The sequence below is a fragment of the Coptis chinensis genome, chromosome 4, assembly GCF_015680905.1.
Source record: "Coptis chinensis isolate HL-2020 chromosome 4, ASM1568090v1, whole genome shotgun sequence".
In the NCBI taxonomy this organism is placed as follows: domain Eukaryota; kingdom Viridiplantae; phylum Streptophyta; class Magnoliopsida; order Ranunculales; family Ranunculaceae; genus Coptis; species Coptis chinensis.
In genome coordinates this window covers 104,602,255-104,674,343 of record NC_141459.1, presented here as the reverse complement: position 1 = coordinate 104,674,343, position 72,089 = coordinate 104,602,255, and the positions used below count along the sequence as shown (strand labels likewise).

General features: G+C 36.6%; 4 protein-coding genes across 5 annotated transcripts in view; all 4 read left to right on the top strand.

Annotated features, from left to right (window-relative positions):
* Positions 1–3,379, top strand: part of LOC147506544 (protein LOW PSII ACCUMULATION 1, chloroplastic-like) — a 5,356-nt gene extending 1,977 nt beyond the window's left edge. The window contains exons 3-5 of the mRNA XM_086558646.1: positions 2,302–2,352; positions 2,476–2,648; positions 2,756–3,379. Of these exons, the coding sequence (XP_086414772.1) occupies positions 2,302–2,352; positions 2,476–2,614 (190 nt within the window). The 3' untranslated portion in view covers positions 2,615–2,648; positions 2,756–3,379. The remainder of the gene's footprint in view (positions 1–2,301; positions 2,353–2,475; positions 2,649–2,755) is intronic.
* A 15,781-nt stretch (positions 3,380–19,160) lies between these two features.
* On the top strand, positions 19,161–37,082 carry HCAR (coenzyme F420 hydrogenase family / dehydrogenase, beta subunit family). 2 transcript variants are annotated; one of them, XR_015193806.1, is made up of 19 exons: positions 19,161–19,333; positions 19,429–19,513; positions 19,590–19,786; positions 19,876–19,917; positions 19,986–20,064; positions 20,459–20,510; positions 20,606–20,668; positions 20,889–20,986; positions 21,138–21,173; positions 21,326–21,387; positions 23,538–23,565; positions 25,011–25,090; positions 25,192–25,261; positions 25,368–25,425; positions 25,530–25,594; positions 25,678–25,772; positions 25,853–25,972; positions 36,231–36,281; positions 36,741–37,082. XR_015193806.1 is itself a non-coding variant. In XM_086558645.1 (18 exons), the coding sequence occupies exons 1-17, from the start codon at positions 19,194–19,196 to the stop codon at positions 25,941–25,943; spliced, it is 1,341 nt and encodes a 446-aa protein (XP_086414771.1). In that variant the 5' UTR covers positions 19,161–19,193; the 3' UTR covers positions 25,944–25,972; positions 36,741–37,082. The 2 variants fall into 2 exon arrangements, 1 of the variants encoding a protein (XP_086414771.1); XM_086558645.1 differs by lacking the exon at positions 36,231–36,281.
* Positions 37,083–48,245: 11,163 nt separating this feature from the next.
* LOC147506542 (uncharacterized) lies at positions 48,246–48,696 on the top strand. Its single transcript, XM_086605787.1, has 2 exons — positions 48,246–48,447; positions 48,494–48,696. Exons 1-2 carry the CDS (start codon positions 48,246–48,248, stop codon positions 48,694–48,696), a joined length of 405 nt encoding a protein of 134 aa, XP_086461913.1.
* Positions 48,697–52,788: 4,092 nt separating this feature from the next.
* On the top strand, positions 52,789–54,883 carry LOC147506541 (putative indole-3-pyruvate monooxygenase YUCCA5). Its single transcript, XM_086604269.1, has 3 exons — positions 52,789–53,675; positions 53,795–54,166; positions 54,359–54,883. The coding sequence occupies exons 1-3, from the start codon at positions 53,013–53,015 to the stop codon at positions 54,584–54,586; spliced, it is 1,263 nt and encodes a 420-aa protein (XP_086460395.1). The 5' UTR covers positions 52,789–53,012; the 3' UTR covers positions 54,587–54,883.
* Positions 54,884–72,089: the final 17,206 nt, after the last annotated feature.

Below are 72,089 nucleotides of genomic sequence, written 5' to 3'. Positions count from 1 at the left end.
CGTGTCTTTATGAAATCAAAGTTGTATGATATGAGAAAGAAAGAAGGTATTTCATTGTCCCAAAGATATGAACGAGTTTAACAAGTTACTTACAGAGCTTATTGAACATTGAAGAAGAAACGAAAGATAAAGACAAAGCTTTCCATTTGTTGAGATCTCTTTCCCAAGGAGGAGTATGGGCATATAAAACCACCATTATGTTTGGGAAGAAAGCTTTGAACTATTAGAGGTCGAGGTCTGCGTTGACAAGTTGGGATATGATGAACAACAATGAAAAAGAGTCAAGAGAGTCGACGAAAGCCTTCGCTTTTTGTGGTAAGAGGGAGGTCTAATGACCGTCAAACTCTGGTGGTGGAAGAAGTAAATCTCGTTCCAAGTCGAGAGGGTGAAATCTAGCCCGTGATGAGTGTGCTTTTTGTCATGAGTTTGGACATTGGAAGAAAGATTGCAAGAAGTTGAAACACAAGCGAAAAAGATCCGAGCGTAAAATGATCTAATGTCAACATTGCTCAAGGAGGTAATGATTCTGATAGTTCAAATTTCTCTTTTCCTGTTACATCGAGTATTTGTTTCATTGATTTCAGTCATTGGATTTTGGATACGGGTGCTACCTATCATGTTTGTCCCATAAGGGAGTAGTTTACAAGTTTTAAGGAGCTTGAAAGTGGTGATGTGTTGATGGGGAATGATCAACCCTGTCGCATTATGGGGATGGGTAATATTTGTCTCAAGATGTATGATGAAACAGTTAAGGAAATAAAAGATGTTCGATATGTTCCCACTTTAAAGAAGAATCTTATCTCTGTTGGTACTTTAGAAGCTAAGGGCTACAAGGTAGTCATTGACAGTGGTGTTCTAAAGATAGTTTCTGGAGCAATGGTTATCATGAAAGGCATACGTCAAAATAACTTGTACTATTTGAAGGGTGGTACAGTTCGTGGAGAAGTAGCTATCACTGAGTATTCAGAGGCAGTTGCTAAGGAGGCCACCAGATTATGGCATATGCGTCTTGCACATGCAGGTGAGAAGTTCATGCAAACGTTAATAAAGCAAGGATTGTTGAAAGGTGCTAAGACCTGTAAGTTGGATTTTTGTGAGCATTGTGTTCTGGGTAAGCAGACAAGGGTAAAGTTTGGCACCGCTATCCACCGTACGCGTGGAACCCTTGATTATGTTCATTCGGATGTTTGGGGTCCTTTTAGGAATGCATCTCTTGGAGGGAACAAACATTATTATGTGACCTTTGTTGATGATTATTCTAGGCGTTTGTAGGTATATACCATGAGAAACAAGGATGAAGTCCTAGATATCTTTGTGAAGTGGAAGAAGTTGATTGAAACTCAGACTGGCAAAAAGATCAAAAGACTCCGAACTGATAATGGTGGTGAATATACGAGTGATCCATTCTTGCAAGTATGTCAGAATGAGGGAATAGAGAGGCACTTCACAGTGAAAGGTACGCCGCAACAGAATGGGGTAGTTAAGCGTATGAACCGTACTCTAATGGAGAAAGTGCGGTGTATGTTGTCCAATGCCAGTTGGTGGGATTTGTAAAGTTCAATTTGAGAGAGAGAGTTTGTGAATTCTTCGGGATTCGTTTGTGAGTGATTGTACTCTATTTGTTTATCTCTTGATTAGTAAAATTCTCCTCTTTTGCTTGGTGGATTAGGCTAACGCCAAACCACGTAAATCTAAATCTCCACTTCTATTGGTTATTCGCTTTGCATTGGTAAGTGTTTTAATTGATTTGTTTTTTGTCGATTTCTATCACCACATTCAATCTTCTTTGTCCAATTGTCACGCTTCCGCATTCGTTGACGTAACATAATTTGATTAATTATCTTCAAGGTAATTGCTCGCTAGGGGGAGGTGTGTTGTCATGTTCAAGCATATCATGATGTCCACATTTGATAAAACTTCTGTAGCTTGGTAATGGCTGAATTTTTTTTTAACAAAGTATTGCATTTGTTTTTAGAGGGCATCTAGTAAGAGGAAAATCGTACCAAAGCCCTTCAAGACTGGTTCACTTGAATGTTTCCAAAAATCTTTTGTTTATACCAAGCTCAACTGTGAACATCTTAAATCTATCCTGCGCTATATTTCCATACTACTTATTAGTACTATTGCAAGATTAGAATTTTAGTTTGAGACATGTAACTTTTGGACATAGTCCAATTGCTTCAGGTGTAAGAAAGCATATGTGAACAAGGTTTTGTAGTTTGATACGAATAATCCATACTGGGAATTTTTTTTTGGGCCTTTAATTATTTCTTTTAATCTTAAGATATTCTGTACTAGCAGGTGGTTAGATGAACAGAAGAAACTGGCTAATGTGTCACCAGAGTCTCCTGTGTAAGTGTTTTGATCTGCCAACCTCCTCTTACGCACATATTTCTGTTTTTACATGTTGTTGCTAAGTTACCGATAAGTTTTTTAGTCAAAAGTTCAATCTGAACAATTTTGCTCACTCTGAAGATATATCTCTTTACGCTTGGACGGTCGTGTCCGTGGAAGCGGCCTTGGTTACCCTCCTTGGAATGCCCTTGTTGCCCAATTACCACCAGTGAAGGGAATGTGGTCTGGTTTATTCGATGGATTTGATGGGAGGGTATAGAGAGAATATACTGATATCTGTGGAGAGAAATGAGGTAAATGCTCCTTCAACTTCAACGACAACATTTAACGTCATCTATTTTATGTTCTGATAATAATTGTTCCTTATCTCTATAATTTCCTTTTGTTTCGTGCTTTATAGTTGTACCCCATACTTGGCTACTCAATTGAGCTTATTATGGTGACGAAGAGACCATCACTACTGAAGTCCTTTAAATACCAGTCAGTCATGCTACATTGTCCTATATCTGAAAAATTCAGAGATAGAGAAGTAAAACACTCTCTTTTTCTACCCTTCTTCCACTGGCGAATCCAATCTGTTTTAAAGCACCAGGATGCTTACCCTCTAGTCTGGTAATGCTTCTCCAAAATTTGCATTTTTGGGATATATAATTCGTCCAGTTCTGAGCTGTAACGAGTTTTGACTCTTCTATCTAGATTCATATCTGCCTATCTTACATAACATTGTGTACCGAAGAGAAGTAATCATCCATGCCTCAAATAAGTGGCAGGGGACATGGGAGAGGCTTTGTCCGAGTCATTAATGCATTATGAAGAATGACATTTCTTATTCAATGGAAGTATTGGAAGCAGAGCAGAAGGAAACGGTGAGCCGAGCGCTCAATATCCAACATTGTATTTGTATGGTTTGATGTTCGTTTAGTATATCATATGTACAAGTAATCTCACAGTGGGAAGGAAAGGCATATATAGAACTTACATGTTTTCAAGTTTGATTTTATTTTATTTGATCCTTGAATGCACACTTTTCTGGTCTTCTTTATGACACCCAGTAATGCCAATGGAAGCAGTTATTTTGAAACAAACGAGTCATTGAGCACCATTTCTAGTTCGAAGCCATGACGCAGCGTTCTCTTTGGAATAAAAAGCAGCCCTTCCAACTCTTGTCTTTATTGAGAGTTTGAGACATATTTGTAGAAAAAAAATTAACTTGGACTACTATTTTTTATTTTTTTTTCTAAGTTATAGAGTTAAGGAGACTCCAACCTATATTAATGAACTCTGTCATAAATATAACCAGCTGAATCTTCTTCCACTATGCTTTTCAAGCATTTATTCAGTGGAGAAACAAAATACATTACAACAACATCTTTTACAATCGATAATTTAGCTAACAGGTCTGCTTCCCTATTAGTTTCTCTGAAACCATGGTGTATGCTGCAAGAGACGACTAAGCTCATCATTCTCCTAATAGATTCACTAATGTTTGAGGCAGTACCAAGGGGGAGGAGTAGAGCCCTTAGATATTTGTACCGCTAGCATAGAGTCCGATGAAACCTCCACTTTAACTTGGACTATTTAACTGAGTGGCCGGATATCAAATTGCTGCAGCTTCAAAGCTTTCATTCTTTTCATCCAACTACCATACCTATGTTATTTATGTTTTTCAAGGGCCTTGTGCTTGAAGTTCTAGACATTTAATCTAATGTATGATTTGTTAAATATTAGTTTTGAAATCTCAATATCTGAAGTTAACACAGCCACAGAATGGTACGATTAGTTACAATTAGTTCTGTAGCGCTAATTTCTGGGACTGGTCTATGGAAGGAACATAACCACAAGCCCACGAACATGCCGTTCTCTTTCATACGCATAAATAACACAATGCTACAGAGTACACAGAACATATGTGATTATGGAAAAACAGCTTACTAAATAAAATTAATAGGCATAATACAAAATTAATAGGTATTATAGACTTACAGAGCCATCTTACTCGTGGAAATTTACATTCGAGGCCAACACAATAAACTACTTTGCTAGTGGGTTACAAGGATTTAGAAGATATATCACACACAACAGCTCCAACAAGCACATCATCCTCATTGCGGGTCTCCTCAAATATAAATTGTTGTCTGCTCAAATCCTCTTCAGGATTTTCGTTCATATATACGTTTCCGACTGGAAGATTTCAACTCGAGTTCTTTCTGATCCAAGAGTCTGTATATGACAGGAATTGCTTTAGCTGCATTCTTCTTCAGTTCATCAATTATAGCCTGACCGCATAAACGTTCGATGCAACACAGATGTAAAGGTAAAAAGTGATCCTCGATCTTCAATACAGTTTTGCGTTTCATTATCGTAGTCGTCCACATTTTGTCTAACCTATTTTTAATGTTGCCTATCCGATTAAGTTCGACGTCAAATTTACACCTGGCATCATCTTCTTCAAAACGTGACTTGTCCTCTTTAGAAATAATTCTGGGTCGTCGCTTAGAATCATTATTTTTTTCTTCATCATAAATTTTTATTGGCAAGAAACGCCTGAGGTCATACATTAAGTCTCCATAGACTAACTCTTGTAAGTCCATATAGAGTGATTTCTTTTTTGGCAGCAGCACTTTAAAAAGCGTCCCGACTTCTTCAAATATATGTTTTATAGAACTCTTATTTAATATGTCTAGGAAAGAAATATATACCTGTTCGTTGTCCTGAAACACTGTTTTAACTTTGTCCACGAACCTAATAGCCTCCTCATATTCAATAGATTTCATCAACTTGATCTCCTCTTTGTTTTTTTTCCCGAACAAGTGTTTTTCGAATTGTCTTTTGAACTCCTTGAGAAGGTCTTCATGACCTGCCAATAAAGTTTCTAACCTTACCATTAGGACTCCGGAGTCTTTTTGATTAGGTTTGCATTGTTTACAAATTCGAGCGAACTCTTCCAGTTTATTTCTATCATCCTTGAAAGCATATTTGATTGCATCATACAATGGTTGGGGTTGAGAAGAAACCTTGGAATGTTTGGATATTCTCATCTCTCGAGTAAAACTGATGAAGAAAGGATGAGCCCTTAAAACCAATGAAAGATACATATATATATATGAGCGTATAGAAGTTGGTGTCGAATTTGAAGTTGGAGTCCCATAGTGTTTCTTAACTTCTATTTCGGATTCAAGTTAGAGTCGGTTATCAAGTGTTACTTAATTTCTTCTATTTCGTTTTTCAAGAATTCGACAAACAAACAATCGATATACTGGCGAATCTTGGATATGTATTTGCACCTAGAAAACCAGAACTTGGAATGCACGACAGATAGGATCATAGGATAGAGGACTTGGCAAAAAAAAAAGATAGGATAGAGTCGAGCAAAGACGGAAAATTTGTAGCGAAAAAAAAAAGCAAAACAGAAAACCAATTTCAATGCCACTTTGTGAAAAGTTTGTCTAAATTTCGAAAAGGCGCATACATATATCATCATGTGGAAAGAAGGAAGAACGCACGTGCCTTATTACTGTTTTCCGGTGAGAATTTTTCAGTTCTCTTTATATCAATGTTTTGAAAACCGAACCGATTATTGAACCGATTTTTTGTTAAAATGGTTCAACCAGGTTCAACCATGGTTTGATTCGGTCGGACCGATTGATGTTTATTTAATAATTTTTTTAATAATTACAATAATAAAATGAATAAATACATGTTTTAATTCAATATTAATTGGTATTATATATCAAAACAAATTTCTTATACAAGAAACACACAGTAGCATGCTAGGTTCAACTCCCCACATTATCAATTTTTCAAAAAATAAAATAAATAAATAAAATAATAAAGGTGATCCGGTTTAGAGCTGAACCGATTCAACCGGTTCGCCGGTTCAACCACGGTTTAAACTTAAATCGATGGTCCAACCAAAAACTCAAATTATGCCTGACCCGAACCAAAAATTTATCGGTTCCGATCGGACCCCGGTTCAACCACCGGTCCGGTTCGGTTTTCTAAACACTGCTTTATATCACCGAAGGAATGAAGACTTTTAATTTAATAGGGTATGCCCCACAAGACCTCGACGAGCCTGAGGTGTTATCCGACAACTCATCGCCAAAAGCATGTGAGACGCGACGCGACGCCTTTGGCGTAAAAGGCGACCACGCCCGGTCGCGAAACACAACGTCGGCGCCCTAAGCTAGTCAGCGCGAAACAACTTGTCGTGCCTTCGGCGTAAAGTCAACCCAATTACCCATTATCTATAAGCCGAATAGCATCAATTGAGCCAGCCAATTGTGCAGTAACATGTCAAATTTGGAGACCCAACAGTTTATAAGTCTAACGACAATTGTTCACTTTTAGAGACCCAACAGTTTAAAAATCTAACCGCAATTGTTGATTTTTGACTAATTTTTTGATAAATCTCATGGTATTGATTGTACTTAACTAAATTGCACAAACCCTCAAACACTTTAATCAGCCAAGTCATATTTTGATGAGAATAATTACCTACAATTGGATGGGGCTTTTTGGGCCCACACTTCCCTATTTTGTTAGATAGAAGATTTATCCACTTTGTCGACACAAGGTGGAAATTAAAATAAATACAGAGTATGATCAATCACATTGATGTACGGTGATATTTTGGTTTATATAAGGCCTCGGGTTGTGTGGTGATAACATACGCATAAGACGAACTGTATGGTCTACACTTATATGTACTTTGGGAGGATATCTTTGTGTTGATTCTCATCATAAAGATGTTTTTTTTTTTGGTCTTTAATCTTTGGGGCCTCTTAATATTTTCCTCCAATTTGATCAGAATATATTGTTATCTGCAACTGAGATATATGTCTGGTGAGGTTTCTAGTACCTACCTAATGTTCCTCTTGAGGCTTTCACCCCTGCGATAGTATCCAATATGATATTTTTATTGTCAAAGCTATGGTCTCTCTCGAGTGGCTGATATTATATCTGGTCATTCCAAGCTATATTAAGGCTTCTAATAAAGTTAATTTTTTTGTGTGCTCACCTGTGTTATAAGCACCCTCTCAAACTTCCCACTCTCGTTAATTTCAAGTTCAACAATATTTTCAGGATCTCTTCTTTTCAACTCCTTCGTATACCACAATAGGTCATTGTAAGACAGTGCAACATCACCATACAACTCCTTCAGTGCCAACTTCTTATCCGCATAAGTTATGTACTTTGAAATACTAAGCCCGTACTCACGAGTATATAAAACGACAATATCTCCAAATGTCAAATCTGGTTTATCTCTCGCAAAATCAAGAATATGAGTCTTCACAAGATAAAAAGTGAGAGGTGGATGGTCGTAGTCTTTAACTGCAAAATCACAAGTGTGTGTGAGATTAATCTTCTTAATCTCAAAATAACTACAACTCTCCAAATAGTGGATACACCATTGACAATTTAGCTCATTCTTCTTCTGACAAACCGCAGTCACTCTAAAATCATCATTCTTGATCAACTCATACTTGTAACCACTCACAATAAAGTACTCTATCAATTTACATCTAAACTCAGAAGCACCTAAAGCAAATCTCTGCCCAACACCACTATCAAAGTTACGCCACCAAAAATCAAACTTATAAGGTTTATGACCAACAACCTCACCACCAATTAAACAACTCGATGAACCTGATGAACTTGACGTACTTGCACCACTACAGCTACTTATTGAACTCATACACACATTTACTTTAATCTCCACAGTTGCAATCTTCATGCCATAACAATAGCAAGCCAAGGATCGCAAATCCCCATCCGTTTCAATCAAATTCTCTTTTACATCACGGGAGAAACACATAGAAAAACTCCTTAATCCCAAATCAGGTCACTTATCACACACCTTGCGCGTAACAACATCAATTGAAGAATCCAACCCAAAACGAAAGGACAAAGTACTGCTATTATAGCAAAAAATCTAATCACACTAAATTTCATGTATAACTGCAAAATTCAACCCACAAAAACACAATAAAAATGTAATTTAGGAGATGTACACAATAAAAACAAAATACTATGATCATTCGCAATGCTTCAGAGAGGTATGAACATACATTATTCATACTCAACTAGACGATGAACAATAAGTGTTTATAGTATTTGTTCAATGAGTATTCATACCCATTATAGACTATGAACAATACATCTTCATACCAAATTAAACTATGAACAAAGAAAAAATAAACATACCTAAAACAGATCTGATCTAAAAAACAAGAAAAATCTAAATCATAAAACAACCTCAATCAAAACAAAGCCGATAGCATAAAAATCATCAATCATAAACAATCTCAATGGTATACAAATCATAATATTTTATGATTTCAAAATACGATTTCAAGTTTAAGTATACCCCCAACATATAAATCAAGTTTATAGATTATTGGACCTCATATTGAAATCATATAGAACAAATCTTTTTAGATGAAATCGATTGAAATCCTGGTGTCGCGATAGATTTGAAGAAATAACTCAATATTTGCTCTCCACTAAAAACGCAGTGCGCAGTGTAAAGTAGTTTTTTGAGTTTGAAAATTTCTCTACTTTAAATATACCACGGAGGGGTTAAACTGGCATTTTAAAAAAATGAAAATTTTCACGGAAGGGTATAACTGACATTTACAAAAAGTAAAAGGGTCGGGCCAACTTATTTTGTCCTTGAGGGTTACTAAATTTGAAATCATGGGTTCGTAGGTTATTAATTGCTAGAATTTGGTGTTGTGAATTACTTTACAAAATTGGTGTAACGCCCGTATTTTTAAATACGTATTTTTCTATTTTATTAATTAATTAAATTATTTATTTTAAAAATTCGTCGGATCGGATTCGGGATACGTGGGCCTGGTTTTGGGCCGAAGTGCGTGTGGGCTTGGGTTTCGGACCAAGTATATAAACACATTGTTACGGAAAATAGGGTTCGTGAGAATAATAGAATATTAAAAATGGAGGCGAGATGAAAATTTGGATTTACGGAGGGTGGGAGCGGCTGACGGCTCGGACTCGGAGAAATTCGTAGGATTTTGTTCATACGGGTGAGTAGCTCTTTGCTATTTCACGGAATACTGAAACCGTTTTATTGTCCTATGGTTTCACTAATTTCTTGTTCATTACTTCGGCGCCCTGTAGCATTGTTAAAACTGTTGTATTGGACTTCGTGTCTTTGTATTATTTAACTTTGTTAAATTTTGTTTTTGTAATTAAACCGTCGAACCGGGGATCGTGGTCTATATCGGTCGACATTGATATTGGTGTCAATACTTTTAGTTGAACTGTGGATTTGGTTGAAATTCGTTGGTTGATATTGGGCTTCCGAAGCTCTGTCGAAGCTTCGACAGACGACAATGGCGTCAGCCACAGAAATCGTTTTGTTTGTTTTTAATTTCGTCGGCTTGAATGGTTTGTTGGGTTGTGTGTGTGGGGATGTCGAGTGAGGGCAGTGAAGCTTGGAGAAAGCTTGAGCCATCGTTAATGGCGTTACTGCCATTACTGGGCTACGGAAGGTTTTGAAATTTGGGTTTATTTGGTTTTGTTTGAACTGTGTTTTTGTATGGTGGGTTGATGGGATGATGTTTGGTGGTAGTGGGGATGGTTGGGGTTGTCGACTTGAGCTTGGAACAAGCTTTAATGTATTGAAAAGTTGGTTCGGATCTAGTTTGGTGATGTCGGATTTAAGGATTTGAGGAATGTGTGTTTGTTAAAGAGGTAGGGGTTTTTTGAGGGGAGTAAAACCGCCTAGTTAAAATGGGTTGTGTGTGGAGGAGTGGTGGCGGATTTTGGTGGTTGGTGGTGTGAAGATGATGAACAGTAGATTTCGGTTGGATTTGGACCTTGGGCTTAGCTAGTTTAATTGGTTGGGCGGATTCTATTTTTAGAGGGTTGGGTCCGATTATGTTCTAAAGTATTGGGCGAGTTCATTTCTATTTTTTGTTTGGGCCCTTTTCCTATTAGTTGATAACTTGTTTATGGGCGGTTCTAATTTTGTTGTGGTTGGGTTTTTTTAGTTTAAAGTTGTTATGGGCGGACCATTACATTATGTTGGGGCGATTCTCTTTGTTTCTTTTGGGACCCAATTAAAGTGAGGGGGACTTAAAATTAAGTTGTAGTTTGGGTTTTTGGTTTAGATTGGGCCCGGTTTGATTAAATTTTGGGATAGTTTTTCCTTGTTTGTTTTGGTAATCCAATTATGTTTTGGGCCGTGTCGGTATAAGTTTTTGGGCGTTTCTCGATATTGCTTGGGCGGTCCATTGGACTTAAAATAGATTTTTAAGGTCTTTACATGTTTGGACTTTTCGGTTTAAGGTTTGGGCTTGGCGGTTGGTCCAAACTTTTACTTTGGTCATGAGGTCTTGAGCCCATGAGCCATGACCTTTGACTTGACCCATGAACTTTGACTATGACTTTGACTTTGTCGAACATGGAAGCGACCGGTTTGACTTTGACCATGACATGTTGAGTTTGACCTTGATCATGATGTGTTGACCTTTGACTAGGACACGTTGACTTTGACTAGGACATGTTGACTTTGACCGGAGACGGTTTGACTTTGACCAAGACCTATTGACTTTGACCGGGACATGTTGACCATTGACCATTGACTTTGACTTTGACTTTGATTGACCGTTGACTAGGAAACGTTGACTTTTCTAGTTTTTCACACGTTTGTTTATATTTATTATCTAATTATGATTTGGCGTAGAAATAAAAGTGTGTAAATCATATATATATTGGGCTTTGATTGTGGATTGTTATCAGATAATTGATTTACATTTTATGTTGTAAATGGTATGGACAAATTAAAATGGAAATGTTGTGGAAGTTCGATATAAATCTAGTTGTCATTATCTAATTAAGATTTGGCGTGAGTAGTGTGTAAAACATATATATATTGGGATATATATATTAAATGGAATAGTTTTAGAGACATAAATGTATAAATACTCCATTATTATTATATATGTGAGATGCTACTATGAGGTAGCATAGTATTGAGTGAATATTTGCCCACGGGAGTGTGGTGTAGTGCAATAATAATATATTGCGTGAAAGTATGAAAGTGGTTATGAGATATAATTGAGATATTTCTAAATATTATGACTTAGTGCAATAAGGTAATTGACACGCGTGATATAGTGGATTTATTATGAGTCATTAATGTATAACACTTGAATAAATTACGTAACGAAAATCCTATAACGACTACCACAACTCATGTGATTGGCCCTTCCGGCGTTTGAGTTAATCGAATGGCCTCGAGGCGACCCTCTTCCGGCGTTTCGTTAAAATTTGAATGGCCCTCTGGCCGGCCGAATAAATAGTGGCTTGATTATTCCGTTCGCAAAATAGAACGATGACGCCAGCGATATTTTTATGCGAATAGTGGCATTACTTACATAATTGCTTCCGTGTGAGGATTTACGGTGTCGCGCATCCCGCCAGGGGTGGTTACACATGCGGAGTGGTTCATTATGTAAGGGGAGGCATGTGGATGTACATGTTCGGGGTTGGGGTAGCGATTGTGGTAGCGGGGAAAACTAGGTAAGACATAGATCTGACGTGATTTTAGGGACACACAAAGAAAGTCTAAACTAATATAATTATGGTAATATTGTTGGTAAATGATATATATCTAGATAGATGATTGTATGTGTTTATTTGTTTTATTTTAGTTAGAACCTAAAGCCTCGATGGAGGAACTAAATGCCTTTTTTATTATCGTATGGTATATTGTATTAGTTGTTGGAAGTTAAAGGCTACCGAGTGGAGGAACCACCGCCTAGATTATTGGAGTTAAGTATGTTATATTAGTCGTTGAAAATTAAAGGCCTCGGTGGAGGAACTAAGCTGCCGTAAGGATTATGTATATATTTGTATAAGTATATGTTGTTTTTAGAGCTACTCACACCAAGCATTTTATAATCTTGACCCGATTGCATGTTTGCTTATCGGGTGTGTTCATTCAATGAACATAGTTGATAAGTTTTAGCCGGAGGTTTAGTGTTGAAGAAGGAGTGGTCAGCTGCGTGTGGTTTTGCGTTAGCATTGCATTTCGGGATGTATTTTGTTTTCCTTTAAGGTGATATAGATTTTCAGTCTTAGACAATGTAATTGTATTTTCATTTGTAATTTTAAATAAGGAGTTATTGAAAAGAGATTTGTAACCTAATCTTAGTTGTAATTTTTGTAATGAAGAGGACATTTGTTTAATTAAATTTTTATTGGTTTTAATTATCCGCATTATTTAAAACTGTTTATGGGTTTTGGAAGTGGAGTCGTCACACCTCGGAGATCGAAGAGTCGGGGACAAATAATGTTTTTCAATGCAGCCGAAATTCGGGTTGTAATGATTTAATTATCGAGGCATTTGGTTAGCTTAGACTTAGGTGAGTCTAGGTGATTCTCGGATCGTGGTTTATGGGTAGTGTTTAAGAAGTTTTATTTTCAAACTATTTCCGCTAGTTGTTTTATTTTTACAAAGAAAATAAAAGAGATATAAAAATAAAGAGAGTCAATATTTTTCTTGATTTGATTGTATGTGTAATGTGTATATTTATATTAGTTACTCTTGTGGAGTGCATATGAAATGCTTTTATTTTTCCTTATCATATGAGGAGTAGTTATATGTGTAATATGTTAATTATTAACGGGTTTGATCAAAATGAGTTGTGCTGCTGTAATATTGATTTACTGTTTGTGTTCATTTTCACATGGATTATGGATTAAGTGCAATAACATGTTTGTGAACTTTGTATTTGAGTGTTATGTTATTATTCAATAAGTAATAAGATATTTTAATCTATATTGAATGAGTTGTATTATCTGATGGCTTTGTGACGTACTGAGTAAGGAACTAATTGCCTCGGCGTTGGAGGAACTATCTCACCTCACTCGTACACGTTAATGGATGAATAGTATTTTAAAGTATAAGAGATTAATCTGTTAGAGGTGATTAGTTAGAAATAGATTGAATATAATAATAAAATATCGTGTATTCTTTTTAGAAGTGTATACTTGCATATATCGTGTATATTTTTTTGAGATGTGTATACCTGCATTATGCCGTGTATTCTTTTGAGGCGTGTATACTTATGTATACGTATACAGTATTCTTTGAGATGTGTATACTAGCGTATACACGTTTTTATATTATTGTATATAGGTGAAGTATTACCGTGCGTATGTGATGATTAATATTGTTTTACCAAGAAAACATGCATGTGTAGGTTGTTTTTCTTAAGGTCACGTTATTAATGATTAATTAATATAATGGTGATAATTGTTATTTTTAAACTATATTGGAATTTATGTAGAAGATGTCTTAATATAATGATGATCATATTTCCACAACAAACGGATTTTTATTTTGTCTTATAAGTGTGTCGTGCCTATAAATTATGACATGATTGATTAATATCGTTAAAGTAGTTTCACATGATTTTGGCATATTCGAGTATTTACTCTTAATTGTTTTGTTTCAGCCTATATGATTTTGATAGAGGAATATGAAAAATTATTTTTTGAATACGTGCTATATTTGATCCAGTTGCAAGCATGAATTAGGATTCCAGGGTTGTTTTAAGTTTAATATTTACGAGAGCATGACTAAAGTAAATATAAAGTTTATTGTAGTATCAATGACATGAGTGATTTTTGTTTTAAGTGTATTAGGACACTAATTTTATTTTATGCATGATATGAAAGACTCCATAATGTTTTATGCAAGGATGAACTTACCCCATATAATTGATTAGTTAAGTAGAATATTAATTTTTCGTAGAGTTTGCTACGTGTCAAGAAACTGCATGCTAAAAAGAAATGATATGTTTATCTTGCGTTTAAGTGACCATAATAATTGTTTTAATATAGACAGCTAAACTGTAATAGGTTTTGTAATGGCATGAGGACATATATTCTGAAATTAATTAAAATAATTAATACCAATGTTATCTTGTTTAAGTTTAATCAACGTGCATTATTGTGTATGTTCTAAGTTAATAACTTTTTTTGTTCGTATAGCTTTACTTCCGAATCTCGGGACGAGATTCTTTTGAGATGTGTATAGCTGTAACGCCCGTATTTTTAAATACGTATTTTTCTATTTTATTAATTAATTAAATTATTTATTTTAAAAATTTGTCGGATCGGATTCGGGATACGTGGGCCTGGTTTTGGGCCCGAGTCTGTGTTGGGCTTGGGTTTCGGACCCAAGTATATAAACACATTGTTCTGGAAAATAGGGTTCAGAGAATAATAGAATATTAAAAATGGAAGCAGAGATGAAAATTTGGATTTACGGAGGGTGGGCCAGACGGAACTCGGACTCGGAGAAATTCGTAGGAGCTGTTCATACAGGTGAGTAGCTCTTTTGCTATTTCACCGGAATACAGAAACCGTTTTATTGTCCTATGGTTTCACTAATTTTACTGTTCATTACTCTAAATCTGTAGCATTGTTAAAAACCTGTTGTATTGGACTTAGTGTCTTTGTATTATTTAACTTTGTTAAATTTCATTTTTGTAATTAAACCGTATTTTGGGATAATCGCGGTCTATCTTGTCGACATTGATATGGGTGTCAATACTTTTAGTTGAACTGTGGATTTGGTTGAAATTCGTTGGTTGATATTGGGCTTTCGAAGCTCTGTCGAAGCTTCGACAGACGACAATGGCGTCGACCTACGTAAATCGTTTTGTTTGTTTTAATTTCGTTCGGCTTGAATGGTTTGTTGGGTTGTGTGTGTGGGGATGTCGAGTGAGGAGGCAGTGAAGCTTGAGAAAGCTTGAGCCATCGTTAATGGCGTTCACGCCATTCTTGGGCTTCTGAAAAGGTTTTGAAATTTGGGTTTATTTGGTTTGTGTTTGAACCTGTGTTTTTTGTATGGTGGGTTGATGGGATGATGTTTGGTGGTAGTGGGGATGGTTGGGGTTGTCGACTTGAGCTTGGAACAAGCTTTAATGGCGGAAAGTTGGTTCCGTGATCTAGTTTGGTGATGTCGGATTTAAGGATTTGAGGAATGTGTGTTTGTTAAAGAGGTAGGGTTTTTCGAGGGAGTAAAAACTGCCTAGTTAAAATGGGTGGTGTGTGGAGGAGTGGTGGCGGATTTTGGTGGTCTGTATTGGTGGTGTGAAGATGATGAACAGTAGATTTCGGTTGGATTTGGGCCTTGGGCTTAGCTAGTTTAATTGGTTGGGCCGGATTCTATTTTAGAGGGTTAGTTGGGCCCGATTATGTTCTAAAGTATTGGGCCAGTTCATTTCTATTTTTTTGTTTGGGCCCTTTTCCTATTAGTTGATAACTTGTTATGGGCCAGTTCTAATTTTTGTTGTGGTTGGGCCCGATTTTAGTTTAAAGTTGTTATGGGCCGGACCACATTAGTTATGTTGGGCCAGTTCTCTTTGTTTGTTTGGGCCGACCCAATTAAAGTGTGGGGCCAGTTCCAAATTAAGTTGTGGCCCAGTTTCGGTTTAGATTGGGCCCAGTTTCAGTTAAATTTTGGGATAGTTTTCCTTGTTTGTTTTCGGGCCGAATCCAATTATGTTTTGGGCAGTCAAGATAAGTTTTGGGTCTGTTTCGATATTCTTCAAAGTCCCATGGACTTAAAATAGATTTTTCTGGGTCTTTACATGTTTGGACTTTCGGGTTCTAAGGTTTGGGCTTGGCCAGTTGGGTCCAAACCCTTATCTTGGTCATGAGCCCATGAGCCCATGAGCCATGCACCTTTGACCTTAGCCATGAACCATGGCTATGACCATTGTTTGTCGAACATAAAGCATACGGTTTGACTTTGACCATGACATGTTGAGTTTGACCTTGACCATGATGTGTTGACCTTTGATTAGGATACGTTGACTTTGACTAGGAGATGTTGACTTTGACCATGACAGTTTGACTTTGACCAATACCTGTTGACTTTGACCAGGGACACATTGACCATTGACCATTGACTTTGACTTGACTTTGACTTTGACTAGAAAACGTTGACTTTTCTAGTTTTTCACACGTTTGTTTATATTTAGTATCTAATTGTGATTTGACGTGAGTAGTGTGTAAAACATATATATATTGGGCTTTGATTGTGAATTGTAGAGTGTATAATTGTGCTACATTTTATGTTGTAAATGGTATGGACAAATTAAATGTGGAAATCTTTGTGGAAGCCGATATAAATCTAGTTGTCATTATCTAATTAAGATTTGGCGTGAAGTAGTGTGTAAAAGCATATATATGTTGGGATATATATATTAAATGGAATAGTTTTAGAGACATAAATGTATAAATACTCCATTATTATATATGTGAGATGCTACTTATGAGGTAACATAGTATTGGTGAATATTTGCCCGGGGGAGTGTGGTGTAGTGCAATAATATATTGGCACGTGAAAGTATGAAAGTGGTTATGAGATATAATTGAGATATTTCTAAATATTATGGCTTAGTCGCGATAAGGTAATTGTCATGCACGCATTGATATAGTGGATTTATTATGAGTCATTAATGTATGACACTTGAATAAATTACGAACGAAAATCCTAGAACGACTACCACAACTCATGTGATTGGCCTTCCGGGCTTTCGGTTAATCGAATGGCCTTCGGGGCTGACTTCCCTTCGGCGTTCAATTAATTTGAATGGCCCTCTTGAAATAGCGAATAATGGCTTTGATTATTCCGTTCAAAAATAGAACGATGACGCTAGCGATATTTTATCTGCGAATAGTGGCATTACTTACATAATTGCTTCCGTGTGAGGATTTACGGTGTCGCGGCATCCCATTTCGGGGGTGGTTATGCACGGAGTGGTTCATTATGTAAGGGGAGGCATGTGGATGTACATGTTCGGTTGGATAGTGATTGTGGTAGCGGGGAAAACTATGTAAAGACATAGATCTGACGTGATTTTAGGGACACACAAAGAAAGTCTAAACTAATATAATTATGGTAATATTGTTGGTAAATGATATATCTCTAGATAGATGATTGTATGTGTTTTCGGGTTAGTATTTTTTTTAGAACCTAAAGCGCCTGGTGGAGGAACTAAATGCCTTTTATTATCATTATGGTATATTGTATTAGTTGTTGGAAGTTAAAGGCCTCGATTGGAGGAACTACCCGCCTAGATTATTGGAGTTAAGTATGTTATATTAGTCGTTGAAAGTTAAAGGCTTCGGTAGAGGAACTAACTAACCGTAAGGATTATGTATATATTTGTATAAGTATATGTTGTTTTAGAGCTACTCACACCATCATTTTATAATGTCAACCCGATTTGGATGTTTCTTTATCGGTGTGTTCATTCAATGAACATAGTTGATAAGTTTTGATGGGTTTAGTGTTGAAGAAGGTTGGTCAGCTGCGTGTGGTTTAGCGTTAACATTGCATTTTCGGGATGTATTTTGTTTTCCCTTAAGGTGATATAGATTTTCAGTCTAGACAATGTAATTGTACTTTCATTTGTAATTTTAAATAAGGAGTTATTGAAAATAGATTTGTAACCTAATCTTAGTTGTAAATTTTTGTAATGAAGAGGACATTTGTTTAATTGAAATTTTTACTGGTTTTTAATTATCCGCATTATTTAAACTGTTTATGGGTTTTTTGGAAGTGGAGAGTGCGTCACACCTCGGAGATCGAAGAGTCGGGGACAAATAATGTTTTTCCGAATTCTGTCGAAATTCGGGGTGTGACAATTGGTGTCCTCTAGGCTTCCTTTTCCCCGAAATTGGCCCTATAGCCCAAGTTGTTGTTTTTTTTTCCAAAACTCAGAAAGGTAAAGTGAATAGTAAAGACAGAATGTGACCTTATTAAAGAAGGGTATAAATAAATGGTATAATATGGCTTTACTTTTTTATATTTGGATAGAGCAAGTAAGCCATGACTTTGCAAAGATTTTCTACTCGACTTAATTGTGTGTTACTTAACTTCTATTCTCGGTCCCGTGGACAACCAAACACCCTATTTCTCACATTATCATTGAGAATTCAATTATCCGAGAATTTTAATTCCCGTTCCCAAACATACCCTCGACAGTGAAAAACCAAACCACGAATTTCATTGTTCAAACATTTTTATACAAAAGAATCAGTCAAATTACATTGTCAATTGCCTAGAATTAATTACTACCACACTACTAGAGATCCCTTTATATTCTCTAAGAGTAGATTAATGATAAAACACTTGGGTTTGATATGACGCTCCTACACCTATTATAAGAAGATTATGTTGTGGCTTCATATTTAAAAAACATAGAAGATTATGTTGTGGCTTCATATTTAAAAAACATAGTCAAAAAGTTTAAGGGGCAATAGTAAAATATTTGAACTTATTTTGAGAGGGGCGAACCTCTATGTATTCAGAAATTTTCATACTGATAATACATAGAACACAATGGTTATTCAAAACCTTTTGGGGGGTGACTGCTCCCTCCGCCCCGCCCCCCGTCTCCATCTATAGGCTTCACAATGCATATTGAAGTGTCACGGAGATGAATTAGTGAATTAGTGAATACAATAGCACATTAAAAATGTAAATCCAAATTGGAACCTCAATTGTATATTAACACGATGATTTTCCAATTATTTTATGGAAATATAAGAATTTAGAAGTTGTCATTATTTTCAGTTGATTTTCTTCTCTTGCCACTTGACTAAGATATATTCAAGCGCCTAAAGTCTTTGTAAACCTATATTAGGCCCAGCCCAAACTATTGATCCATCGGGCTGCCCAATATCAGGCCAAGCCCAAAGCAAGAGAAACTAAACGTGAGTCCGCCACGTAACTAATAACAAAACTAATCCACTTCCACATATTTCTGTCCACTTAAGCAATGACACTTTCTGTTCTCGGAAAACTCTCTTCCTTCACTCACTCCACTCTTTCTATTACCTCAAAGTTGAGAGATGATTGGAGAGAACGTTCAAAACCAATTCCACCAGGTGGCACTTATCCAGCAAAAGATCACTGCAGGTAATAATAATAATAATAATAATTTTTTACTGTTTTTTATTTTTATTTTTATATCACTGTACTTATGTCTTACACGTGTACACGTGTCATGCCAGTAAATGTGGATTATGTGACACGTATTACATTGCTCATGTGAAAAACGCTTGCGCTTTCTTAGGCGACGGAATGTCTAGAATCGAAGTAAATCATTTTTACACTTTTACCCTTACTTGTTATTGAAATCATGGAACCTAATCTCGGTATTCTGTAAAATCAGCGTCTGGAACCTGTGGTTCATGGAAGAGGTAGAAAAGTTGGTTCATTAGACGAGACATATTTTGGTGTCCATGAAGAGTTGTTATATGCACGTAAAACTAGCCCTGTCAAAGGGGCACAATGGACTGGTATAATAACGACAATAGCAATAGAGATGCTGAAAGCAGACATGGTTGATGCTGTTATATGTGTTCAAAGGTAGTGGTACGGATCAATATAATGACAGGGTTGTTGTTATGCATTGTGATTACTTACTTTTTTTTTTTTTTTTTTTTTGGTATGTGTAGTGATCCTGAAGATAGATTTACTCCTATGCCTGTATTAGCAAGGTACGTAACGTACGACATTTGAATATATTGTATGTCATAGTCATTAATGACGATTTCTGTTTCAACAGAACACCTGAAGAAGTTTTAGCAGCAAAAGGTGTTAAACCAACATTGTCTCCTAATCTGAACACCCTTGCGTTAGTGGAGGTGCTATACATCTTTTTCTTATAAGTAATATGGAGGTGCCTTTACTTAAATTCCCTTATCTCTATTATGAAGCATGAAATGAACTTCTGTTGGAAATTAAACGTAATATATGATTGTTTGTACTAGAAGTATATAGTTGTTTTGTGATTATGGTCAATGTGCTAGAAGTGTAGAAGTCTCTAGAACTTTATTTTGGTTCATGCATGTATGTAGTGTCGGGGAATTCTCCCAATGAGTTAATGAGAACCTAGAAAGAAAGATCCCCAAGTGCATTAGTGGTTGCACTTTATTTTCTACGGTTTTCTGTTCACACTGTTATTGTGACAATTCAATAATGTGGGATATAATTTAACATCTTGAAGATGACCTTATTTGTCTTTTATTCCAATGTCAGGCGGCAGGTGTAAAGAGGCTTCTCTTCTGTGGTGTAGGGTGCCAAGTGCAAGGTTCTGGGTTATGTTCTCAACATTCCTTTGTATGTTCAAATTTTCGTGTTACAAACTTCACAATTTTATGCAGAGTGGTTTCTTTATGACTGCAGCATTAAGAGCAGTAGAGCAACATTTAAACTTGGAAAAACTGTACGTTCTTGGAACCAACTGTGGTAATGAAAGTTATTTTTTTAGTTTTTACCATTCTCTTTATCTGTGTCTCTTTCGACTGAAAAATCTGAGTATGTAAATATGCAATTTAGTAGGATCTGTACGTACATCTTTTTAAGAGATGATCAAAGCATTTTCAGTTGTGTTGAAGCTCCGGATCATCAGGAATCCTTAAAAAATACATAACCTTGAGTTCAATACTAAGACCTTTTTTTTTGTTAGTGGACAATGGTACTCGTGAGGGACTAGAAAAGTTCCTGAAGGCTGCCAGCAGTGAGCCAGAAACAGTTCTGCATTATGAGTTTATGCAAGATTACAAGGTCAGAATATATTTGAGTTTTTTCCTTTAATTGCAGCATTTGTTGCTTATGACATCTAGCAGTTTTTGATCCCTTCATCATGATGTATAGAAAAAAAGATGATATCATGCAATCGGCCTTTTATGCTTTTAATTGACATCCATTTTTATAGGTCCACTTGAAGCATTTGGATGGACACACCGAAGAGGTGCTTTTTTTTTTTTAATTTATCTTTTCTCTTTTCTCCTTTTCTTTTTCGTTCTTCTTTTCTGTAAGTATTAAAGAGGTATTTCTCTTTGTGGTAACTACAACAGTTTTAATCCCACAAACTCATTCTGTCATCCTTGGTAAGTTTTGCAGGTTCCTTATTTCTGCCTACCAGCAAACGATTTAGTTGATGTTATTGCACCCTCTTGTTATAGGTGATTTCTTGCTCTTTTTTTCTGTAGATTTAACAGCTATTGCATCATTAGATAGATGGTGAGCGGTCATATTGTCTTATTCTATCGATGTAGTGTTTGTTATTCTAGGCACTTGAGAATCTGCTGCTTGCCTCCTTGCCTTGCTTTATGACATATTTCCACAACGTACAGCCTAATACATCAGTCTAAACCAAGTAACATTGACAAGCTTATGTGTGTAGGTGTCTGACACGAAGACCTATATCAAGTAGGACATGTGGACACAATTAAGTTGAAAAAAGGTCTATTACTGTTCTTTAGTTACACGTGTATTTCTTGGGTTCAAACCTTACAAAGCCTTCCTTACCAAATAATTTACTATGCAAGTTCTCAGATGTCTAGATTTTGTTTTTGATCTTTTAGGGTTTAAGATTAATCCTAGTTTGAAATCGTATGCACCATGTGTGTCCAAGTGCCCAATTATACGTACGGGACACTGATATTCTTGGGAATATGAAGTGTCTATGTTGCAAGGCCTGGTGCACCCCCACTGGTCTAATGGATACCTGGCAATACCTCGCCAATCCAACTAGTAGTCCCCACTTACCCACCTTGTTCTGCTCCAGGTGTGGGTTTTTCTTAAAATGCCTTGGCTACGGTTGGGGTCTTCATGAACTCCACCTTGAGCAATGTGTGACTAATTTTCTGTGTTACATAGACACTGCATATTCTTAAAGAAATCCTTGTCTGGCGCACTGACACAGACACTCGTGTCGGACACACAGACATGTTAAGATGACTATTTCAAATAGGGTCTCCTGCTAAACCCTAAAAGACTAAGAACATTATCTGTTAACATAGTTGCAACTACATAGGTGCTTTGTAAGGTCAAGCCCAAGAATTATTTATGTAACTAAAGAAAAGTAATAGTTTTCCTTTTAATTAGTTGTGTCCCTATGTCCTACTTCATGTAGGTCGCCGTGTGGGACACTTAGTATATGTGTTGGACATCGACGTGTCAATGGGATTATACTCCAAACACACACTAAAAAATCTCCACCTGGAAACAAAAGCGTTCACCACAATCATAATACAAATTGTCACTGCCATCTCAATAGTACTCCTATCTTGAGGAAACACACAAACCACACGAGCAGCTACTAATGGTGTACACGGGAGAGTGGATTACCCATGTCTGCTCCACCTTGAATCGAGACCGTCCAATCCCCATCATCCAAGTGTTGCCAAGGATCCGATACCACTTGTATGGCCTGGTGCACCCTAAGAGGTCATACGGGTCAGGGCAAGACCTTACCTAGCCACTTTCCCCTTCTTTAAAAGGCCTTGTTACTAGTTGGCGTCTTCAAATCACTTGTATATTATTTGATGAACTCCACCATGGGCTAGGGACTAATTTTCCTCTCCCCCCCCCCAACACATACTACATAGCATTTAAATGAAAATTGACATGTAACTTTCATTTTCGTTTTTTTACTTTTTTTTAATGGAAATAAACATTTGTCTGAAATGTTCTATATAGATGTAAGAGTTCAAAATTGAACTCTAATAATTTTGCCCTTTCATTTTACTTTTGATATGTTAGCTCGTTTGGGCACATTCTAAATATTTTTGTATAATTAGCACCACAATAGCAAGGAAGCATGGTCTAACTCCTATACTCATGCACAACAATAGCGAGAAAAGATTGGTGCATGAGTATAGGAGTTGAGCCAAGCATCTTATCGAGTCACACTTGAACCGTACCTGTTGACCCAGTCAGACAACCTAGTCTTAGGATTTGGTTATCTCTGTGACTTGGTTTGTAACAGGAGTAGGCCTAGGAAATAATACTTTGGGCTGAAAACCTGGGTAGATTTTGAAAAATAGAAAAACTAAGTAGACCCAAACAATGGAATATGGGCCTTAGCCAGGGTAGGCTTAGAAGAAAATCTAGCCCCATTAGTCCATGGCTTACACGTGATCGTTTTTACCACTTCACAGTTCAGTTGTTCCCCTCTCGGCGGTTCATCTCACCCATGGGGCAACATAAATTCCTAGTTTCGCCCCTGGTCTATAACATTTTCATTGTCTTGGACTTTGTTTATATGTGCAATTTTTTAATATATTTTAACGCTCTGACTTATTCTTGGTGTTGTTTGTATCTTCTGCAGTTGCTTTGACTACACTAACGCGTTGGCAGTGAGTTTTAGTTCTTTTCTTTTTTCTGTTATTCGTTTTAGTTGTACAAGCATGCTTAACTGACACCCATTCTGAGATTTCCATGCCATATATGTACTTTAGACACTTTTTCAATATCTTGTTGCAAATGAAAATTCAGATGAGCTGTGTTTTACTCGATGGAGTGGAAGCCTCTGCTTATGGGGTTATTGACTCATGAGTGTAACCTTATAAGGAATATCAGTTAAGGTAAACATATATAAAATTTTCTGATAAACTTTGAAGATGCACTAATTTTTACTGCGGGCATCTACATCAGAACCTCAAAGGGTTTAATAGTTGAAGCTATTGTAAAGGAGAAACACTAGTGGGTGGGTAGCCCACACATGTATCATTTTTTGAGGTCTACACACGTATCCATGGTTTAACGACTCGGCTTGTTCAAATTTGAACCGGCCGGTTTGAACTGGAGTCGGAACTCTTCGGGTCGACTTTTTTATGTTGAACTGGTTCAACATGGAACCGGTTTTATCACTGATTTTGAACCGTCTGGTTCAATTAAGAAACCGGAAAACTCAGTGGTTCACGTATAACTCGGTTTAAAAAATAGGTTCAACTTGGTGGTTTTTATTCAACCCGGCTGAGTTGACTCAACCCAAACATTAAATAATGTTCTTTATTAACCTTAAATATATAAATGTATAATATTTTTTTAGGTTTTTTTAATAACAAAGAACCGGCCGGGTTTTCTCTGACCTGATCCGGGTCAAAAAACCACTTCTGAAAACCATGCATGTATCATTATCTGCATCAGAACCTCAGAGGGTTTAAGACGTATTGAATAATAATTAGCATCTCAGAGTGGTTTGAAAAAGGTTTGAAATTTAAGAAGCAAAAGAGCAAGAGAGATGTTTTGACCTCCCAACATGGAAATTTATACATAAAATAAATAGAGGCAACTAGTACATTAAAACATAACACAATTATGAAACTTGTGAGTACTAGAGTGAGTGAAGCACCGTCTGATCTCAAGTGAAAGACAAAAGCAACTACCTGTGTTGCGTGGGTACTTCAAAGTGGAAGCCATACCTGTGCCGGGCACTCCATATTTTAACTGAAAAGGCCGTGTCTCCGGAGTGTCCCTGCCGTGTCTCAGCCGTACCCATGCAACACAGGCAACTACTGATAATCCCGACTGGATTCTTAAACTTGTATCATTAATATAGTGATATAGTGCGTCTTACCCTCCACGTGCTCTCTTGGGACTTGTCATTATAGGTTTCTTGGGGTCTCTACAAAGTAGTGTTAGGAATTAGGTAGAATATATATATATATATATATTGTTTCCATGTACTTCACAATTTGTCAGAAACTTGCCTGATTAGATTACTTGGCTGGGCGTAACCTTCTGGGTAACCATAAGTTCTTGAAGTGTCTAATTGCGTTTCATGTTTATTTAATCACAGGATTTGGTGGTGGGATATATGGGTGTGCCAAAGTATGCTGGAGTAAGCATGTCACAACATCCACAATATGTAACGGTCAGGTATGTTACTTACTGATAATTCAATCTTTTATATATTGCTAATTATTTCTTTTATCCTATTTGTAACCGTGTTAAAGCACAATGTTTTATGTCCCTTGCAGAAACGAACGTGGTAGGGAAATGCTTAGTCTGGTAGAGAATCTTTTGGATATAACCCCAACAATCAGCCAAGTATAGTTGCAATATTGTTACGCTAAGTAAAAATAGATATTAAGACCACAACTTGCAAAAAGATTTTTATCAAGATTCAGCTTAAAGAATCAGGAATTTGTTTCAGGGTGATCGGCGTCCATACGTCATGGAAACTGTTAAAGCCGATGACAAAGCAAAATCAGGTATTAAGCCCCCATATTTTCTAGTCTTCGCTCTTGATCTACAATTTAACTGCATTTCTTCACTCTTGATTGATTTTCTCTGTAAACAAACTATATCACGGCAGGAAAGGGTCCTTCTCAACCTGCTCCTAAGTTCGTTGGTGACTTTATAGCATTCATCTTAAACCTGGTAAGGATCATTTCTTCATGAAACGGTTAGTGGTGAGTGTAGTAGAAAGCTAATTGAATCTTTTGGTTGATTGTATCTTGCAGATTGGTCCAAAAGGTCTGGAATTCGCTCGTTATTCATTAGATTACCATACAATAAGAAACTACTTGTATGTGAACCGCTCGTGGGGAAAGCAAAAGTAAGTCCATATAGCTAATAGTTAACTGTGACAGGACGACCTGAGCCTCATCATATATTCTGATACTTTGATTGATGCAGAGCTGATAGACACATGCCTCAGTATGCAAAACAATTATTGGATATGTACAATCAAAACGGGCAGATTGATAAGATGCTTTCTGATAAGTAGCACAACAGTACTTCTGCTGAAGATACCAGGTTAGATCCTCCATTACAAAGATAATAATGTAACCTGACCTTTTTCCCCCTTTTCCATTTTCTCTCTATTTTAATGTGACAATAGATCAAGGACATTCTGGTGCTGTATCTTGCGGAAGTTTCGACTAATTGAAATATCTACATTGTTCCATGTAACCTTTGTGTCCACATCTATATGTAACGGTAACGTAGTTGCTGGCAAAAGAAACTCAATAAACTATTAGAAGAAACGTTATAGGAAACAGAAAGTAGAATGTGCCATTCCATTCACGTGACACAGAAAATAGAGGAATGAAACTTTTTTGGATACAAGCCATACATACAACATGCGAGTAACTAGCAGAAAAAAGGCCACACCCCTATTTTTGGATAAATGAATATTCAATCGAAAACTGAAAACTCGGTCCGAATACTCAATTATCCAATAACCGAGGTGTGAGGTGATTCAACTCACACGAGTCCAGACTGGAATTTAAATAATCCTCAGATAAACACGACTGATAATTAATCATCCACCATAAAATGTAGCAATGTTTTAACAGTTCCTTGAAAGCGAAAAACTTTAGCTTCTATAATAATAATTAAAAAAATAATAATAATAATCTTTTTTTCAGTGTAGAGTGTAAACAATTTAAAACTAAGATATATAAATACAATGAATAACACCCTATTGGTAAAGAATACACACCTCAAAAAGAAATTATCAATATATGCAAACCGGAAAAACATAGTGCCTTCTTAAATATTATTCAGCTGTGTACGGTGTACCAAATTGCTGCATAGATATTTGCATACGCACGTAAACGAACAAACAAAATGCACTCCTAATCCTTGTTAGCAATTCGCCAAATTATTCGTGAATAATTCGCGAATCGAATTTTTGAAGTGCAATACGTATAATACTTCCGAATGTTTCAAAGATTCAGAATAATTCACGATTTTTTGCTTTGAAATGAATAATTCGGTTTTTGGAGAATTTTTCAAAAATTCGGCTAAAAAAAAAAAAAAAAAAAAGGAATGAAAATTCAGTTGCTCTTTTGTTATTTTTTATGTATTTTATATCCCCACTTTTACTTTAAGTGTCCTACTCTTACATTCTTAGTAATAAATTAATCCAAAAGCTTTGTTTTTATACTTTTTGGACAATATTTAAATTGTCATGTCATGGTGTGTGTATTTTGAAGTTTGAACTGTAATTTCAATCCAAGAACAAATAAATGAAGGTACTTATGTAGACCGTTCAATTGGTTTCAATGTTTTCGTAGCTAAATTGTTTAGATATGTTTGTTATGTTGTAAAAAATGACAACTATTATTAATATTTATTAACATAATATCACGAATTTTTGACTTCCGAATTTTTGCAACAAAACGTTTAAAACACGTATTAATTAAACACCACATAATTGTTGTATTGCGAATTTTTGACCGTACCGTTTTTTTGAGTCGCCAAATAATTTTTGAATTATTCCCATACCGAATTTTTGCTGTATCCCAAATTGCTAACAGGGCTCCTAATAAAACAGATATGACTCTAACAATCATAACATAATAAACACCAACTATAAAATCTAGGCATATGGCGTGGGTGTTCCAAGACTGTCACTCTCTATGAAGACCAATTAACTTACAATATAGTACTGCTCACCCTCTTCTCATACTATGTGGAACTCTTTGAGTGAAATCCCAGTCTTCTATCGAGGTCACTCACTTTCAGAATTGTAGGAGACTTGATGGACTTTACGTCCTAAATCTGGTCTCAAAAAATTGATCTTGATTATGTAATCCAAGATATAACTTACTGTACTAATAGTTTAAAAGCAAGAAATACTTTAGGTGTCATATGCTTTAATTAATTACCCCATCATAGCTTGGGGCTATGACACATAGTTTGTCCTAAACGACCCGCACCTGCATTTATGCTTTATAGGGATCTATGATCACGATCATAATGATAACGATCATAATGATAACTAGAAGTTCAGAAATTTGCCTACTGATCTTTGCTTTCCCACAAAACATTACTTGCCTAGTAGGTCAGTAGTGTTGAGGACATCCGGAAGCCCAGAAGCCTTTAGCTACTAGTTGGGTGTGAACATTGCAGAAATCTTGATATAGAATTCGATAACTGGCACGGGTGCGAAGCACAATAAGTATTATAGGATTAGTGTTGAACAATTTCTCCAAAATATCAGGCAATGTTTCTTAATCAAAATGATTTAGAAATGGCTGAGTTGGGCTATGACAGTATATATACTAGAGTAAGAGAAATAGGGGTGTCTGAATTACATTTTTTATCGTGAATGATGGTGTACTAATTAGGATACTTAAAGACGTGTTCAGAATCTATTGCACATTCTGGATGTGTTTATAAGAAAAAAGGTGAGGACAGAGGAAGATGAGCAGATTCCGGACAGGAAGGAAAAGGAGTTTCGCGGTGGTGGAAGCAAAATCTTTCGAATTCGAATGGTGGAACAATTCTCAAGGCGGGGAGGAGGTTAGTTTAATTGAGCGAGGAGGAAAAGGGGTCTTCAAGTGTACACTCCTGAGGAACACCCCTCTCAAGCTCCAATAGTTGATGTGCATGGACGCAATGGAGCATGGGCAGATTTGAGGCCGACAGTTCTAGTTAGATCTAGTGGAACGGTGCTAAATGTGTTGTGGTGGTCTTCAACAGTAGTGTGCATAACCTATAAGGGTACACCAGATTGGAGGTGGGTTAAGCAAAAAATGATCTCTGTGTTTGGGCGGATTAATCTCAAAGCAATGGAAGATGGGGATGCACTTGTTTCTTTCAACTCAGATTTAGAAGCTGAAAAGCTGGTTACAATGCCTCCTTCAGCTTTTCAGGATTTTGAAATTCATTTCACAAAGTGGAATCGAGAAACAGGGTCTTTCCCTCTTGAGATGATGCAGGTTAAAGAGGCAGTTTTATTCCCATTGCACCTTAGAACGTCAACCATAGCAGAATCCCTGGATAAGGAGTGTGGCAACATGATTGAGTGTGATGAGGAATCCATCAGTTGGTGTAGATCTTCCATTAGGGTCAAGGTCCAGGTTAGACAGATCGGTAGTATTCCACACATCATTAACATAGAAGAAAGGGGTTATGTCTTTCCCATTTGGGTGGTGGTGGAGCTTGGTAACAGTCGCCTGAGCTCCGTCTTTTTTTTTTTTCTTTTTTTTTTATAACGCCTGAGCTCCGTCTTGGCTGAGGAAAGAGTGATGGAAGAAGATGAGGTGGCACTCAAGAAATGGGCTAGTATGAGGGGACCACCTACATTCAGAGAATTCACCATGTCTGCAAAATGTAGTAGACCAAAGAGAGGACACTTCTGACCTAAGTAGACCCCCAGGATTTCATGTTTTTCAACCAGGAACTCCTTTTAATTCAAATTTTGAATTTGAATCAGCTGCAAATGGTAGCCCAAGTCAGACTATGGTAAGGCAGGCAGGTGGGACTCCTAGTATTTTGCCAGACATTGCAAGTGGAGACCCACAACATGTGATGGTGAGTGGGGAGGGTAGCAGTGGATCAGTACCTGACACAAGGGATGAAGTACAAGTGTGTATTTCTGGGCCCTTTGAACTGGCAGATAGAAACAATGGATTAGATTTACAGGCCCATGGATCCAGAAGACGGGTTCATACTTTTCCTTGGGCTAGTGGGTTCCTCAGGTGGAAAGCTATGCTAAGGTCTAACAAAAGAAAATGGAAGAACAAGCCCAAAAGAGGTAACAAAGGTTCTGTTAGAGTTGTTTCTGACCCAGACCCATCTTGTGGTACTGCTACTGTGAATTCTTTTTCTGGTCTGAGTTCGACACCTCGAGAACCTTCGCCACTAGAAGAAAGGAATGATGATGCGCCATCATCCATTCCTCTAACCCCAATTTTTGTAGGAGATGTGTTACCTTCTATGGTAGAATCTCAAGGATTGGGCTCAATGGTTTACGGAGATAGAAGGGACAGGTCTCAACTTGATCTAAGAACTGGGTATGACTGTACTCAATCTATGGATGTTACTGCAGTGGCGAGCAAATTGTGTAACTGCCCCAGAACATAGAGGACCTAGGGTGAGTGGATAAAGTATATGGTTGTTCCGATTGCTAGAAATTTGGGGATGTCGTCGCGCATGAACTGATCAGGTATGGAGAAGTTATTTGGGGTCTTGCTTAACGAAAATATGAATGAATCGGGCCAAATGGGGGAGCTTGGTCATCAACAAGGAGTTGTACGTAGGGAAATGGAAAATGACCATGTCGATTAAACTAATTGCATGGAATGTAAGGGGTTTGTGTAATGCTGAGACTTGTAACAATTTGAGGGTTATTATGAAGGAACACAATCCTGTTGCTCTTTTGCTTCAGGAGACAAAAATGGGGGTAGAGTCTACTGCTCTATTGACGGATTTGTGGCGACATCCGTGGAGGTTTACTCTTGTTCCAGCGATGGGACGCTTGGGACTTTCAGGAGGGATTTTAATTGCCTGGAATCCTTACTTAGTTGAGGTAATTGATGAATTAAAAGGTGCTTATACTCTGCCCTGGACTGTGTGCTGAAGAGTACTGGATTTTCATGGTTGATGACAAGTGTGTATGGCCCAAACGGTGACAGACAAATATCTCATTTCATGGAAGAGCTAGAAGACGTGAGGGCTTGGTCAAGCTGCCATGGGTTTTGGGAGGTGATTTTAACCTTGTACGGTTTGCACATGAGAGGGCTGGTGGATGCAGGATTTCAAAATACATGAAGTTGTTTGAGGACTTTGTTTTGAGAAATTCTCTTATTGATTATCCTTTGCAGGGCGCACTATACACATGGTCAGATAGTCAGAGTCTCAGTCGTATTGATCGGTTTCTTGCTTCAACAGAGTGGGACGACTATTTTCATCAAGCAAAGGAGATAGCTCTGCCCAAGTATTTCTCTGACCATAGAGTTATATTGTTAGACTGTTCTCAAACAAATAGAGGGCCCATTCCTTTTAGGTTCGAATTGATGTGGTTTGAGGACTGTAATATTATTCGGCGAATGGAAGAATGGTGGTTGTTTTTCTCTTTTGAGGGTTTGCCAAGTTTTATATGGTGGCGCAAGATGAAATAGCTAAAATGTAAGCTGAGGGCATGGAACAAGGAATGCTTTGGCAGGGTGGATTAGCTGATTAAAAGCAAGACTAAGGAGATTGACAACTTGGACCGTCTAGAGGAAACTTCTCCCTTGTCGTAGAATGATGAAATGATGAGGTTCATAGAGCCAATCTAAAGGGTGAATTATAGGAGCTCATGAAGGGGGAAGAGATGTTGTGGCGACAAAAGTCAAGGACCAAGTATGTTAAAGGAGAGAGCAACACCAGTTTTTTTCATAAAACTGCTAATGCTAGAAGCAAAGGTGCATTTGCTCGATGGTTATAGACGGGATAGAATTGAAAGATAAAAAATGTATTAGGGATCATATTGTGAACTACTACGAATCCCTTTATTTAGAGGATCCCCTGGTTCGACCGGAATTGGATGGCATGGATTTTAACAACATCACTACCGACCAAGCTCTTGGTTTAGAGGCAGACATTACGGAAGATGACTTTCAACGATTAATGATCTGGGGGGCGAAAAAGCACTGAGACCCGACGGTTTTCAGATGTGCGTCTTTAAAAGGTGTTGGCATTTTCTAAAAACCGAACTCATGGCTGTAGTTCAGGAGTTTCAGGAGCATTCGTCAGCAGATAAAATGAATAACTCCACTTTTGTCACACTCATTCCCAAAAAGGCTAGTGCTCTCGCTCTCAAAGACTTTAGACCGATAAGTTTAGCTGGTGGGATTTATAAGATAATCTCCAAAGTCCTTGCGACTAGAATCAAAGTGGTGTTGCCCTCCATTATCTATATGCAGCAGTCGGTGTTTGTGGGTGAGAGAGATTTTAAATGCTCCCTTGATTGCTAACGAGTGTATCGACTCCAGATTGAAAAACAGAGAGAACGACATCTTGTGTAAAGCGGATATATCCAAAGCATACGACCATGTGAACTGGGAATTCCTTGATTATTTGCTTAATAGAATGGGTTTTGGTGAAAGATATAGAACTTGGATCAAGCTATGTATTAGTTTGGCATCCTTTTTTATTCTTGTCGACGGTTCTCTAGCTGGGTACTTCTGTAGTGAAAAGGGTTTGCGTCAAGGTGATCCTATATCGCCGTTTCTATTTAATATTGTTATGGAGGCATTAAGCAGATTGGTCATAAAAGCAAGAGATATGGGTTTCATTAGAGGTTTCAAGCCATCCGTTAATGGCCCAGAAGTTGTTGTCCTACAATTCTCTGATGACACATTGTTTTTGGTTGGCGCCTCAGTGTCACAGGTACTTGTTATTAAAGCCATTCTCTTGATGTTTCCGGCTATTTATGGCTTGAAAACAAAAATGGCAGACATTAATGTTTGAAGTAGGAAAGGTGAGAAACTTGACTGTTTTGGCTCAAACTATGGGGTGTGCGATAGAAAAAGTTCCTTGCAGGTCTTTGGGTCTACCATCGGGTTTACGTATAGAAACAAAAAGGTATGGGATCCAGTAATTGAAACAGTTCAAAGGCGACTTGGAGGGTGGAGATGCAAACTAATGTCTAAAGGGGCTAGACTTAGCTTAGCCAGTAGCGTTCTCTCAAACCTACCGGTTTACTTCATGTCTCTGCTTTTTATTCCCAAAGGTGTTGCAGCAAGTATCGAATGATTGATCCGTAACTTTATTTGGGGGTCTTCAGGGGAGCACAAAAAATACCACTTGGTGTGTTGGGAGAAAGTTTGTTCTCCAAAAGAAGTCGGTGGCCTTGGCTTACACAATCTAGCAAATATGAACCAAGCTTTGCTTGGGCAATGGATATGGCGATGCCTGACAGGTGAAAGCTCTTTGTGGTGTGATGTTATTTGTGCCAAGTATGCACATGTTGACCACAGTTGGTGGCCCAACCAAACAACACAAACTCGTGGTTGTAGTCTTTGGAGAGGCATTATGAAAGCATTACCATTTTTTCCAGGCAAGGGATTAGCTTCAATGTGGGGAATGGACACATGGCTCGGCGAAAAGCCACTAGCTGAGCAATTTCCATCAATTTTCCAAGCTTCTACCAACAAAAGAGGATTTGTATATGAACATGCTAATACGCATGGCGATCAAGTGTCATGGAACTTGTTCTTAAGGAGGCGCATCAATGATTGGGAAGTACAACACTATGCTATCTTGACTGGGCTGTTGGATACAATTGTATTGAACAATGAAGAGGATAGGTGTCTTTGGAACTGGACTAGGAACAATGATTTTTCTGTTAGCTCCTTTGTATGAAGTAATTGCTACACAAGGCCGTGATCCGGAGTTAGCAATCTTTCCTTTCCCTTCAAAGCTGGTATGGGAAATTCCTATACCTTTGAAAGTGAAGATCTTTTGGGAGGTTATATTGGGGCTAATTTTGACGGCCGATCAACTAATTAACCGGGAGGTACTATCGTGTCTCCTATGTGTTATATGTTAGCGGAGAATATAAGTCATCTATTTATGCACTACTCCTTTGCTTTGGAGGCTTTGGAGGCGTGGGCAATCGTAGTACAGCCTATGGCTATGGCGTTCCCTTTACTAGCACAAGCAGAGACAATAGTAGAATTTCTTTCTCACCGGCCAAGACGGAGAAACAAATCTTTCGATGCAATCGTATGGAGTCTTTTACCGCATGCAGGAATATGGGTAATATGGAAGTCTAGGAACCACCGTATATTCAAAAACACAGAGCGCTCAGTTCGTAACACTGTGTTGGAAGTCAAGGGATTACCGTGGTATTGGTTATCCAACTTAGAGGATAGATGACACTACCGCTTCAGAGGCTTGGTGTTAGATTGGACTGATGTAATTAGGGGGCCGAGGGAGGAGTGGAGCACTCTTGTAAAAGGGAGATAATCCTGTGCTCTTTTGTTTTTAGTTCCTTGTTTTGTGTTCCTGTAGTACCTCACTTGTTGTGCTTTTGCACTTATTCTTTTATAAAAAAAAGGGGCTCAAAACCCAACAACGGCAATTTGGTGCAAACTTAGGGCCCAAACTAATTGATGTGATATTAGCTTTCCAAATTTCTTTGACACTAGTTTCATATTTGCTTGACTCCTAAAAATGAGACTCCCAATGGGGGTGATAATTTGGCTCTCAAGCCCTCAAAAATTGGCCCACCCCAGCCCAGCCCTCATGCCTATAAGGGGTGGGCTAGGGCCTAGCTTCTAAAGTATGAGCCCGGCCCTCTCATTAAGCCCTCACTTAGCCCTCATACGTGATACATTTTCTTGTTATTTTACATTACATTTATGTATTATACTTTAATTATTTGAGTTGTATCAAAAAAATTCACTAAATTAGTTTTCAATAGGGGATAGATTAGAACATAATATATGCGTTTTTTGTAATTGATTGAAGGATAGATATACAAGTCATACATAAAAGCAAATCCAACCTAACAACATAGTTAAATATGAAAAATGTAGATGTTTTAAGAGTATCATTTTCTTCTACCATCTCTATCTTTTTTTTTTTTTTTTTTTTTTTTCTAAAGGCATAAGAATTAGTTTTGTATACTTAATTAAAATTAATATATATAAGCAAAAAAAAAAAAAACACCAAAACAATTAAGTAAACTAGTAAAGTATAATTTGACCGGGTCTGACTCGGCCCTCATTTGGCCCTCAAACAAAAGTGAGGGTCGAGAGAAGCGGGTTAAGGGCATGAGTTTTCATGTCATGACCACTGTTCTAAAAATCAGTCTAGGCAGCCTCTAGGCGCTAGGCGGTGCCCAACCGACTTGTCTAGGCCCAAGTCGTTTAAAAAATCGGTAGACCGACTAGGCGGCCTCTAGGCGGTCCAGTCAAGTTTTTTTTTTTGAATGATTAAATGTTGAAAATTAAAGATCCGTGTAGACTTAAGATTTGAATGAGTTTAAAAAACTAAAGTCTAATGTAAATTATATGCTACTATAACAAATAGTATGTTTTTATATGAAGTCGATATTTTTCAACTATTACGCATTTTTGTAATAAATATATTTGTTTGTGTTTATTTTTTGAGTTATGATAAATGATTTTCTTCATTTCTTGTAGTATGGGTGTGTATTAGGAAAAAAAACCGCCTAGCGCCTAGCCCGTCTAGACACTGCTTAGAAGGCCTAGGCGCTAGGCGCTCTCCCACCGCCCGACTACCGCCTAGCGTTTTTTAGAACACTGGTCATGACCCTACTCGACCCGGACTCAATACAAAATAGGGGCGGGCTAGCCCAACCTGACCCTTTTAGGTTTCAACACCCCTAACTCCCAAAAACAAAATTAATGTTTTCTCATTGACTATAATGGGTGTTTGCTTTCATTGACTACAAGATTATAAGAGATACATTGATTTTATGAAGAACTAAAGTAATGTTGTATTATCAAAGGAAGTTTTGATTCTTTAAAAGCGTAACCGAAATTGAAACCTCTATGAAGTATCCCCCTAGGGCCGATAAGATGGTCATCCCAATGGAACCGACTTGACTTTCGACACTCATATGTTACAAGTTTTTTATATGACATTTTCCAAGAAATTATTTCATTTAGTTTTGAATTTAAATGTTTAGACTTATATTATCATGCCATTATTTACAACACGCTATTGTTTGTCCATATCCCTAATATAGGGTTATTATAACAGTCCATAATCAATGTAGATGGGGTAGGGATCTTGCCTAACCCAATTTATTCCGAAAATAATGAAAACAAACTGAAATCCTAGAAGCACATAATGAACTTTTAAAATTGAGTAGTTGGAGTGGAGAATATCTTAGTGTCTCTATTATTTCACATGTTAATGTGAGCATTTGATAAAATCTTGTTGACCATTTTCTCACTTAACGGTCTAACCAAATCTTAATATTCTCAAACTGTTTTTAAACCCTCATTCCATGTGGTCTCATGTGTTTCTCTTTCTCTTCTAACTCCCAAGTGTATGTTTTTCTATTTTGAGTCGAACTGTTTCTTACAAACTTAACTGAAGAATCTATGATTTTCAAATATGTTCTTTCTTATCTTAACTACTTTAAAAATGTGGGTTCCCACCTACAGTACTCTAATAGTACTATAATAGATTTTTTTATGTGCGACTCTTGGTCCATTTTTTGTAACAATTTTGTCCCTATTTTTTTTAATTTAATTACTGTTTTGCTTTGATATTCTTTTATGACTGTTTTGCCCCTCTATTGATCATTAAATTTCAGTGATTTCAACTGCGTGTGCTTAGCCCAGAGTACGCACCTGCATCAAACTAGGTAAGATAATGTATTCCCCCACCCCACTGTGTAAAATTCACATATATGTACTTACATTTTCTTAAGTTTTATATACACTATTATTAATTAAAGGGCGGATGAGTCAAGTAGAATTAATTGCACTAATATGGTTAGTGTTTAATGCATATTTAACTAACTAACTAACTAAATATATAAATAACCATGTAATATCTACATGCTAACATGATTACGTGAAGATGAGTCAAGGCTGATTAGTAGACTGTGTAACTTGGTCTGTTGTGAATATTGCAAGCCTATTAAGCCTATTAGATCCATTATATATATTTCCCTTTCTCTTTTTTTGATGGCCAAAAAAAGAATTACTTGGTAAGAAAAATATTCGGAGGGTCCTCAAGTCCTTAACTAGTTAACTACAGAAGTTTACCTTGTCTATCATATGAAAATGCTTAATTTCTTCGTATTCATGACTTTCTACAGAACGGGTTAACAAATAAAGGTCGTATCGAGTATGTGACGTTTTGTTTGTCGACGAATTCAATCAACTAGGGGAGCGAGCATCACACTGACGACATACCATACTTCATTTCCTCAAGGAGCAGTGAAAGGCATGTGTTATACTGATTTAATATGTTAACGTTTGATTAGTGTCAAGACATTCAACCACATATTTTTATCTTTGTTCCCCACTTCCCTCACGCACAAAGTCAATCCATAGGATAAAGAGAAATGTCTCCTGCTTCATATTTGGTTGGATCATATTGTACAAGTTAAAATTGACGGGGAATGCATGAATTTACCGTAACAAGAACACATTTTACTCGTGAAGTTCTAACTATACTTCTTCTTAACGGAACCTGCACATTTATACACTGGAATCAAGGCCATTCCCCACATTTACTTTCCATTAGTAGAACAAAATCTTCAGCTTAATTACCACACTTAAATTGAACTTAACCTAATTGACGATCGCAAATACTCCTTTCTGGGTCAATAGAATTTGTCCGAAGTCTGAACTGAATCAGATTATCCTAATGCAATGTAAAGGGTAAACACCAAAATGCAGGTCTCGTTTGTTACATTCTCCTTGTGATCTGTACATAAAATAATATACGTCGGCCAGTCGACCGATACTTTGTACTTAATGAGTAGAACGATGGCTTAAACAAATATTGTAGTTTCAAGTAAAAACAAATCTTCACAATGTAGGCAGGCCGCGGGTGTCGACCTTGGTCATCATCATGCTAGTAAAGTGGCAACATTCATATACGATCAAATCTTGATGGTGCAACTTACACCAAGTAATGTTATCCAAATATGAGTTATCGATAAAACGAAGGTTTCGAATATTCACTCACATGACTATTAACATCAAGAACCTAATTAATGAGCCTCACTGAATGTTGGGAGTTCATGCTGATCTCCCTGAATTGGTGGGTTTGGGAGATAGAGAGAACGATGGTTTATTGCGGTATCAATGATAACGCTACCTTGATTTGGTTTTCGACTTGAATTTACACAAATCTCCTATGTTCCTATGTCAGTGTAATATAACTTAATGATATATAAATGAAAGTAAAAACTGAAAAGACTAAATAGTCTATTTTTAAAGGCATTGAATAATTTAATTTAATATTTGATCAAGAGTATTCAGTGGGAAAAAAGATGTTGGTTTAATTTAAAAAGTCAGGTTAATTATGGTGTGCTTTAGCAATATATGGTGCATCACGCTAGTTTCAAATCATATTAAACAGAAAGTTCCTCTTCAACCAAAGGGGAAATGTTGTTACCAGATTTGTAGACTGAGATACTCTCTTTGTAACTTTGTTCACTCTTTAGCAAGATTAAAAATTAAAGGAAGATGAACCATACATTTTGGTCAATTGGAGCCTTGGCAACATCAATTTCACCCTTGGCATGATGAAGAAAAAAAAATCGCTAAACTGAGGAAGATAAACTAATCAAACACATTTGCTACCTCTAAAATTCCATACATGTGATTAGCATAGGAAATTGTTTGCGAGAAATGAGGGGGGACCTCTAAAGCTCGAAAACACATTTCATTAAGAACGACCACGTTTCATCTTTAATTATCATTTATAATTGTAACAAACTTGGGATTTGTATTCTCTCAACACTCTTTCTCCTAATCTCTCAACCCCAAGAGGAAACTAGGACTCACACTTTGAGAGACTAGGTGTTGTGCTCAAAACTCAAAAGCGTGGAATGGGCGGCGTCTTGGTTAAAGAGATGAGGAGATACTAATTTGAAAATCAAGTACACTATGGATGTTGTAAGACTTTGTGCCACATGCGAGGTTCCGGTTGTGCCAGGTGCAATCCCCTAACATGGTATTTGGATGAGTTGACAGTTTTCAGACTTCTAAAAGGATGGGAATAGCTTCAAATCTCATTCAACTAACCGTCAATACCGACCTCATTAACCGAATCTAGTCTTTGGGAATTGGTCCACTAGGCATGAAATTTACAAATTACAAAAGAATGAGGTCACCCACATTTAGTGTTTGATGATTTAAGGACTCGAGATCTGTACAACCGGTACAGTGATTTATATAACCGAGTATTTCGCTGTTGATCCGAATCCGAAGTGTGTGTGTATGCTCTGAGATGTGTGTGTGCTCCGAAATACGAAATGTATGTGTGTTACATAGATCAATCTCTGGACCCGGTTATAGAGAAACCGGTCTTGTGATTTAATCACAACATATTTTATCCCCAGTTATTCCATATTCCCATGTTTCTCTACCTTGTAATTATCAAAGAAGAATAAATTTACATCATCATTTCTTTCTTAAGCGAAATCTGTCGATTTAACAAAGAACTAAGAGTAACTTAATACCAATTATGAAGTAAAATTTACATCGTCATTTGTTTTTTTCGATAGATAATCCTACTTTTACTCCAGACTTCTTCTTGTAAGTCAGTTATATTATTTGCATTTTTATGTACGAGTGCCATTATGCTTTGAATTTTCGTACATGTAAACCATAACTACATTAGATGCCGAAACAAATTCGTAACTATGGAATTCTCTAATTCAAACCACAGGAAAGTGTATGTGTACAATTTGAATGCTGATCATTTTCAGACTTCACCATATTGATTGCTATATATTATTTGCAATTACTGGAGTCTGGAGAGTGGAGACTGGCTAATTGTGGAACATGGCTGAGATTTTAAGTTAAAATTGGCTAGTTCATCACCAGACTAGTATTATAATAGTTACTTGTATGTTAGTTTAGTACCACTGAATTTTGCACTTCTTATTAGATATATTTTTTCACAAATCCATGTGCGTACCTCCAAAAACTCTTTTAACATGCACTTACAATAGAGTGAAGATGGTATTTAATGAATTGAGAATATTTTGACTAGAAAGATTTGACTACAAGTCTCCGACCAAATGACTTCCCTTACTATAATCCGACTGAAATCTCCCTACTGATCACTTTTGGTAAGGTTTTAGGTTCTCCTACTGTGTCATGTGACAAGCAACTGCCAGCAAAATCGCAACATTCAAAACATCTTCAATGATTTATCCGAACTAACTAATGTTACTAAATTAAAGTATTATCAGTAGTCACTACTAATTGTCATCAGTAGTCACTACTAATTGTCTAATAACTTGTTTATGTCTTAAATAGCTAATGAGTATTAATAATAATGCGAGGTTAGTCATTAGTGAGTCAAAGTGAAGCTTAAAGAATACAAATCGAAATATATACACGTAGACAAATGTGCTTGGTAGCGCAAATGATGCACATATCCATGTAGGCTTCAGGTATTAAGGTTCTCAACTTCATCATGCCATGTGCTTTACCCTTCAAGTTGGGGAGGCATTTGCTTCCCATAAACTTAGAAAACTACATTAAAGATATGGTATCAATGTTTGTTAGGTAACTTTCATAGCTAATATGAGGAGTTTAGAACTAATGATGTATGTAGCTCACCTATCCTGTACTCCAAGTCTTAGGTTGCGTCCCTTTTCCCAGTCTAGTTTTTGTGGGACATCGTTGTAGTCTTTGTAGATTCTCCTTCTGTACCCTTTGTTGAACTGAAATCAACTGATTGATCATTTTATGCAATGTGATTCAATTACCATTTTCATCATGGGCTGGAGCCCAGCATAGGGTTATTTCAGTACCCCATCTTGCAAAAGCATGTAGTTCACTCGTTGGAAACCACCCCATATTGATCAGTGTCAAATGAACTAGAATTTTGAAATTAACGGCATAATAGTAAGAGTTTCACAGCCGAAATGTTTTTATTGTGCTTCAACTAGCGACGATTTTATTGGCCTTCATAGTCCAATAGAGAATGTTGACTGTTGAGGCAATCAAATTATTTTTATGGGAAAAGAGAGTTAGCCATTGATGAACCAATTTTTAAGTGGAAAGAATCACAATTAGTGGTCGTTAAAAATTTAGGTTGTGGGTGCAATGAGTATAGATTTCTGTATATAACAAGAGAAGAAGGAGAAAGCGAGGATTGCTCAAAGGTTCCCCCTCTAGCTAGTGAACTTGTTGAAATCTTTTTGGGCCCCCTTCTAATCATGAATTGATTCCAAAATTATATTTTAATATGTTGTGCAACTCTATATTTAAAATTCATTCCTCTCCTTTCTTTCGATTGACTATGAAAGAAATGGTTAGACCGATTAAGGAAACTCTTATTTTGTTTTTTTAAATAGACCTTTAGGAGGTGGGTTCAAAGTTCAGAAAATATACTAAAAAGTTTGCAGTAATGAAAACAAAAATAATGATGCTAATCAATTCAATACTTGGAGAAAACTTTATATGTTTGTCATAATAAATATAGGGTACCCTAAATATATACCTTACATTTATGGGAAATAAGAATCTCCCCATGTGGCACACTTCTTATAAGCTAGAGTGTTTGTGTTAATAACAGAAATCGCGTTGGAGTAATCAACAAAAGTGACTTCCAAAGTTCCAATATCAATTTTTATGTGTGTTTTTCCTAATAAACAAGGAGGAAATAATTGATCACTCATAAACTCAACAGATCTGATATTAACGGGGTTATGGGGGTACAATTGCCAATCTTAATGAAATTAATTACCAGTATTAATGGAAACGTGTTGTATAAATCTCTCACATATTCGGGTACGATTTCTTGGTTTCTACTAATTATACAAGTGAATATAGTGAGTAATTAATTAGTCAACAGTGACATTTTAAAATAGACACATTTCAATCACACAGGAACATGAAAGGGAATTTTTTTCGTTCGTGGAAGCTCTTGAGAATTCGCAAAAGTCCCGTTTTCTGCGTCTATTTTCGCAAAAATTTCTATTGAAAGGTGTATTTTCCGTGGAAATTATTCCCTGTCCAATCAAACACCATATAGGTCTATACAAAGTGAACTGAGTTTAGGTTATGCATGCATTATGCTACGCGGAGCAGCTTTAATAACAACGAAAGATTTCCATTTTTTACACGCGCTCGAGTGGCTAGGTCCTAGTTAGTAAGTTTCGGGGACGGGAATTATTCAGAACGGGTTGGGTATAATTCAATTTCAATTTCAAAAAAATTGTGAAAAAATTATATCAAATATTTGCAGTACAAGCAATATTCGTCTAAACAGTTGTTCGTGTAAAAATTTGTAGATATAAACCGCATTCATTTCACCAAAAAAAAAAATGGTCAAAAACCATATGAAATTACTTGTATTAAGTGTTTTAACTAAAACAAACATTTTTAACAATGAAAAAAAAAATCAAAATTCCTTTTAAAATTCACATCTCATCATATCACAAATAAGAATTTTTGTAAGAAAAGATTTTATAATTTTTTTGAAAATTCCAAATTTTTTGACCGAATTATTTTCAAATCCGAACTTTATCCGTTTAATATTGATTTCCAAAATACTTCAAAATTTTGAGTTTAAAACGCAAATAATCGTGAACTTACTTAACAAAGGGCTAGGTTAAGGCATGGATAACATAAATATATCCTGCCTTGATTCTATTGTCATCCAGCTACATTCACAGAGCATATATAGATGGCATATATCTATAAAATATTTCTAAAGCTAGGTGACTCGATCAGCTCTTGTTTCAAGTTCACCATATATAGCCTCGAAGTAATTATTGAGGACTTAGTTTCTAGGAAGTTTAATTATGACTCCCTAATGGTATGATCAACTAATTAACTTTTTCTTTTACGCGTGACTTAACCCTATTAGCTAGACGGCATTTGTAAGACGATGAAAAACACGCTTGCCTTAGTTGCAAGTACAACCGACCATTATGAAAGTTTCTCAAAACCTTTTAGTATATTCGTATAAAAGTAAAAGAAAAGAAAAAGAAAAGGAATGTGATCGCCTCCAATCCTAAAAAGTGTAATCAATACAAATATTACCTCGAAGAGGACCCCAAGCTAGCTGGGGAAATGATCATCGGCTTTCCAAAGATGAACAACAAGATAGGGATAATAAATCGCGCATCCCTATCATATCATGAATAGATATTAGTTCTATATAGTATGAACTATCACATTTATAATCACCCATATCCTTTCTGGTTTTTTGCATTCGGAACTTTGTTTAAGAATTGGCTTGGTGTGGCCATTACAAAGTTGGCATGCTCGTTCTACTCATATCAATGCTCTTAAAATAACCATTTGCAAAGCCAAATACCTACTTCTCTTTTACATGAAAAGGAGAGTCTCTATGGGAAGCCCAGGTTCCATTCACATGCCTCCCTCCTTCCCTCTCTCATCAACACCCCAAGTTGGCTTCCCCATGACTATCCAACTCTGTGTTGATGTCCAACTCTACGTGTGTTCATACAGTTTTGTACGTGCAGTGTTTAAGAGCTTTACAACCATATAATTAGGCCACAAAGTACAAAAACCAATGTCTAAAAGAAATGCTCTTATTTCAACTCATTCATACTATAAAAGTTACAAAATAAACATGCCCATTGTTACTTTTAATTAATCTACTTAGAAAGATATCGTGTCATCACATGATTCATAGTTATATGTTACGTGATGCTGTAAATGAACATATTAATATATAGCACTACTATTCTACTAAGCATGTCAATTTAAGGGGGATGGAAGTATTACCATGAAACAGTAATTATCAAAGCATTGTAACAGTAATTATCATGTGGTTCTATTTGACCTACAATGTCGTGGGTGCTGAGTGCTAAAACCAACCCAGGTTTGGATACACAGCCGCCTAAGCTGGTGCCGCTCTGGGGCATCCCCAAATACCCAATGCAGGTATGATTGTAACTTTGTAAGGGTGTAACGGTGTCAGACTCATATTTCATGATTTCGAACGGAATCTCAAAATTTTACTAAATATTTCAGTTTTTGAAATTTTTATTTTTTGTAATTTTATATTAAGAGTTGAAATATTGAAAATTTCGATATATGCTCAGAATATACCCGAATACTTTTTAAAATGCCAGTTTTTGAAAAATTCAGAATTCCAATAATTATGGTAAGACTTTGAACCTTCTTGTTTTTAATCCTTTTTTCGGTAACGACCCTTCCTCTTTTTACAGCAGTAAAATACACTTTTTTTTTCCGATAATTTCAGTAAAATATATACATGTAAATGCCCAAATGGTAATGGTGTATGGGCAGGATCCAAAATTAAATGTGGAGTCGGGTCAGTGGGTCACTGATCTGACCAACTTAATTTCATAACCTGGATTTTAGAGTGTGGGGTCCAAATCCAAAAGCAGTACAAGCCTCATGAATAGTGGATTAGTGGAAACCTGTTTGGGATGTGGGTTCGTGGGGCCCGGACACATGGCACTATGTGGTCAATGGATAGGTTGTCAGAACTTAGAATAAGAGAAATTTTTGATTGGTGACAACAAAAGTTTCACTATCTTCATATCCACGTCCAATAAAAGGCACCACGTTTTCAGAAATGTGAAAACAAGTTAAAAAATGTGTAACTAAATTACTGAATTGATAGAGTAAAATATAGCAAACCATGGATCTTCTTCCATTCAATTTCCCATTGCTTGTTATTGAGAATCTTTGATATTGTCAATTAAATGGTGTATAATAAACTGAAAAATTTGTAAATATTTGACTGATTTGTTTTTTTCATAAAAAAAAGAAAAAAAACATGCACACTAATAAAAAAATAGTGTTACGCAAATTTATTTTTTAAATCTATTATTATAACTCATTATTTAAATAATGTTAATTTATATTGCAATACACACAGACACATATTTCTATATAACTAATAATTATGATTTTTGATACATCATTAAGTCAAAATAGTTGGTCAAATAAATAGGTCGGCCTAATATTTTTTGCTGTGTATTTATATATTGAGGAAAAAAAATACTGAGGGGGATGGACAATAAAAGTCTGAAGATCATATTTTGCTCTGTAGTGAGGAATTTTCTTCTGTAGTACCTTTTAAGGTCTCAATCTCGATGCATGAGTTGGTCCAAGCTGTTGATGTGATCTCTTCTCTCATTTGCCCAACTTGTGCTGGCTACTCCTCGTGGGCTCGTCCCACATGTCCCAGTCAGCATCCTTCCTCTGCCACGTGGTCTTTCATAAGGAGATATTTTGTTGTCTTGTATTTTTTGGAGATCAGGTGGGTCCATTGTAATCTTTTTCTTACATCTCATTTCTCCTCATTTTATTCTCGTTAGATTAGGATGATGTGTCGTTTTCTTCTTTGGCTCTGTCATTCTCCATCTACAGTCTGCTCTAAAAGCTAAAAACGGCATTATATGTGTTTACCGAATAATGAAAACAAAAAATAATATCACAAACTTGACATTAATCGTATGCGGATACACGATAATCATCTACCACCATATAAATATATCTAGTTGTTGTGCTACAATTAGTATTGCACATGAGTCGAAATTATGAAGTTCATTATCATCTTAACTAGCTAGCGACAAGATTATTCTAAACATATAAATCCTAAGCCCTTAAATAAATTAGTAATGCTATTCCGACCCACTTATTTGACATACTATTTGAATCTAATGATATGTCAAAAGTCCTAATTATTGATTTATATAAAAATACGTGTCCGTGTATATTGCAATGCAAACTAATATTATCTAAATAGTGAGTCACAATAGTAAGTGTAAAAAAATCTGTATAGCCACTATTCTAAATAAATTATTATGTCTCTACATATTGTGAGATAATATGTATAGAAGGATAGGAATTGTGAAATATACTGAATACTATTACGATGACTAATTCCCAAGGGTTTTCCCATTCTTTTTTCTTTTCTTCTTTGCTCAATCAATTACATACAAAGGATAAGTAATTACGCTATGCAACTGCAAAGATATAGGAACCACCTAATTAACCAGCCCAAATTGACTGTAATATTTGTAATTCATTATAAAACAACTAGTGATATTTCTTACTAGATTATATCACCAAATACTGCCGATGTGTTGCATGGGTACATATCAGTGTCCGATTTGGACACTAGTGATAAGGAGATTAAGGCACAATGTGGTCTAAAAAATCAGAGTGGTGGACACGGCTGATATTTAATTTTTTTTTTATCAAGAAAACCATTTGACAATAAAATTATAAAAATGATATGTAATATATTTGTAGTTACAAAATTTCAATTATAATATCTTATATTTGTTTCGGTTATATCTTATTTAGGCTGCGGTACATTATTCACGACCTCTTCAGTTAGAATTGTTGGTGTCGAGTCTAGATCGTGTGTTGTGTTGGGAGAATTCACTAGGAAGTCACACCTCAATCTAGTTACTCTCTATCCCAAATGACTTCTCTTGGAGCTCACACCAAGAAAGTCACCCACCCAAAACTCTGGTAGTTATCACAACAAATTTAATAGAGCAATAAATACTACTACTTAATCAGCAAGCAATAAATATAAAAGTAAATGCAAAGAGACACAAAATTTAAGGTGGTTTGGTAAATGTTACATACGTCCACACGAGAGTCGTTTATAATAAAGATTAATTGGAGAGTTTACAAGGGTTAACTAGAATAAAAAAACAAGCAACCTCACTCAAACCCTAGCTCAATAGAGCTCCCACAATTCTCTTGAAAATGAATCTCTCAAAGTTGTCTCAACCCTAACTATAAATTTCTTTTATATGTGGGGAGAAAATTTCATGAGAAAATGGGCTTTGGAGCGAAATTTCAACAAACCATCGAAAATCTGGAATATCTCAAATAGGGGTGGTTTTGGCCGATGTTCACAAGTCGTTTGGAGTAAAGAAAATCCGATAGCTTTCATTCCAACCGACCTATGCAGACCGCTCAAGGCTTTCTTGACCAACTTCGACATGTCGCAAGGGTATACCAATTTTAGGAGAAAATACCCTAACCAACCTCTACAAATCGTTCAAGCATCAATTCCAGTAGCTTTCCCTCCAAACGACTTCTTCAGATCGTGATAGAGTTTCAACGACGACACGGAACGGTCGTCATTCAAGCATGTTGGTCGGACATGGGAGCGAAGCTCGACGGTTCCATAACCCAACAATCTCGCACTTGGAACCTTCGAGATTATACATGCACATTACATCTCAATTGTAACAACTCCATCCAAATCCAATTTACTAATAAAACACTCGGCTCATCCAACATGGTTTTCAAGCAAGAAGACCTGACAAAGCCAAACACTTCAACTTCATCTTCACAACACCCCTACCATGACATAGACATGTCTCTGTGGTACTCAATGAATAACACAATATCCATTTCACCGCTTTCTCAATGATGTTTACCAAGATTAGCCATAAACCTCCAAGTAACTCCCACTGCATGGGATATATCCGGGTGTGTGCAAACTATATACCACCACCTAGGGGCTCGTTGGAAACCATGCAAGCTCTTTCTCAACTTGTGCACCATATTTTCTCTATCCTTCCGTAGGAAGCCCAAACGTTGTCGCGTGTAAACCTCCTCAACATGGTCACAATGGAGGTAAGCAATTTCCACTGCACATCTAACTACTTAAGATTTAAACATTTCACTACAACAATATTAAACACTGACTGAAAAGTATTTGAGGAGAATATCATTACCGTATATCTCTTGGAACCATCATGGTCGTTCCTTCTTGACTCGATATACCCGTTTGCTTTGTAGAGTCATGTCATTGGGTACTTTGGCCAACTCCCAAGTAACACTAGAGACGAGGGACTTCGTCTCGTCATGCATAACAAGCTCCCACTTGCTAGCATCACCAACCTCCAATGCCGCATCATAACAATGAGGTTCACCATCATTAGTAAATAAATAGGTGGAGGGAGGATACTCCAATGCCTGGATAACCTTCTTAGTGCACGAGGTGGAGATGGACTTGGTGGCGTAGTCTCCTCATCTGGGTCACTAATATCATCATCTGAATGTGGAACTTCCACAACACTTCGACTCATATCAAAGTCTTCCAACCCAACATACTCAATTTTACTCTCTGTAACCGGCTCCATGGTTGTTCATTTCTATCATTGTACAAAACAGGGGGAGGGGGGAGCCGACCCAAGCTTTCTTAAAAAAATAGTAATGTTACAAAATAGAAACTGAAGGCCAACAAACTTAGCCCCATTTACTCATTAAGCCCAGACACTTAAACACTTTACACTTAGTTCTCTACACACTTAACCCATAAGCCCAGTCACTTAGAAAGTTAGAAATTAGAATACTAAACAAACAAAACATTTGAAACTCTCGGGTAACTCTGAACTTTCGGTTCTTCTTTTTGCTCTTGGCCTCTTAGGAGTATTTGCTTATTCCTTTCTTCGGTTCTTCACTTCTTCGACTCTTATTATTCTCATAAGGTAAAAATTATAGTTCAATTCTTCTCAATTTGTACGGTTCTTGAACTCATCATGAAGAATGGGTCTAGTAACACCATGTATAGAGAAGCCAAGGGTTCTTATGTTACCATAAGAGACTTTGAATTTGTCTTTATATTTCATTTAATACATAAGACTATGGGAATCACAAATGTACTATGTAAAGCCTTGCAAGTGAAGTCTCAAGACATTCTAAATGTCATGGGTTTAGTCTCAAATACGAAAGAGCTTTTTCAAGAGTTGAGAGAAATAAGTTGGGATAGTTGTCTTGTGGATGTGATTTCTTTTTGCAAGAAACATGACATTGATATTCCTAATATGAGCTCTAGTCATATGACAGGTACACGTCGTTCTTGCCAACAGAATAATGAATGATTGTATTACAGTTGAGCAGTACTACCGCGTTGATATTTTCAATGCTGTAATAGATTACCAATTGGTGGAGTTGAAGAATAGATTCTCTGAGAAGATAACAAAGCTTCTTTCTCTTAGTTTGGTTTTGGACCCGAAAGATGTTTTTAAGCACTTTCATATTGATGATATTTGCAAGCTCGCCAAGAAATATTATTGTGAAGAATTCACGAAGTAGGAGATACTTATTTTGAGAAGTCATCAACTACAACATTATAAGCTTGATGTGACTCATCATCCTGCTTGTTTTCAGAAATTGTCTACCATTTCTGAGTTATGCTGAGCTTTAGTTGAAACAAGAAAGTCAATATTTATCATTTGATTGATAGAGTGATTAGTCTTGTCTTGACTCTTTCTATCCCCACAATGACTGCTGAACGAGCCTTTTCATCTATGAAACTTGTCAAAACACGACTCCATAACAAGATGGATGACGAGTTTTTTGCGGATTACATGGTTATATACATCGAAAAGGAGTTTGCTAACGGAGTCGATATAGAGTTGGTAATAGATGAATTTAATAAGAAACCACCGCGCAAGTCACGATTTCACTAGTGTCATGTTTTAAGATGGATGACGAGTTTCTTGCGGATTGCATGCTTATATACTCACAAGATCTATTGATGTGAGTATGTGAAGACATTTGTTTTTGTTCATTTTGAGTAATATAATGAAAATTATTACTTTTTGGTATGATGTTTGTTGGAAATGAAACGAAGATGATGCATATATAGTTTTTGGTGTGACATTGTTACATTTTTTTTTAGTTTAACTTAACTACAGCCCCCTAACTTAAAATTCCTGGATCCGCCTTTGGTACAAAACCATCTCATTGAACACATCTCTGTTTGAATAACTTTTCGGTTTTGGTCATCCCAAAAACGATAACCAAAATCATCATTGCCATATCCAATGAAAGTACACTTGACATCAAACTTACTCATAGTTTGGTCACTAGTGTGCACATATGACACACACCCAAACACTCTCAAATGGGAAAGGTTCACATCCTTCCCATTCCACACTTCCTCTGGAATCTTAAAATCCAAAGGTATTAACGGTCATCGATTGATCATGTAAGCTGCTGTGCTAACGTTTTTTGCCCAGAATTGCTCAAGTAAGCCTGCCAATGTACGCATACACCTAGCCCTATCTGTCAGTGTTCTAATCATCCGTTTTGCGACCCCATTCTGCTTAGGTGTCTTTCACAAAGTCTTTTCCATTTTGATACCACTGTAAGCACAATACTTCTCAAATCCTAAATCAACATACTCTATGTCATTATCGGATCTCAACTTCTTCACTATGAAGCCTGTCTCATTCTCAACCATGGTCTTCCACGTCTTGAACACTTCCAATACCTCGGACTTGTGTCTCAAGAAATAGATCCACACTTTTCTAGTATGGTCATCAATGAAGGTCACAAAGTTATGACTTCCCGCCAAGGGAAGAGACATTAGATGGCTCCCAGACATCTGTATGAATCAACTCAAGCTTACTCATAGCTATCTAAGTTCAACCCATCTCCTAAAAACTTACCCTTCTCTGCTTTTCAATCATGCAATTCTCGCATAAATCAAAGTTCGTCAACTCTAACGGGAGTTTACCAGTGGAGTGAAGGACTTGCATTTCTTTCTCACTCATATGACCAAGTCTATGGTGCAAAACATTCGGATCCTCTTTGCCATTTGTCACGACATTCGACCCACACCCGTGTGCGGTCATGTAAACATTACCATCCTTATCGCCTTTAGCGACTATTAGAGAACCCTTAAAGACGACTTTCCAAGTATCCCTCATGAAGATTGTAATAAATCCTTCACTAGCTAATTGCCCCACCGAAATCAAATTCTTTCTTAAATCTGGAACATGCATGTCTAACATCCATCAATAACCATGTTCTGTCTTTCAACTTGACCCGAACATCACCTTTGCCAACAATGGCACAAGATTGGTTATCACCAAGGAAGACCTTTCCAAGCTAGGTCACCTTTGGTGTAGTTCTCAAATAACTCTTGATTTGAGGTCGCATGGAATGATGCACCGAAATCTAAAACCCATGACTCCTTGTTGTTCTCCATCGAACATATCAAGACATCATCTTCCATTTCAACTACATTAGCTTCTTGATTCTTCTTGTGGTTGTTATTCCTTGGTGCTTGGAATCGGTTACTATAGTGGTCAGGCAAACCACAATTGTAACAGACAATGATATTATCATCTCTAGGCTTATCTCTAGGGGCACGCGATAGTTCATTCTCCCCCTTTTATTTCTCGGTCTACCATGACCCTTGTGCAAGTGCATCCCTTCGCTCTCGGTACTCAAAGTAGAACCCGATGTCGAGGCTCCATCTGAACTCCTTCGAATTTCTTCCGCTAGTATTATACTAACCACAACATCGAATTTCAACTTAATCATTCCCGCCGAGCCACTAATAGCTGCAATTGTAGCCTTCCAACTTGAAGGCATTTGTCTTATTATTGCCAACGCTCACTTCATCACTAAATGTGATCTCAACCAACTCCAATTGGTCTTTCGTTTGGTTGAATTTATTTAAGTGGTCCTTGAATGAATCATTCTCCAACATTCTCATAAAGAAGAGCTTGGTAATCAAATAGACCTTGTTCGCGGCCGAAGGTTGCTCATACATGCACGTGAGTGCCTTTATGAGAGACCGCCGTCTTCTCATTTTTAGTATTGAAAGTCACCGACTTTGAGAGACTCAATCGAATTTTCGCCAATATTTTTCTATCTAGCGAATCCCATTTGCCTTGCGGAATCTTTTCAAGCTTCTCAGCTCACTTATTAAAGTTTGTATCAAATCCATTTGATAGAGTATGTCTTCAATTTGTATATTCCAATAGCCGAAGTTTGCACTGTCAAACTTCTCTATCTTGTAGTTTTCTCTATCGGTCATCATGAATTCCACTTGAACCAAACAATGGTGGAGAATCTCTCTAAGGAATGTTTACAAACACCTAGCTTACAACACAACTTTGGTGCAACACTAAAGGTGTAGTTTTTTCTTAACTACTTTGTATACTATAATCTAAATAACATTTGCTCTGATACCACTTGTTAGGAGAATTCACTAGGAAGTCACATACACCTCAACCTAGTTACTCTCTATCCCAAATGACTTCTTTGGCTTCTCCTGGATGTCACACCAAAGAAGTCACCCATCCAAAACTCTGATAGTTATCACAACAAACTCAGTAGAGCAATAAAGACTACTATTTAATCCACAAACAATCTATAGCAAGCAATAAATATGAAAGTAAATGCAAAGAGAGATAAGATTTAAGGCGGTTTGGTAATGTTACATACGCCCACACGAGAGTCGAGTTTCTTTTATAGTAAAGATTAGAGAGTTTACAAGAGTTAACTAGAATCAAGAACAAACAACCTTACTTAAACCCTAGCTCAATAGAGCTCCCACAATTATCATGAAAATGAATCTCTCAAAGTTGTCTCAACCCTAACCATAAATTTCTTTTATATGTGGGGAGAAAATTTCATGAGAAAATGGGCTTTGGAGCGAAATTTCAACAAACCATCGAAATTCCATAAAGTTTCAAATAGAGGTGGTTTTGGTTGATGCCCACAAATCGTTTGGAGTAAAGAAAAGCCAACAACTTTCATTCCAACCGACCTATGCAGACTGCTCAAGGCTTGCTCGACCAACTTCGGCATGTCGCAGGGGCATACCAATTTTCAGGAGAAAATACCCCAATCGACCTCTGCAAATCGTTCAAGCATCAATTCCAGTAGCTTTCTCTCCAAACGACCTCTTCAGATCGTGAGGGAGCTTCAACTTCGACATGATACATTTTTCAAACATGTTGGTTGGACACCGGAGCGAAGCTCGACGGTTCTATAACCCAACATGTTGGTGTCCAATATGCCGTGCCGATACGGAAACGGCACAAAATATGTAATGGTTTACCATTTCTAAGATCTTAGTGAGTAAGACTGTAGAGTCCTAGACTCGGGGTGTAATCTATTTTTCATTTATTTATTACAGTAATAAACATAAATGATTTTCAAATATTCTCCAAAAAAAAACCATTCAAATCTGTTTGTTGAATACTGAAATCGAAATAAAATAATGTGCCACAATAAATATTACAAGTATATAAAAATGGAATTATTAAAATAACATGGTGAGGAGGCGGCCTTATAGGGCTTATCATTAGAGAATGACCCTTGAGACTTTCACACCCATCACATGCAGCTCTCATGGCAAAACACCCTATATATACACCGTTCCTATTCCAATCTTTCCACCACACCTCAATTCAACTTCAAACTTCAGAACACACATTGTCTCAACTCTTCTAATTATAAAAACTCTCTCAACTTGCAAACTTGTTTCTTCAAGACGAACAACTCGATCAACTTCAACTATCCATCTTTGCCTTAGCATCCTCTATCATTTCTCAATTTTAAGTACATCTGTACATATCACTAGTAACTTGATAGTATATCCGAAAATGTTTCCTGTATTCGATAACGAAGACTTTTCGTCACGCCGATGTGTTTGGGTTAATGGTCCAGTCATTGTAGGAGCTGGACCAAGTGGACTAGCAGTTGGTGCTTGTCTCAAAGAACAAGGTGTACCCTTTGTAGTCCTTGAAAGAGCTGACTGCATTGCCTCGTTATGGCAAAAACGCACTTATGATCGCCTTAAACTTCATCTGCCTAAGCAATTCTGCCAACTTCCCAAACTCCCATTTCCTAAGGAGTTCCCTGAATATCCAACCAAGAAACAATTCATTACCTACCTTGAATCATATGCTAACCATTTTGAGATCACCCCACGCTTTAATGAGTGTGTTCAATCTGCTAAATATGATGAAACATGTGGATTGTGGCGTGTTAAGACTGTCTCCACTACTGGTAGTACTCGTACCGAGGTGGAATACATTTGTCGATGGCTAGTTGTGGCCACAGGGGAAAATGCAGAGAGGGTTATGCCTGAAATTGATGGTCTATCGGAGTTTAAAGGCCCAGTCACTCATGCTAGTGAGTACAAGTCTGGTGAGGACTATAGAGGAAAACGAGTACTAGTCGTTGGATGTGGTAACTCAGGCATGGAAGTCTGTCTTGACCTTTGCAACCACAATGCCCTTCCATCAATGGTTGTTCGAAGCTCGGTAAGCATCATTATGAATAAGAAATAAGTCAATATATTATTAATACTTTCGTCCAAGCACGCTTAACTTTACGATTACGATTAATGATTCTGACATCCTGAATTATTTTAAATGTCCAGGTTCACGTCTTGCCAAGGGAATTTCTAGGGAGATCGACATTCGAATTGGCGAGTACATTGATGAAGTGGCTACCTCTATGGTTGGTGGATAAATTTATGCTAATCATGGCCTGGTTGGTACTTGGAAACATGGCAAAATATGGAATAAAAAGGCCAGCAATGGGTCCTTTACAACTTAAGAATATGGTAGGAAAAACCCCTGTTCTAGATATCGGTGCACTAAAGAAAATTAAATCTGGTGACATTAAGGTTGTTCCTGGAATAAAAAGGTTCCTAGGCCATAGTGTTGAGCTTGTTACCGGCGAGCAGCTAGACATCGATTCTGTTGTTCTCGCAACTGGCTATCGCAGCAATGTTCCTTCTTGGCTGCAGGTGAGGAGATGTTCTTATCTCTTTCTTTTTGCTTTTAATATTTTGATTGATAAAACAGGAAACAGTTTTAGAAGTTTCTTGTGTTGCCAATTTGAAATTAAAAAAGGGTAGTTTTCTGTTTTTAGTCCAACAAAGACTTGAGTTAGTATACTGGACAAAATGGACTAAATCAGTTTATGTTTTGTTTCACAGGAAACTGAATTTTTCTCCAAGAATGGATATCCAAAAGCATCATTCCCAAATGGTTGGAAAGGAAAGTTGGGACTATATGCAGTTGGGTTCACAAAGAGAGGGTTGTCTGGTGCATCATCAGATGCAGTGAGAATATCACAAGATATGGGAAAAGTTTGGAAAGAGGAAACAAATCAAGTGCAACAAAAGACTAAAGCTTGTCATAGAAGATGCATTTCACAGTTGTGATCTTGACCAAACTATACTGCTCACCATACAGAAACTTCTCTTTTGTTTTCTCTTCTTGTTTCTTGGAAAAATTCAACCAAACCTTGTAAAAAATAATGTGACACATACAAGGAAAAGAATAGATACCAGAGACACCAAACCAGCCCTCTCCAAAAGCCCAAGTTTTGCTAAAAATGTATTGGGAATTTTGTGTACAGAGGAAGATGAGGCTTTTTAGTTTAGAGATTATTGTTTTTTTCTGTATATCAAGTAAGAGTCCATTATCAAGTCAATTCAGAAAGAGTTCCCTTCTCTATATTCTTAATATTTGTTTGTTTGTGTTTTTGGCTTCTAATTAGTTGAATGAATCCTATTTTGTTCTCCATGGATTTTGAATTCATGAAGTTTCTGGCTGTGGACTTGCGGTCCATCTCCCTCAAATGAAGCCTACCTCCTAATACATAAACAAGTGGTCCAATTCCACCAACTCATTATTCCATACATATGACTTGATAATAAGCAACCGGCCTCTTGGATTACATGTTTGATAATGCACAACCTTTCTTGGAATATCACATAATTCTATGGGTAGAGTTTATAACAACTAAGAAATATATTTAGTAGCATCACTAAAGTGCCAATGTATCGAACCAACCAAGATTGCTTGGCAAGATCGTATGAGCAACAATTTAAGTATAAAATGAGTCAGATCAGGTACAAATGTTGTTGGTGAGTTTTGGATCATGATGCTTACATCATCTCATATCGAGCAATCAAATCAAACCAAATCTGTCTGTATTTTGCACTCCGATGGTTGTATATGATTATAAGGTTAAACTTGGCTTCATTAAAATTTAAAACAACTTGATTGATGAATAGTAGATCTTATATGAAATGGAATAGGATATCTGAATTTTGGTGGATCATGAGTAGATTTACATCTAAATCTTATACAAGTTTGAATAGATTTCTGAGTTAGGTTGGATCATGAGTACTAGATCCAAATCAGTATTAATTAGATGTTGTTATGGCTTTTGGCATTTGACGCATTTTGGATCCTTGCAACTTAATCTTCTCATTTTCACCAAAGTGAGAATCATTGGGTTCAGATATGCCCAAATCCTAATCATATTATCATATTATGAACCTCAAGCTCATCACGGAATCTCTAACTGGCCAAATATTCCTACCCGTATCAGTTGGCTCGCGGTGTGGTTGGTGCACTTCACATTTCCATGGAAGGATCTGTAATTGGATTTGCAAGAGTGATATATAAGACCTAAAATATATTATGCACAGTTAATAAATTGCTGGTTCTCACATCTAATTGACATCCAAGAATCGTGATCATCAGTTGGCTGAGACTCTGAGAGTGCACAAGCAAGTTGATTAGTTGACTATGAGAGTGATACTGCCGACAGCTTGTATGCATGCATGCCATATGTCAAAGTGTTAGTAGGCAGTCATTCCATCTTAAGTGTAGCTATCTTGGAATCAAGAACTAGCAAATGGATGACATCCATTTCTCTTTCACAAGCTTCTGACTCAACTCTTCAAACTTCTTTCAGCCACAGAAACCCTCTTCTTAGAATTCAAAGCACTTCAAATTATTATTTCTAGTGAAAGAGAAACCAAATCCTCCAGCCTAGATATCACATTGACACCTTGTGCATTAATACTTGCAAGTTTTATTATGGTGTTTTATGAGTACAAATTTTAGTGACTCTGACTTAGGAGATTAGGGAAAATTTGAAACTAATTCTATTGTTATTGGGAACTCCCAGTTGGCTCAAGAGTACACAAATTGAAGTCCCTGTTTCATTTCCACCCTGTTACACATTGGCTAGTGAATGCTAATAAATCATGGTCCTCTTCCGGCAAAAGTTAGGCATTAGGACATTTCATGATGCAATGCTTCCTCCGTATTCAATATTTGCCATTGAATAAATTCCTCCCTGTTTCTTAAATGTTTTCTGCGTGTTTGCATGATAATTCATATAAAATTGTCATTTTTTATTGCCTTTCAAAAAAAAAATTGTCATTTTTCAATTGTTTTCTTCGTGTTTGGATGATAATCCATAAAAGTTGTTCATTTCTATGTGATTCTCAAGGTTTTTTCGATGACTTAAATGAATAAAACAGCCACACGAAAACACAAAAAAGAGGAAACAGAACAAACCACATGAGCCCCCATGCTGAAAATCAAAACATGGATAACATCATTTCTTCATCATGGCCCATATATCTAAATTCGCTTCGACCACATATTCAAGCTTCAAAACAAACGATACCAGTCCATAGTAATCCAATTTCCCCATGCAAAATACTACTTCCTGCACTTTTCCTAGGACATTCTTCAAGAGTATGAACTGTACTACTCTGACTTTCAACTTGAAACATCACTTCAACTACTTAAATATATTTTTCTTGTGCAATTTCCCATTGGATCATTTAGTTATGTTCTTTAACAAATTTGGATTTTTATCACTTCTTTCAAACCATGCATACCAAGTTACCGACCTCTCACTTCTTGTGTTTCTTTTTTCCCTTGGCTCCATTACAAGAGCCCATACTTGTACATTAATGCATAAGAATATATAATGTAAATGTCATATCACAATCCTGTTTTTTCTTTTCGACACTTGCTTTGTCTTTGATTGATATTCTTTTTTGTATGTTTTCACCAGATTACTAAAGTGTTAGAGATCTACCCCAACCAACATGACGAATTTAGAATCTAGAAAACTCAGAAGAAAAAAACAAGGAAGAGGAACACACAGATATACGTGGTTAGACAATTGTCTTAATCCACAAGTGCACCACAATTCACTATTATCAAGAAGTAGTTACAAACACTAATATATCTCTCTCAATCAATCTCACACAAAGCACTCACAAAATAGTTCACTTAATTTGTAATCTATGCTCTCAAGTTTCTCTCTAATGTGTGATAATAAAACTTTAAGGATGGGGTCCTATTTATAGACTCCCATCAAATACAAGTCCTAAAGCAAAAAGAAAACTAAAACTGATTGAGATAAGGATCATATGTAGTAGTTGGTTATGATAACCAACTCCACTTATAGAGTCCTAGTACATAACCAACTTCATGAACTAATGGTTATCAAAACCAAAACCGATTTGGATAAGGCTTCATATGTTGGCGGTTGCAATTAGACTCTAATAACATAACAATCTCCTACTTGGAGACTGATAAACAAAGTAATTATACTCTTTGTATAACTGGTGCATCATGGTGTGCTTCAACAATGATCCTCAAGCTAAAAGACCAACCGCAGCTGAACAGAGCTTCAGTTTCTCAATAGTCACTGATTTAGTCAACATATCAGCGGGGTTCCGACTTCCTTGAATCTTCTCAAGTACTATTACTTCATCCTCCAGAAGTGACCTGATGAAATGGTAGCGTATATCAATATGCTTAGTCCTCAAATGGAATGCTGAATTCTTCGCTAGATGTATTGCACTTTGACTGTCACAATGCAACACATTTTCTTCTTGTATCAAACCTAACTCTTCCAGCAAGCCTTGGAGCCATATCATCTCTTTGCTAGCCTCAGTGACTACAACATACTCTGCTTCTGTAGTAGACAAAGCAACTATCTTCTGTACTTGTGAAACCCAACTAATAATTGTTGCACCCATAGTAAACACATAACCAGTGGTGCTCCTCCTGCGATCAATATCTCCTGCAAAGTCTGCATCAACATAACCTTGCAGTCTTATATCACCTCTGTGATAGCACAAATAGACATTAGTAGTGCCTTTCAAGTAGCGCAATATCCACTTAACTGCCTCGCAGTGTTGCTTTCCAGGATCACTAAGAAATCTGCTCACAACTCCCACTACTTGAGCAATGTCTAGTCTCATGCAAACCATTGCATACATTAGACTTCCAATGGCTGAGGCATATGGTACCTTTGCCATGAAATCTATGTCTTTCTGGGTCTTAGGAGATTATTCCTTAGATAACCGAAAGTGACTACCCAAGGGTGTGCTAACAAGTTTAGCATCACTCATGTTGAATTTTCGAATGACACGTTCAACATAATCAACTTGAGACAATGTCAAAGTTCCCTTCTCCTTATCTCTACTAATTCTCATCCCAAGAATCTGCTTAGCTGCACCCAGATCCTTCATAGCATATTCACTTGCCAACTGTTTCTTCAAATTTTTAATCTCATCCATATCTAACCCAGCTATCAACATATAGCAACAAAATAAGATAACTAGAATTAAACCTCTTGTAGTAACAACAATGATCAACATTGCACTTGAAGAAACCGTTCTTTTGTATGAAACCATCAAACTTTTTATACCACTGTCTTGGTGCCTATTTCAAACCGTATAAGCTCTTTTTCAGCTTACACACCATTTTCTCCTTACCATTTATGATGAAACCCTCCGGTTGATGCATATAAATTTGTTCATCTAGGTCACCATGAAGAAATGCGATCTTAACATCTAACTGCTCTAGATGTAAACCTTCAGCTGCCACAATACCCAGAGTCATTCTGATAGTAGTAAGTTTCACCACTGGAGAAAATACATTAGTGTAGTCAATACCATGCTTCTACTGAAAACCTTTGACTACCAATTTGGCCTTGTGCCTTTTAGAGCCATCATGCTCCTCCTTTACTCGGCTATACCCATTTGTTATGCAAGGCCTTCTTTCCAATAGGTAATTTAGACAACTCTCATGTCTCATTTGTGATGATGGAGTCCATCTCATCTTTCATAGCAAGCTCCCACTTGCTCGCATCCTCTACCTTCATTGATTCATCATAGCACTGGGGTTCACCACCATCAGTAAGGAGCAAGTAAGTTACATAAGTGGATGTGGGATACTTTTGACTCGGCACATGTTGCCTAGAAGTCTTCCTAAGATCATTGGTCATAGCTGGAGTCTGTGATGTAGCAACCTCATCACCGCTTTCTGTGTTTGACTGTGGAACATCAGTAACATGTTGTTGCACTGTGCCATGACTAACTTCAGTGTCTTCTAAGTAAACAAAGTTAGCCCCACTAACATGTGTGTCATTTCTGTCCTTGTACATTATATTCTCATTGAATACCACATCTCTACTCCGTATGATTTTTCGATTATGGTAATCCCAAAATCGATAACCAAACTCATCACCACCATATCCAATGAATACACACTTCAGTGATTTAGGGTCAAGTTTACCCCTAGACTGATCACTGATATACACATATGACACACATCCAAACACTCGCAAATAAGAGAGACTTGCTTGTCTCCCCAGACCTCCTCAGGTAACCTGTGATCTAATGGAACTGATGGCCCACGGTTAATCAAGTAAGCTGTTGTACTAACTGCTTCAGCCCAAAACAGTTTCGGTAATCCTGCCTATATACCCATGCACCATACACACTCTATCAATGACCTGTTCATTCTCTCAGCCACCCCATTCTGTTGAGGTGTCCCTGGCAGTGTCTTCTCCATCCGAATACCATTTTTAGCATAGTACTCCTTGAAACCAGTATCATTATACTCTCCACCATTATCAGATCTCAAACACTTCAATTTCAACCCTGTCTCATTTTCAACTATAGCTCTCCATTTCTTGAATACATCAAAAACCTCATTTTTCTGCTTCAAGAAATAAACACATACCTTTCTAGTAGAGTCATTAATGAAAGTCACAAAGTATGACTTACCACCAAGAGAGGAGACAGATGAAGGACCCCAGACATCTGTGTGAACCAACTCAAGCTTCTGCTGCTTGGAGTTCTTCCCACTTTCTGAAAGCTAACACGTTTCTGCTTCCCATATATACAGTTCTCACATAAGTCTATCCTAGTAGACTTCAAACCTGGTAGCTTTCCTTGTGAATGAAAGGCTTGCATTCCTTTTTCACTCATATGGCCAAGTCTGCGATGCCATGTGTTTGGATCTTCTTTGTCATCAGCAACATCAACATAACCACAACCACTGGTGGTTAAATAGAGAGTACCATCTTTCTTTCCACGTGCAATAAGTGATGCACCTTTTGCTACTTTCCAACTTCACCTGTAAAATAGGTAGTGTAACCTTCACTTGCTAGCTGCCCTACTGAGATTAGGTTTCTCCTCAAATCCAGAACATGTCTTACATCTTTTAGCTTCCATACAGACCCATCAATCTTGATATGTACATTGCCTTTACCAGCAATGTTGCAAGGTTTGTTATTACCCAGATAGACTGTACCAAGATTACCTAGAACATAGCTTTCTATCATATCCTTATTTGAGGTTGCATGGAATGAAGCACCCGAGTTCAGCACCCAGGAGTCGTCTCTACTCTCCATAGAACAAATTAATGCATCATCTAACACCTCAGCCACATTGTCTTCTTGGCATTTCTTCTTTCCATGTTTCTTACCTTTCTTCTTCTTGGGCAACCAACAATCATAAGAGTAATGTCCTTTCTTGCCACAATTATAGCAATCTATCTCGGATATATCAACTTGAGATTTTCCTTTGGATTTAGATATGTTCTTATCATAATCCCTGTATGAACTCCTACCCCTACTTTCAAAACTCAATGCAGACTCAGAAGTTGAAGCAACATCCGATTTACTTCAGATCTCCTTGGTCAGTATCATACTAACTACATCATCAAACTTTAACTTAGTTTTACCTGCAGAGCCACTGATGGCAGCAACTGTAGTTTTCCAGCTTGCTGGCATCTGACCAAGAATGGCCAAAACTCTAACTTCATCACTAAAAGATATTTCAACAAACTCTAACTGATCCCTGGTCTCGTTGAACTTATTGAAATGTTCCTTGAACGAATCTCCTTTAGACATCCTTAAAGTAAAGAGCTTTATAATAAGATGTACCTTATTAGCATCAGAGGGTTGTTCATACATAGCAGAGAGAGCATTCATGAGATCCACAGTGGTCTTCTCAGTCTTGATATTGAATGCTACCGACTTCTGAGATAACCGAATTGTACCAAGTGCCTTTCTGTCAAGCAGGTTCCAAACATCCACAGCCATTGCTTCAGGTTTGGATTCCATCAATGGAAGATATAGATCTTTCTGATATAGATGATCTTCAATTTGCATCTTCCAAAATCCAAAATTTGTTCCGTCAAACTTTTCGATATTCAGCTTTCCTTCGTCATTCGCCATTGCTCACACAGGAACAATCAATACCCAAGATCCACAGTAAAACCTTACGATCCGATACCAGTTGTTAGAAATCTACCCCAACCAACGCGATGAATTTAGAATCTAGAAAACTCAGAAGAAAAAAACAAAGAAAAACAAAGAAGAGATAATGATAAGATATATGATAAAAGCAGACAAAACCGTTATTATAAAACCCCAAAGAGACATAATATTTCGATTAAGGTTAATTTTGTGTTTAATAATCATGAAATAATCACATTTTTGTGATTTTTTTTACAGTTGGAGCAACTAGCGCATAAAGACAAATAATGATAAAGCCAAGATTTAAACACGGAATAGGAACAGTACTTTGAAAAAGTTCCGTACTTTTTGAAAAGTCAAATGACAGTATTGAAAGTGTACATAAGCTTTTCGATTAAGCCCATCCTAAAAGCCCAACAAAACCGAAAACCGAAATCAACCGAAGCATCAAACTCTAAAGCTCCTAACAATTCCTAAACCGAATCATTTGAACCAAGACTCGATCAACCGTTTAAACCGAACGACAACCGGCTATATACAAGCCCAAGAATTAGTATTGAAGTTCGACCGATCTTTTTGAAAAGATGAACTTTTGAAAAGTCAACCCAACGCTCATGAAATGTGGGAGAAGGATAAGTATTTATAAAAGTTTTGCCAAAAGACCTTGCCCAATCCATGGGACTAAATTAGTCTTACAAATGGACCCACTATGCGGGTCCACCGCAAGATTTCTTTGAGTCATCATACAAGTCAAAATAAAAGTGCAAATAATTGGGACTTGACTAAAAGATATTGACACCTTGCATGTAGTTAAATAAATTTTTGTAAAAAGCTTAGATAAAATTATGGTTCGGTTAATTTTTTTGTGAAAATCGGTTTGATAGGTGTCATTTTTTTTGTGGATTCGGCTCAAGATTTCACCTAAAAAGAATGAAGTAAATGTGGTTTGGTCAAGTTTCAAATAATTGGGAGGAAATGAGATTAATAAAGTTAGATAAAATGTTAATAGTGGAAAACGAAAACAATTGTGGGGATGAACTAAATGTGGTTTTGATTGATTTCTCTCAAATGGAGAAGAAAACAAAACAAACTCTTTGTTCCATTTAAATTCCTAGTCTTTATCTTTTGGAGGGGAGTTTTTAGTTTTTTTTTAGAAAAAGCTTGAAACATTGTTAATGGTGGAAACACTTTCTAGTTTCTAATAAAATTTCTTTTTACTTAGGTAATCGGTTTGTTTTACATTCTTTTCTTTCTTTCTATCTCTTGTTACTTTCTATCTTGTAACTTGAAATCAATCCAAGGATCATAAAATTTGAAATCCTCCAAGGTGGAGGATTAATGAAGCTCATGAGAGGATTCGTTAAAATTTCTTAGAAGTAGGATTCATTGCACGGACTTAGGGCACATATAGCACACTACCCCTAAAATGGTAGTGTCCGCCAAACTTGAGACACGGAAGTTTAGAAGGACTCCTCCTCCCTTTTTATCCCTTTTATGCCTAAATTAGCTAGCGCGACGCGAAGTTATCTCTAATATCTTATTTTCATAGTTAACAGGATTATGTTGTATGAGTCCAAGAGTTGAGATGGGATTTCAGAGATGAAACCCCAGTTCAACTTCTTATGTTAGGGAAATGGATTTAGAGATGAGTCCATTTCACTAGGGATCGACGATTAAGTCGGTTCGGGTTTGATACTTAACTCTAAACAGCTTAGAGAAGGTAGTAATCCGATTTTAAGAGAAGTTTATAAGACCTCGCATGAGTGGAATGATCTTCCACCTTTTCTTTTTCTTTGAATATCTTAGGAAAATCTTAGATTTTTATCGTCATTTGTTGTATTTCGCATGTTTAAGCGTCCGTTAGGATTTAAATAACAAAACTAAACTTAGCTAGTAATCCAAATAAATCTTACTCACTAGTTTCCCTACTTGGAGTATAAGAAAGATGTAAGTGGTCCTAGAATTTAGGTTGGTTCAAATCCCTACTCAACTAAACGCAAGATGACGACGTGAGTAAGGACTTGAGTAAACTCTGAATGAAATAAAGATTTCGTATCTTTATACCGAAAAGTGATAGATATCAATATACGTGGTTAGGCAATTGCCTTAATCCACAAGCACACCACAATTCACTATTATCAAGAAGTAGTTATAAACACTAATATATCTCTCTCAATTAATCTCACACAAAGCACTCACAAAATAGCTCACCTAATTTGTAATCTATGCTCTCAAGTTTCTCTCTAATGTGTGATAATAAAACTCTAAGGATGGGGTCCTATTTATAGACTCCCATCGAATACAAGTTCTAAAGCAAAAGGAAAACTAAAATTGATTGAGATAAGGATCATGTGTAGTAGTTGGTTATGATAACCAACTCCACTTATAAAGTCCTAGTACATAACCAACTCCATGAACTAATGGTTATCAAAACCAAAACCGATTTGGATAAGGCTTCATGTGCTGGCGGTTGCAATCAGACTCTAATAACATAACATAATGTGCGAGATATACGGTACAAGTTCTGATCGGATGTTATAACTTGTTTGAAGGTGTTCCTATTTGTGTCTTGAAAATTGAAACTGCCTACATTTCATTTCATAACGCAATTCTCACAACTGATCATCTTGTTGGAGTTATCCCTCACATGAGGATGAGGATGAAGGAGAGAAACAGTACTGTTTGTGTGAATAAGTCTGAGCGCGCACGCTCAAATTGACCTTGCCCAAGGCGCGCCCTTGCCCTTGCCCTGAAAAAGAAGATAGTTTTTTTTTTTCAACCTCTCACGAAACAAAATTACTGGACTTTTGAGTTTGAGGAAAATAAGAGAGGGCGCACGCACTCAATTTTGCCTTACCGAGAACGCGCCCGCACTCATGCCTAAACTTGTCAATTTCTATTTCTACAGTAACCACGAAATTGCAAGTTTAGTATAAAAATAGAAGTTAGGTTTTGGAAAACCAAGTCTTGAATAAAACCCAATTTAGAGAGCAATCAAAATTGAAAGAGAAAACCCTTGCAAAAGAAAAGCTTATATGGAGAGGGAGTGATCTAGTAAGGTGGAGAGACTTAAGAGGAGTGATTGTAATCTTTCTTCCCATACTTATAAAAAGATTAGCTCTTGTGAAAGTATGTATCATTGGCCGAACCACGTTACATCTTGTGTTGTGGTATGTTTTATTTTCTTTACATAATTATTATTTGTTTGTGATAGTTGTTGATTGCTTGGAAGGTTGGGTTTGTTGTTGGTTGTAGTGAAAGTTTAAATTTTTGTGTGGAGTAGTAATTTATCCAATTACAAATGATCTTAATGGGAATCGATTGGTATCGTTGTCCCCAACACATCTTAGTTGTCCAAACACATCTTTAGTTGTCAGGCATCGAAACTTAAATAACCTTAGTGGGTGTTTGGTTAATTTTGTTCAAAAAAATTAACCAATAAAATATTTTTTATGAAAAAAATCAATTAAAAAGTTTTTCAACAAAACATGTTTGACTTATAATTTTTTTAAAATTTATTTTATAAAATTGATTTCACTCCAATTGTTTTGAGATTATAGATTTTGGGTATTGGGATGGGCATAAATGGACTTATAATTTAAAACATCCGGGAGTTCATCGAAATATTTTGCACCTAAGATGTGTTTCCTTCAAAAGAAAAATAGTTTTTAACTTAAAAACAAGTTTTACCTAATTATCATAAAACAAGTTTTGGAACCAAAAAGTTACAAATGATCTTAATGGGAATCTATTGGTATCGTTGTCCCCAACACATCTTAGTTGTCCCAACACATCTTTAGTTGTCAGGCATCGAAACTTAAATAACCTTAAGTTTAGACTTTAGAGTCACTAAAACGATGCACGGCTTACTACTTTACTCCATGTTGTAACTTCTTTTTTTAGCACATTGTACATCGCGGCAGGGCCTGTCGCTGTCCCTATATGGGTTGAATCAGAGTATCAGACCAGGGAAGGTGAGCCTTTTTTTACCCAGAGTATATGGTATTTCACTTTTTTATGTACAATCCCATATTTCCACATGGACCAGATTTTCTAGACCAAAAGGTTCATGTGAGTATATGACCATAATCGTGATAGATGCAACATTGAGCTGAACCAAAACAGACCGGCAGTAAAGAGTAAAAAACTTTTTACGAACTCAGTTTTAATTTCTTCTGCGATCACACGGAACCTATGGAATGATGCTCTAAAATTGGCATCTCTATCTATATATGCGTATCAGTATATTTATGTTGGTAGACAGGTTAAAGGATTGAGACAGGAATGAAAAATACTGACACTTGTTTAAGTTGGACTTGCCTTTCTTCATGATCAGAGGCAGAGAAGCTCACATTTATGGATAATGAAAATAAGTATCTTCGGTTCTTCTCTGTGGCTTCAATCCCCTATTCAAAGCATTCTTCATTCTCGACATTAAATCTGCACACATGCATAAGACAATGTAGATATCATGGTCATAGAGATGTTTTTCCCAAGGAGAAGGGTATCATGCACCATACATACAAGTAAGACCAAGAGATACACCTAGAAATGCATACCTCCCAGGTCACTGAACCATCATATCCAATAGTACTTACCGGCCTATGCCTATTGATGAATGAAGGTGAAGCAATATCCTAGGAATTTTAGTCATAATTTGACTAGGTGGGTGCACCTATATAAATTCAGATTGGCCTGGAATCCCTGTATACACTATTACATAAGACAGGTTAGGTCGTGATCATTGATCACAACCTTTGATGACAACATTTTCCATTGAAGTCCAATGCAGTGGCCCAAAATGCCAGATGGATATCTGATTCATGTGAAGAACATGTGATTATAGACCACACCAAAATTCAGGGAAGGAAGTTTGAATTGTACAAATGAGGTGACCTCTGGACTTTGTTAAGGTATTACAGACCATAGTATTCTAGAGAACAAAAGAACTAGAGAAATCACGAATTGTCATTATGTCCGCTGTTTAATAGGTTGAATCTCAGCAGAATGATGTAGTACGTTTGTCGGCTTGTCGTGAAATCTGGAAAAGAAAACCATCACACTGCAATGCAAGCGATGCTAGAACGTCGGCAATTGACAAATGAAATTACAGTTGTACACTTGTACTAACTTCAAGAAGTGTGATAGTGGTCCAGGAGGGTCTTTCTCACTATGGCTATGGTCCTAAATTCCAGATTAGACTTAAGAGTTCCAGAGACTATATTGTACAGAGCTTCTGTCCATGGTGGAAGGATCCATGTGACCTCCCCATGGGCTAGAAAGGAGCTTGCCCCAATTGAAGATCCAGCTTGATTTGGTTTTAAACACATTAATATTGCTGCGCCTTTATAGTCAATAATGCCTACTTGTAGGTCATTCTTTTCTCTCTCTCAGAGAAATGATTGGTTTGTTAAAGATGTGACCCTTAGATATTTAAAGATTCTCTGTTATTGCCTTACATAGTTTTCTCTTAGGGAGCTTCATAATCTTTAGAAGTACATAGTTTCATCCATATTTCAATGGCGAGTTTCAAACTGTTTTTTCATCCACTTGAGGGCTATCTTAAAAATGCAAAGTAATCTCCAAGCCCAAGCCCATATTCGAACCCAAAGTGCTAAGCTCCATGGGCTAAGAATGAGCATTACCTACTTCTAATCAATAAACGCACCAAATACCCACTTTCCTGGAGAAGATGAATGTCGAGATTCTAGTGTCTGAGACTTTAAATAATTGATTACTTGTAGACTGGGAAATCCACTGATTCTTCGAAAAGTTGATTACCAAGTGCTAAGTGACAAAGTTTAAGTTTAAACTCTCAGCTACATTTCACATTTGATTATATTTAAAACAAATACATAGAAAAATGTTTTTGTAAGTTGTAACATTACATTCTGGAAAAAAACTCCTCGTTGAACTTGAATAGACGCAACGCCTTCTGAAACAAGTAACTCTCATGAGCCCAAACTACTAGGAAGATAAACAAAGGGGGTGGGGTGTCCGAAAAGAGTAACAATATGGTGCTTCTCTTTTTACAAACCTCAGTTTAAGGTTAAAATGGTGTAATAATCTGAATAAGAGAAAAGTAAAGAAGTAGAAAATTATAAGTAGCCAATATCTCTACACTATGTCTATATGATAGCCGGACTTTCTATATGAACCCACCCCTTACTATCGTACAGTGTTTTTTTTGGGAAGGACTGTATACAGACCCCATATCTCTCAAGACAGACTCGATCTCAAGGCAGACTCCATTTTTTCTCAAAGCAGACCCCAAATTTAAAATTATCGTTGGGCACACCCCCCGGGCTTCAAAAACTAAAAACTTTATTTTCTCTTTTCACTGTTCTCTTTCTATTTCCGGCTGTTCTCTTTCTTCCTCCTCTAAAATACAACATTGTGAGCCACTTTTTTTTTAAAAAATCTTCTTCCTATGTTTAAGACGTTATAATGATGAAAAATGAGTTTTAAAACGTATTAAGCTTTTTACCATATTTGACTAAAATCGTTGGAACACTTGGGCCCAAATCGCGATCTGTGGAAGTCTTTGAATCATGTTTAAGAACTTTTTATTACCCATTTTAACTTTTTTATTACCATAAAAAGTTCTTACCATAAAAAGTTTTTTATTACCATAAAAAAGTTCTTATATTTAAAAAGTTCTTATTACCCATTTTAACTTAACTTTTGTTTAACTGTGCTGTCTTATGGTTTGATTCTTTGTTTTTAAGATTTGGATAATGGGTATAATCTTCATACTTGATTCATAGCTATGTAGTTAGTTTTTTACTCGAGTTATTGTTTGTGTTTACGAATTTGTGAAGAAAACGTTTTAGACCTTTTAAAGAAAGACAGAGTAACATACTCATATTCGGACTCCATCGCCAAATATGCCCCATAGCTTCCTACGAGAGAAATGGGAGGTCGCGACCAAAATAGGCCGGTGCTCTTTTTGAGAATCTTTCCATTTTTGTTCCATCGGACAAATGCTCGCACATCTCTCATAGTATGTATCTCGTGCCTCACATGCAATTTTAACACTTCTCTGCAGCAATGCTTCACTATCTTCTTTTGACAAGCCTTTATATTCAAACCCCTGAATAGTAGCCTATGTCACACACAAAAAGATGATGGAATCTTCTTCTTAAAAATATATTACTTACATAACGAAAAAAAAAATAGACAAAGCTAGCCCAACTACCTGATAAGATGCCGTGAGAATAATATCCGCACCTGCTTCAAGGTAATCGAGGTGTACCTGTAACATAAGAGGTCATAATTACAAGCCGAAACTATTCATATGTGAATGGCAATGGAATAAAGAGACATTACAGTTTGGATTAAATGAGGAGAACTGATAAGACACTTGGCACTCCAAAGAGGGTCATTAAGATCAAACACCATGTCGTTTCAAGTTCAGGTTGCTAGTCCTCCATCAATCAAGGCGCATTTCAACCCGATTGTTGAAGGAAATTGGACATCTTTTCGACAATGGATTAACGAGTCCCAACCTCATTTTGATAATTTTATAGGTTCTTGTTTTGGTTAGTAGTGGTCATCTATATTATTATAGTTAGCCCGAGGCTAGAAGCAAATGGGGTGACCGAATTTTTTTTTTTTCAAATGCACTTGCATTCTCGTGATACTTTTGTGAGAATGTTAATCCTTAGACACGATATTCTCTTCTATGTTAAAATTATCAAGCCATATTCAGATTATCTTAAGTGCCTAATGCATATAGCTAGGGTAACTTGAAGACACAGTATTCTCTTCTATGTTAAAATTGTTAACAGTTGGCATTTAACTTTTTGTACCAATTTTACTCTTAACTAGCCATCGTGACGTGAAAGGTGCTCCCATTTTCCCAACTTTTTGATTAGGGCATGTTGAACTATGAACTATGATGCTATTATTGATGAAAACCAAGTTTATGAAGCCATTAGAAGTTATAAGCCTATAACTTCATGTTTGCCCACAGGAACTGGAATTGGATTCAATTTGGCATCTTGAATGTCAACTGTGTTTTGTATATAAAAAAAAGGAAAACTATCACTGTTCTACACACTTATGAAAATGCACACGAATCCCCATTAATTTCGCAATTCTACACACATCCAAGTAGAGTCAGCAGGAAGCACATTTGATAGTGACAAAGAGGATTTGTAGTAGTAATATTAGTACCATTTTATAATGTTGATACTAAGCAAGACTTTACTTTCCTCGGTTTTTCTATCTTTAGCTTAATATTGTGGTGTTCAAAGATTGTCTTTTGCTCGTTCGTTTTTGAGCGGTTTTATTTCCTATCGATGCCCGGTGGTAGTTCAAGACTACCCAAGAAGATTCCATGATCCGTTTAAAACTTGAATCGATAAGAAATTAACTTTCCGATTCTTTCAACACTCGGCATGGAAATCTTGAAATATATTTTTTGTAGGTGTAACTTGTTAAGATCATCTGTCTCGGTATGGCTAACTAATCAATGATTTAAACAAGTTTTATCTCTTATTATATTATCTAGCTAACTTAACTGTTATTTAAGTGTTTTATCTCTTATTATCTGGATAACTGAAGTGTTATCGGGCTGGGGGATTTTATCTCCTAATCCTCTATTCTTGCTGACATGTTCATTGGACTCAACCACCTGCTAAGTTGAGGAAGTTGTCAGTTTATGTTTTTGTAGGATTGCCGGAGAACTTCTGAGACGGTTCTCAGTATTTGTATATGTTGTAGGTGTAATCAAAGCGGTACTTTTACAAAGATTTGATAGAAACAATTTTAAGCACACTTCCGATTTTTCCTTGTTTTCTGTCAATTTCGTAGTAGTAGTAACTACAAACTAGATTATTACAGGAAGCCAGGAAGAGACTGTGTAACGTCTGTGTACCTTGAAACATTAAATCCAAGTTAAACTTGGAGGGTCTGCCAAAGCCCAACTTGCTTTTTGAGGAAAAAATAAAGGCTCCTTGATATGTCACCTCTTTGAACTTCAAACTTGTTCTCAAATGGAATAGAAATTGGAAGTTAGAATTCAGAGAATAAACTGACTATTTGATGGATCACTGAGACGCTAAAAAGTTTCGATTTAACTGACTTTGGTTGTTGTAATCTCTTCCTAAATGTCGTAAGTGTTTCAAACAAATTTTGGTGGAGAAAGAAATGTGATATCCATCTTTACAGAAATGTGATAACTTACTAATAACTTGCTAGAAAAAATTCCATCTTTCGGTGTAAGACAGTCCAGTCCAACTAACTAAAGCAGAAATGCTAGCTAGTTGAGAACGTCTTTTCGCTTTAAGTTAGTTTATTTAAACTGATCTTAATATAGGACTAGCAAAATCTAATCTAAGTGTAAGACAGTCCAATTCAACCAACTAAAGCCGAAACGCTAGCCTAGTGAGAACGTCTTTTCGCTTTAAGTTAGTTTATTTAAACCGATCTTAATGTAGGACTATCAAAATCTAATCTAACTATAAGACAGTCCAGTCCAACCAACTAAATCAAACAAGGCTAGCCAACAAAATCTAATCTAAGTGTGAGACAGTCCACTCCAACTAACTAAAGTAGAAACGCTAGCCTGGTACGAACGTCTTTTCGCTTTAAGTTAGTTTATTTAAACCGATCTTAATGTAGGACTAGCAAAATCTAATCTAAGTATAAGACAGTCCAGTCCAACCAACTAAATCAAACAAAGCTAGCCAGCAAAATCTAATCTAAGTGTAAGACAGTCCAGTCCAACCAACTAAATCAAACAAAGCTAGCCAGCAAAATCTAATCTAAGTGTAAGACAGTCCAGTCCAACCAACAGAGGCATAAAGGGATAGTCTAACTGGAACATCTTTGTTTATATAAGTTAGTTCAATTAAACCATTCCTAATGCAGGACCTACACATTTTAATTTTATGTATAAGGCGGTCCATTCCAACTAACAAAAAAGGGGCATAGAGTAGCCCAATGTGAACATCTACTTTTTTAAGTTAGTTAAATTGAACCATTCTGACCAACACATCTCTCTTCATTTGAAATTTGAAATTTTGACAAAATATTTCGGTACAACTTACTCTAAGGTCGGATTTCAAAATTCAAATTCAAATTTTAAGGGATTCGAGATTTCACGAAAATTTAAAATCCATTTTGAAATTTGAAATTTTGGGCAAAAATTTCAATTTCAATTTTGTGTTTTGAATTTCAAGTTGGTTTTGTGTTATCACTAACTCCAATTTCAATTCAATTCATGTTTTCATATTGTATTGAACATGAAATGAAGAATACAAACCAAATTACCAAAATATTGTGTTCAAAATTTTACTAAAATTTAAAATTCAAATTCAAATTCAAATTTTAAAATTTAA

Bases quoted from the DNA above. Each gene is read 5' to 3' on its own strand.
- HCAR (XM_086558645.1), top strand. From the start codon at position 19,194: ATGACACTTTCTGTTCTCGGAAAACTCTCTTCCTTCACTCACTCCACT. The intron at 20,065-20,458 runs GTGCTATACATC...TTCCAATGTCAG, and splicing joins ACACCCTTGCGTTAGTGGAG to GCGGCAGGTGTAAAGAGGCT. The intron at 21,174-21,325 runs GTGCTTTTTTTT...TAAGTTTTGCAG, and splicing joins TGGATGGACACACCGAAGAG to GTTCCTTATTTCTGCCTACC.
- LOC147506542 (XM_086605787.1), top strand. From the start codon at position 48,246: ATGGGAATCACAAATGTACTATGTAAAGCCTTGCAAGTGAAGTCTCAA. The intron at 48,448-48,493 runs GTACACGTCGTT...ATTGTATTACAG, and splicing joins GAGCTCTAGTCATATGACAG to TTGAGCAGTACTACCGCGTT.
- LOC147506541 (XM_086604269.1), top strand. From the start codon at position 53,013: ATGTTTCCTGTATTCGATAACGAAGACTTTTCGTCACGCCGATGTGTT. The intron at 53,676-53,794 runs GTAAGCATCATT...TTAAATGTCCAG, and splicing joins CAATGGTTGTTCGAAGCTCG to GTTCACGTCTTGCCAAGGGA. The intron at 54,167-54,358 runs GTGAGGAGATGT...TTTGTTTCACAG, and splicing joins ATGTTCCTTCTTGGCTGCAG to GAAACTGAATTTTTCTCCAA.